Source organism: Miscanthus floridulus, chromosome 19, assembly GCF_019320115.1.
Source record: "Miscanthus floridulus cultivar M001 chromosome 19, ASM1932011v1, whole genome shotgun sequence".
In the NCBI taxonomy this organism is placed as follows: Eukaryota; Viridiplantae; Streptophyta; class Magnoliopsida; order Poales; family Poaceae; genus Miscanthus; species Miscanthus floridulus.
Genome location: NC_089598.1, coordinates 15,017,663 through 15,078,610, shown reverse-complemented (window position 1 = coordinate 15,078,610; position 60,948 = coordinate 15,017,663). Strand labels below are relative to the sequence as shown.

The 60,948-nt window shown below is 46.5% G+C and overlaps 2 protein-coding genes, 1 long non-coding RNA gene and 4 pseudogenes across 3 annotated transcripts; 4 read left to right on the top strand and 3 right to left on the bottom strand.

The window, feature by feature from the left end:
* Positions 1–1,506: 1,506 nt before the first annotated feature.
* LOC136525608 (uncharacterized) lies at positions 1,507–2,601 on the bottom strand (annotated as a pseudogene).
* Positions 2,602–7,479: 4,878 nt separating this feature from the next.
* Positions 7,480–10,916, top strand: LOC136525607 (uncharacterized; annotated as a pseudogene).
* A 1,836-nt stretch (positions 10,917–12,752) lies between these two features.
* On the bottom strand, positions 12,753–15,000 carry LOC136525606 (uncharacterized; annotated as a pseudogene).
* Positions 15,001–22,515: 7,515 nt separating this feature from the next.
* On the top strand, positions 22,516–23,793 carry LOC136525605 (F-box/LRR-repeat protein 25-like). The gene is made up of 3 exons (XM_066518540.1): positions 22,516–22,898; positions 23,011–23,483; positions 23,780–23,793. Exons 1-3 carry the CDS (start codon positions 22,516–22,518, stop codon positions 23,791–23,793), a joined length of 870 nt encoding a protein of 289 aa, XP_066374637.1.
* Positions 23,794–35,966: 12,173 nt separating this feature from the next.
* LOC136525232 (uncharacterized) lies at positions 35,967–38,504 on the bottom strand. The gene is made up of 3 exons (XM_066518223.1): positions 37,912–38,504; positions 36,721–37,024; positions 35,967–36,292 (listed from the first exon to the last, which is right to left on the bottom strand). Exons 1-3 carry the CDS (start codon positions 38,419–38,421, stop codon positions 36,234–36,236), a joined length of 873 nt encoding a protein of 290 aa, XP_066374320.1. The 5' UTR covers positions 38,422–38,504; the 3' UTR covers positions 35,967–36,233.
* A 2,254-nt stretch (positions 38,505–40,758) lies between these two features.
* On the top strand, positions 40,759–41,664 carry LOC136525604 (uncharacterized; annotated as a pseudogene).
* Positions 41,665–43,001: 1,337 nt separating this feature from the next.
* On the top strand, positions 43,002–44,537 carry LOC136525217 (uncharacterized). Its single transcript, XR_010776456.1, has 4 exons — positions 43,002–43,121; positions 43,721–43,838; positions 43,985–44,028; positions 44,263–44,537. It is a non-coding gene; the product is annotated as an uncharacterized lncRNA (long non-coding RNA).
* The last annotated feature ends 16,411 nt before the right edge of the window (positions 44,538–60,948 follow it).

Here is a 60,948-nt window from a genome sequence, read left to right as displayed (position 1 = left end):
GTGTTTATTGTATATTTTAATTATTTTTCTTTTGTATTTTATTAAAAATCTTTGTCTAAGTCCTATACTAGTTGGCATAAACGTATATTCCTTCTGAATCTGTCATCAGCCAACCAAATATCATCACTCAGTACTGACTACTCACGAGCTTTTCTTGGACAAAACAAAAAGGAAACATTACACTTGATGCCTTAATCATTTGATCAAAATATAATCAGGAAATGGTGCCTGGGTTGATGACGTTATGCACATAGCTTCAGCAAATAAATGATATGGCCATGATTGTCACTTTGTCAGTTAATAACTGAAAGGTTAGTTCAGAAAACTGTGACTGCAGTATCTGGTGTGTCAGGATTGTGGAGCAATTACAGAGTAAGGCAGCAACATTCTTGTGATCAATAGACAGAGATGGAGAGTGTAACTACACAAAGCAAAATCTTTCAAGCATTATGTGGAAATAATGCTTTTCAGCGGTCTGAAACTGATGTCCTGCTTCCCTTCTGGAGAATTCCTCCAACTAAACTACCAGAAAGCAGAAGAGTTTCTGAGGTTTCTGAAACTACACGAACGAAAAAATGACGGCTATTTCTCACGCCATTGTATCCGAAGTAGCATTTTGATTTCTGAAGAGATCTGTCACGAACCTGTTGTCACTTTGTCAGTAGTCCTGCTCTCATACACCTCTAGGGTTCGTCAACATTGGGGTGCCGCAGTTGCGCTGCAGCTGAATTCACAAACAGGCAAGTGAAAACACGAGTCAGTTAGGAAGGATGTTATGGGTGATGCAACTATTTGCAGCAGTTCAACAATCTAACAAACTTTTGTAAATATTATAACAAAAAAGGATATCTAACAAACTATTGCAAACTTCTCTTAGAACAGCAACTTCGAAACTATATAGGTACTCTGAACTGAATATGTGAGCTATTTTAGACAGAATACAGGATTCAGTGTCTATTGTCATCAGTATGACATTATGATCTAGTGAACATGTGTCATGCAGCTACTGTTCGAGAATCATAGAAAACTAAAAACAACAGAGGCTGTTGAGAATACTAGTTATGCTATACAGTATGTAATTGACATTTCCAATCTCATCACTATAACTATGATCAACGGAACATCATTTATCAGAAGAGAACCATTTAGTCATCAACTGACAACTGAAAAGCAGCTCCAAACAATCACCCTGTTCGCTTGAGCTACTTTTCAGCCATGGAACAGTGTTTTACTCTCACAACATTTCAGCATAAGCATCAGCACTCTGAACTGAATAAATATGTGAGCTATTTTAGACAGAATGCAGTGTCATCAGTATAATATTGTGATCTGCTAAACATGTGTCATGCATCAACTGTTAGCAAATCACAGGAAACTAAAAACTACAGATCTGTTATGAGAATACTAGTTATGCTGTACAGTACGCAATTGACATTTCCAATCCCATCAGCATAACCATGATCAACTGAACATCATTTGTCAGAAATTCAGAAGAGAACCATTGAATCACCTGACAACTGAAAAGCACTTCTCACCATAGGAATCAGTGGCGAGGACGACGATGTCCATGGGCTCATCGCACCGAGGCAGGTCGGTGACCAGAGGGGTCAGCCGGGCATAGTTGCCAGCCCGCACGCACAGCGCGATGCCTAAGACGTTCCCTTCGTCGCGGATGTCCAGATGGTACGCCAGCCTGAGCAGCAGCAAGTACACAGACCTGCCATAGAACTGGAGCGTGGCCCAGCCGAGCTGGTTGAAGTTCCCCTGATTGTTCGCCCGCACGTACCGGATCGTCCGCAGCGGCTCTGCCCTGGGCTCGGCGCGCCGGAACAGGCTCATGAAACCGGGTCCTCCTAGATTCTGTTGCAATGGTGATGTTGCAGAGTTAGAATATGTGAGCAACAGTCAACAGGAGTAATAATCTTGGCACGATATGTGCCAAGAACGAACAGCTTCAGTTAGTTCAGACATGGGCAAGAACGGGATCGATCGATAGGTTCCAAGAATCGTGCTCCGTGCAATCCAAGGCGAGGAATCGAATTGGACGACGAACTCACCATAGCTGGGGGTGGAAGGGCAGGCGGCACGACCCTCGGGGGGCATTTCCTCGACCGTCCAAAGCATCATCGTGGTCCTTACACCGTCGTTGTCGTCGACGGTGACCCCGTTGTGCCAGCGGCGGTGCCTGCCGTTGGCGCGGAGGTAGCGGTTATTCCCGTGGCGCAGGACGACGTCGGCGTCGGCTTGGGCGTCTTCGGCTTCGTCGTCGTCGTCAACGTCGTATACGGTGATCACCCCAATGGGCCTCCACATGACGGCGTTCAGTTCCGGCTCGTCGTAGTCGCGCTGGACAGCGCGGCGGCCGCGGTGGCCGGAAGGCGCCATTTCCGGCGAGTCCGCGAGGTAGCGGCCGTAGGCGGCGCTGCGGAGGAGGACGAAGTCCATGTCGCCGCGTTGGACCAGGTGCACCTGCCACGCCGCGTTCAGGGAGGCGCGGCGCCGGCTCAGGGAGACGCCGACCCCGTCCTCGTCGGCGTAGAGGTACGTCCCGCGCACGCGGCTCCGCAGCCGCACGTGAATCCCGTCGAAGAATTGGTCCATCGCAGCCGCCGCCGGTGGTGGTGTGTTGCGGATGGGCGGGGGACGAGCTCTGTTCGTTGCCTGGGGAACGGAGAAGGGGTGGGAGAGCAGAGCGGGTATTCGTTGCGGCGGTTTCTTTGAGCGCCGAGGCGGAGGCGGTGGGGCATTTTGGCGTCATGCCGTCATCCCAACGGAGACGGAGACGGGCTCCCCCAAATACGGGCCGAAAGCACGAGTCCAGCACACGGCACGCCCGTGGGCCGTGGCCCAAGCCCAGTCCAACGCAAACGCAACTAGGACTAGCATTTATAGTGTTGTTTTTGTGACATATCATATGTGTGATCACTGATCAGAGGATCATATGTGTGATCGTGCTGTCATTGGTTTCAGGTGGCTCCCTTTATTATGAAGTTTGTTTTTTGGTATACCATAAAAAAGGACAAGGCAATATGCAAATTAGTTTTGGGTGTAGAAAACAACACGCAGCAGATAATCAAGAAAAGAATGCAGCCATGTATATTGGGAACATCCAAGTATCCAACAGTTAACAGTATACACGCAAGTTAAGTAAAAATGGTGCTCGGTTTTCTTATGTGGTTGAACAGTAGATTTGGAACATCCAACTGTTCGACAGTATGCAGCAGTTGCAGTAACGAACTCCTAGGAAAGGAGCCGCTCACAATCACAACAGGTTTTTTCTTTGAAATAACAGGAGGGGCAAGGAGCCCCTACTGATAGAATTTGTTGAAAGGAAGTAAAAGGACAAGTACAAGTACAAAACAAGCCAGAGGTCGAAGGAACCAGAAAGAACAAAGAACAAAGAAAAAAGAAAGAGGGCTAGGGGACTAGGAAAGGGAAAAGAAAAGAAAAGAAGGCCAAACATTATCTGTCAAATTCTTCATATCAAAGGAATAACGATTAACGAAAGATATACACTTCTGAAAATGTAACGCCTCCATGACCTCTTTCAACATAATGTTCCGTTAATCTGATGAATGCACTAGGAAATAGCGAGTATATATGAAGTCGGGTGCAGAAGCAGAGCTTTTGCAAACAAATGATACAGACACGGTTTTCTTCAGTTCAAGACTGAAAGTAAAGCTCAGATAACACTGACTGAAAAATCTGGCGTATCAGGATTCAGGAGAAAATATACAGTAAGCCACCAAAATGTGTATTATCACCCAATAGAGATGAAGATGCTAAGTACAACCAACGCCACTGCGCAAAATCGTTCAAGCACCAACTCCATCCAAACAGTAACAGAGATGAAGATAGTAACTAGATCAGTTTGTGAGTACTAAAACTGAATGGGCAAGATAAACTGCTTTCAGTCAGGAGAATGCCTCCAACAAAACTACCAGAAACCAGAAGAGTTGCTGTGTTCTCTGAAACTACATGAACCAACTCATGTTGCTGTATCCGAGAGATCAATCACGGAGTTGCTGTCATCAGTCCTGCTCCCATATGCCGGGTGTGGGTTCAGGTGCATCCACATTTGGGTGCCGCAATCCCAGACCAGCTGAATTTGGAACCGGAAATTGAAAAAAAAATGTGTCAGTTACACAGTATGCAACTATTTTATCAGTTCACTAATCAGTAGCAAGATTAATATTATTGGCTGACTACTGAAAACAGCTAGAATATCTGAAGTGATTGCGCTTATCTAGAGCATGTTTCAGGTAACTCATAACTGAATAAATCAACCATTTCCTCAAGCATAAGATGGCGAACTTGTGTAAAGTAATTTCCAGGAACGGTATGAGCATATGATATATCCACATCAATATGATACTATTAGCTAAGAACATTTTTCATGAGACTAATGAGACAACGGGTTATCTATAGCTTGTTTCAGATAAGTACCCACATGACTAAATTCCAAAACTTTTTAAAAAGAGAAAACTACAATGTCCCTAAGCATAACAGGTTCAGCTAAAATAGTGATAGAACTCTCACCACGGGTCCAACTAACATACACAATTATCTTAACTGTGTAGCCATTAGAAGGAAGGTCAACGACCAGCGGAGTTAGTCGCCCCAGGTATCCGGACCATACACACAACACAATTCTGACTGAATGCTCCTCTCCAAGTTCTTCTGCTAATGTGTCCCTTAGCTGAGACACGGAACAACCTTCAAATTTTATCCTTTTCCAACCCCGCTGGTTGTAATCGCCGTAGTCATCTCCGAGAACGTACAGGATACTCCTCAATATCAGATTATGCTCAACCTGGAATAGAACAATCAGAGATGCCAAACATTACCTATCAAATTCTTCATACCTCCTCAAAAAAAAATCTTCATACCAAAAGAATCACGATTAACAAAAAGATATAGACTTCTGAAAATGTACTGCCTCCATGACCTTTTAAACATAACGTTCCATTAATCTGATGAATGCACTAGGAAATAGCAAACATATATGAAGTTGGGTGCAGAAGCAGAGCTTCAGCAAACAAATGATACAGAAATGATTTTTTTCGGTTCAAGACTGAAAGCTAAGCTCAGATAACAGACTGAAAAATCTGGCGTATCAGGATTCAGGAGAAAATATACAGTAAGCCACCAAAATGTGTATTATCACCCAACAGAGATGAAGATGCTAAGTACAACCAACGCCACTGCGCAAATCGTTCAAGCACTAACTCCATCCAAACAGTAACAGAGATGAAGATAATATCTACATCAGTTTCTGAGTACTAAAACTGAATGGGCAAGACAAATTGCTTTCAGTCAGGAGAATGCCTCCAACAAAACTACCAGAAACCAGAAGAGTTGCTGTGTTCTCTGAAACTAACTTGGATGGATGGTCCCAATTTTATTTTACTGAACTTACTGTTGGACCATACATGAAGACTGAGCACCGTTTTACTGAATTTGTGTGCTGTGTTAAAGGCAGTGTTTGAGTTGCATATGCAGATCTTGGCAATGTGCTGTAAGATGTTTAAACTCTGTCTTCATGCAATGCAAATGGACTGAACCAAGTTAAAAATAAATGAATGTAATACAACATAAATGACAGTGCAGTGTGCAAATTCATTTTCGGAAGAGAAAATCAACATGCAAATTCCTGTTCGAACAAGTGAACTGGTACTTGATAGAAGCAGCATATAATCTAGAAACCAACATAAACCATGTATTTGGGAACATCCAACAGTTGAACAGTACATGCATACAAGTTCACTAAAATGGTGTATGGCTGAACAGTAAGTTCAGTAGATTTGGAACATCCAATGCTTCAACAGTACACAGCAGTTCAACACCTAAGAAAGCATCAGTTCACAACAGGGTTGCCCAACATTTACTCAGCCTCTTCATCTCAGAAGAATAAGTAATAAGTGACAGAAAATGTATTGCCCACATGACCTATTTGAACATAATGTTCCATTCATTTGATGAAAAAGTAACAAGAAATAGTGAGTAGATGAAGTTTGGCACAGACTTCAGCAGACAAATGATACAGCCATGATTTTCTTCAGTTCAAGATTGAAAGCGAAGCTCAGATAACACCGACTGAAAAATCTAGCATATCAGGATTCAGGAGAAAATATACAGTAAGCCACCAAAATGTGTATTATCACCCAATAGAGATGAAGATGCTAAGTACAACCAACGCCGCTGCGCAAAATCGTTCAAGCACCAACTCCATCCAAACAGTAACAGAGATGAAGACCTGCCAGGGATGCGAACTCACCTTGTGCGACGGATCTGGAAGGAGTGGTGGCCGCGCTCTGAGGGGGACAAACTCGATGTCCCATGCTTCCGAATACAACTCATGGCGCAGCGTCACGGTGCTGCCCGATGTCTCGCTTGGCGCCCTGAAGACCTTCCATAATATGTCAACCTCGGTTTCGTCGTGGTAGTAGCGATTTTGAACGAACGATTCCGCCGGTGGTGGCTTGGCCGAATACGCGAGGTAACGGCCGTAAGCTGCGCTGTGGAGGAGGATATATGTAGTCCCATCGCGCTGCACCTGGTGCACCGCCCACACGGTGTTGAGCGTCGCGCGGTGGGGGCTCATGAAGACGCCCACGCCATCCTCGTAAGCGAACATGTAGCGGCCATCTGTGGGCCTCCGCAGCCGCACGTGCGCCCGGTCGGGGAAGAAGTCGAACGCAGGCACCAGAGCCGCGGCGTCGGCGTCGGAGGCGGGCAGCGTGGGGGAGTGGAGAGCAGAGGTGTCCTGGGGGATCACCTCGACGATCCATTGCCTGCTTCGGCTTTCGTCGTCCATGCCGGTGACCAAGTACGCGTGGTGTGTGCCATGGCGTAGGAGGACGTTGGCGGCCCCGCCATCCCTGGGCTTCATGACCACCCAGAGGATGTCGGCGTCGTCCTCCGCTGTGTCGCAGATGCGCTGGACGATACGCTGCCCGGTGACATCGGGGCAGAGAGCGATGTACCTGCCGTAGGCGGCGCCGTGGAAGACGAGGTAGGCCACACCGTCACGCACGACGCGGCGCACTGTCCACGCCGTGTTGAGCGACCCGCGGTATGGGCTCAGGGAGATGCCCACCCGATCCACGTCTGCGCGGATGTACGTGCCGAGCACGCGGCTCCGCAGCCGCACGTGCGCCCCGTCGGGGAGCTGCTCCATCGCCGCCGCCGGTGGTGGTGGTGTACTGGTGTTCGCGGACGTCTGGCGGCTAGCGAGTAGCGATTCGGTTTCTTGGCTCTGGTGCTTCTTCGGCTGCGGGGACGGGGGCGGGGTGGCGGACGGCGGCGAGGGAGTGGGTTTTATTGGCGCTGTTGCGAGGGGGAAGAGAGAGCAGAGCAAGTTCGTTGGGGGACGGTTACGTTTGGGCGCCGAGGTGGGGGCGGGCCGGGGAATTTCAAGACTTCCGGTGGAGTCGCAACGCAAGCGCAGGTCGGTTGCTCGCTTCCTGTGCCTGACAGATGGGGGCTGCATCGGTGAGTTTGACCCATCGCCTGCTCACTGGCACGTGGGGTCCATAAAAGAGCCTGACGTCACAAACGCCGGAACCGTGGAATACAGAAAGCACGCGGGCAGCCGCAGCCGAGGCAGGGCGTCTGCCGGCGCAAGCACCACTCGCCGCATCCGTTCCATTCTCGTGCTCGTGCCGCCTCTTGGAAACTCGCTTCGCCAGCGTGGTATCCACCGGCGCCCGGCGCGCCCATCGGCGGCGGCGACGGCGCCAAAGAAGATACTGAAGCTGGACACGCCGACACGGCCTTCACCTGCTCGTTTTTCACCGGGCATAGCTATGGAGAAGGCCACAGTTTTATATAGGGCAAATTGTGTTTGTGCCCTCATTTTCACCTTCAACTGCACGGTTGCCCCTCTTTTCTTTAGTTTGCAGATTTGCCCTCCTTCTGTTACATGCAGCCTTCCGTTTGCCCCGCTCGTCACACGGACCAGTTGTGGGCTAATATTACTCTAGTATCCTTTCCTTATCTCTTCCCATCTCTTCGTTTATCCACCGTACCAGCCGCACAAAAGCCACACGGACGCATCCTTCGTGCAGGCGGAAGAGCAGGGCGACCGCGCGGGCGGACGACCTGGGCCGGCGGCGCGAGGGCCGGCGCGTGTGGCCGGCCAGCGCAAGGGCGAGCAGGGCTGCCGGCGGGGGCGTCGCGGGCGGACTGCCGGCACGGGCGGACGGGCGGCGCAGGGGAACGAAGCAGACAGGCGGCCGGCGGTCTACTCCAGCGATGGTGGAATTGCTTCCTCGAGAGATTGTGTAAGCTCTTCAGCCTCTGCAGTTACCTGGCTGTGCAATTTCGCTTTCTTTGGAGATTTAGGGTTTTCAGCTTACTATAATCATACGATGTGATGTGTAGGCGTTCGTTAGAGGATGCTTCATTGAGATTAGAACTGATGACGAGCTTTTAGAATGGTTTGGAAATTACCAAGAGAACGGAACAATGCACATTGATGCGCAGATCAATAAGTTTGGCGGTACACTGCAGTTCTCACCCACGAAAGGGAAGAAGCCCAATAGGAAAGACACACATGTCGATGAAGAGGTAGTTGGAGTTGATGAGGAGGGAAAATACTCTGACACTGAATCACTTGTTGCACTTAGTGACAGTAGCTATGACAGTGGCTTGGCTGCATCTTCTGACTCTAATTTCTCTGATCTTGAGTTACCTGATGATGAAATAGTTGAAGAGGATGACGAAGATGATATTCCTGTCTTCTCTTTTGATGTTGATGCTCCATGTGTCGATATAGGTGTGGTATTTCCTGATGTGAATCAGTGCAAATCAGCGTTAACCCAGCATGCAATCTTGAATGATTATGCTTTTCGTACTGTGAAGAAAGACAAGAAGCGATTTCGAGCCAAGTGCTTGAGAGCGCATAAGGGCTGCAAGTGGATTTTTTTTGCATCTACCAGCAAGAAATCCCCTGGATGCAAGGTACTAGCGGCTCAAGTGGATTATATATTTTTTCTTTTCTAGGCATAAATGTCCAGTAGTGAATAAAACAGTCCATGTCTTTTTGTGCAGGTTAAGATGAATGGGCCAATTCACAAGTGTGGTTCAGTCAACACCTGTGGTGACACAATGGCCACAAGTAATTGGGTAGCTGAAAGGGTGGTTGACTGGTTGACGGATGACCCAACAATGAGACCAAAGGATTTACAAAAAAAGTTGAATAAGAAGTACAAAATGGAAATTCCTTATGATAGAGTTTTTAGGGGAAAAGAGAAGGCTCTTGATATAATATTTGGAAAGTGGGATGATAGTTATGACTTGCTGTCCCACTTATAGGGCTGAATTATTGAAATCAGTCCCTGGAAGCATTGTTGAGATTGATACTGAAATACATCAAGAGGGATGTGTGTTTCATGAGATTTTTTGTTGCTCTTAAACCATGCATTGATGGGTTTCTCCAAGGATGCAGACCATACATTTCCATTGATGCCACCCACCTAACATGAAGGTCCAGAGGTCAGTTGGCGGCTGCTGTTGCATTAGATGGGCATAATGGGCTATTTCCAGTTGCTTATGGTGTTATTGAAACTGAGTCAACGGAAAGCTGGACATGGTTTTTACAGAATTTGAAGCTTGCTATTGGCATGCCTACTGGTTTGGTTATCAGCACAGATGCAGGTAAAGGACTTGGTGTAGCTGTAAAAGATGTATATCCAGGAGTGGAACATAGAGAATGTATGAGGCATTTGTGGAAAAATTTCAAGAAGCATTATTATGGTGATTTATTTAATTATAACATGTGGCCGGCCGCCAAGGCTTGCACCATTGAGGAGTTCAATTATCACATGGGCAGGATACAGGAGAAGTGCCCTGAAGCAATAGCATACTTAAATTTGAATCATCCCTACTTGTGGAGTAGAAGTAAATTTTCTGATCATTCCAAGGTAGACTACATCAACAATAACCTCTCAGAATCTTTCAACAATTGGGTGAAGAATGTCAAGGACCTGCAGATTGTCGAGATGCATGAAAAGATAAGGCAAATGATAATAACCAAGTTTGAATTGAGAAAAAAGATAGCTATGTCGATGAAGGGCACAATTATCCTAGCTGTTACCAAGGCTCTTACTGCTCAAAGCAAAGCTATCAAGGACTGCGAAGTTCTAAAATGTGCAAATGGCACTGCTGAAGTAACTGCACCTACTAAATCAGGAGCATCTTTTAGGTATGCAGTGAACTTGGTGCTGAAGACATGCAGCTGTAGGACACGGCAAGTGAGTGGAAAGCCTTGTAGACATGCTTTAGCATTTATTGCAAAACTTACTAGAGAGGTACAAATGGAGGACTTGTCGATGAATACTTCTCTGTTGACAAGTTTAGGAAGACATATTCAGGTGTGTTTAATCCAATGACTTCCAAACATTTCTGGCCACGTGTGAATCTAGGATACAAAATCAAGAAGCCAAAGTTGAGGAGAAAGCCTGGAAGGCCAAGGAAATCTAGGATCAAAACATCAGATGAGCCTGGTGCTAACAATAGGAGGAGGTGTCATGAATGTCATGAACTAGGCCATACAACCAAAAAGTGTCAAGGAGGTCTAACTGATAGAGAGAAAAAGAGACTTTTATCTACTGAGAATGCATTTGGGGAAGGAAGTGATGAGCCGAGGACTGCACGTGCATCACAAACAAGGTGCAGGGGTACAACTAGGACTGCACATGCATCACAAACAAGGTGCTGATCTGTATTTATTCAGTTTGTAATATTTTTGGCAGTGCAAACATTCAGTTTATAGTTACCTCACTACTGGTGCAATTTTTCTCTCTTTTTGAAGTGCTACTGAAAGTCAGATGGTAGAAGAAACACCACCAACTAGGACAGGCAGAGGAAGAGGAAGAGGTGTTTCAAGGCTTGCTGCTTTCTTCAATGCTTAAACATGATCATTTGACTGGATATGTAATGACTCGTCACCTGAACATGACATCTTGGCAATTAGTGCCATTATTTTGATCTTAAGATGTGATCTAGACATGTCATATTGGCATATAATGCCGCTATTTTGGTCTTGATATGTGATCTGACATGTCATTTAGGCATATAGTGCCATTATTTTGGTCTGATGTGATCTGGACATGCAAACAATTTTAGATGTGATTTGGGCAAGTCAACCATTCAGAGTATATGGTGCTTAAATATGATCTGGACCTCTAGTCTATTGCTTACTATCTAATGCAAAATAGATGATGCTTACTAATGGATTGAAGTGCTTTTTATACCAAGTGCAAATATGTATTTATGTACTCATGCGCACACCGTTAGTCCTGGTTAACAGAACAGGGGCATTGCAACCATTCAAACTCAAAAAATGGGGGCAAACCTGTAAACTCAAAAAAAGAGGGGCAAGCATGTAGTAAGAGGTCAAAAGGAGGGCAGATATGCAATTGCCCCTTTTATATAAGTTTGGTTGCCCTTTGTTCTCCTAGGCCGAATGCTGCCATTGCATTAAGTTAACGAAGCTCCTGCTCCTCGCAGGGCGTCATCAGTCACACAAAGATATAATAGTAGCTTCACTTCATGACTAAAAGCTAAGTTCAGAAAAAAAAATTGAATGTAACATAAGTAATGCACATACGAGTTAAAGCTCACGTCTAATGATGATATGAAATCCGATACAAATATTATTAGGTTCCATTACAATGCACGACCACGTTTGCCATTCAGTCTGCCACACCTCACTTCTAACCTCTTCTTTCATCACTCACTCCCCCACTCTTCTTGCTTTAAAGGTCGTCTCTCACTCTCTCACCCACCTTTTTCAAAACCACACAAGCAACTTCCACCTTTCTCGATCTCACAATAGGTACACACAATAGTGATCTACTTAAGTCAAGTTGATTTCCAATCAATTTTTCTTATGGGATCAATTTTCTTTTGCATATAGCATTTATTAAGGAATGATTATACGGCCCATTATGTGCATGGGATGATTTTTTTTATGTTGTCCGTTTTGGGCCTGACATCCCAACTTCGCTACATGGGCTTAGCTGGCATCCCAACTTTTTAGGGGCAATTGCATATCTGCCCTCCTTTTGACCTCTTACTGCATGCTTGCCCCTCTTTTTCTGAGTTTGCAGGTTTGCCCCCATTTTTTGAGTTTGAATGGTTGCATTGCCCCTGTTCTGTTAACCAGGACTAACGGTGTGTGCATGAGTACATAAATACATATTTGCACTTGGTATAAAAAGCACTTCAATCCATTAGTAAGCATCATCTATTTTGCATTAGATAGTAAGCAATAGACTAGAGGTCCAGATCATATTTAAGCACCATATACTCTGAATGGTTGACTTGCCCAAATCACATCTAAAATTGTTTACATGTCCAGATCACATCAGACCAAAATAATGGCACTATATGCCTAAATGACATGTCAGATCACATATCAAGACCAAAATAGTGGCATTATATGCCAATATGACATGTCTAGATCACATCTTAAGATCAAAATAATGGCACTAATTGCCAAGATGTCATGTCCAGGTGACGAGTCATTACATATCCAGTCAAATGATCATGTTTAAGCATTGAAGAAAGCAGTAAGCCTTGAAACACCTCTTCCTCTTCCTCTGCCTATCCTAGTTGGTGGTGTTTCTTCTACCATCTGACTTTCAGTAGCACTTCAAAAAGAGAGAAAAATTGCACCAGTAGTGAGATAACTATAAACTGAATGTTTGCACTGCCAAAAATATTACAAACTGAATAAATACAGATCAGCACCTTGTTTGTGATGTATGTGCAGTCCTAGTTGTACCCCTGTGCCTTGTTTGTGATGCACGTGCAGTCCTCGGCTCATCACTTCCTTCCCCAAATGCATTCTCAGTAGATAAAAGCCTCTTTTTCTCTCTAGCAGTTAGACCTCCTTGACACTTTTTGGCTGTATGGCCTAGCTCATGACATTCATGACACCTCCTCCTATTGTTAGTACCAGGCTCATCTGATGCTTTGATCCTAGATTTCCTTGGCCTTCCAGGCTTTCTCCTCAACTTTGGCTTCTTGATTTTGTATCCTAGATTCACACGTGGCCAGAAATGTTTGGAAGTCATTGGATTAAACACACCTGAATATGTCTTCCTAAACTTGTCAACAGAGAAGTATTCATCGACAAAGTTCTCCATTTGTACCTCTCTAGTAAGTTTTGCAATAAATGCTAAAGCATGTCTACAAGGCTTTCCACTCACTTGCCATGCCCTACAGCTGCATGTCTTCAGCACCAAGTTCACTGCATACCTAAAAGATGCTCCTGATTTAGTAGGTGTAGTTACTTCAGCAGTGCCATTTGCACATTTTAGAACTTTGCAGTCCTTGATAGCTTTGCTTTGAGCAGTAAGAGCCTTGGTAACAGCTAGGATAATTGTGCCCTTCATCGACATAGCTATCTTTTTTCTCAATTCAAACTTGGTTATTATCATTTGCCTTATCTTGTCATGCATCTCAACAATCTGCAGGTCCTTGACATTCTTCACCCAATTGTTGAAAGATTCCGAGAGGTTATTGTTGATGTAGTCTACCTTGGAATGATCAGAAAATTTACTTCTACTCCACAAGTAGGGATGATTCAAATTTAAGTATGCTATTGCTTCAGGGCACTTCTCCTGTATCCTGCCCATGTGATAATTGAACTTCTCAATGGTGCAAGCCTTGGCGGCCGGCCACATGTTATAATTAAATAAATCACCATAATAATGCTTCTTGAAATTTTTCCACAAATGCCTCATACATTCTCTATGTTCCACTCCTGGATATACATCTTTTACAGCTACACCAAGTCCTTTACCTGCATCTGTGCTGATAACCAAACCAGTAGGCATGCCAATAGCAAGCTTCAAATTCTGTAAAAACCATGTCCAGCTTTCCGTTGACTCAGTTTCAATAACACCATAAGCAACTGGAAATAGCCCATTATGCCCATCTAATGTAACAGCAGCCGCCAACTGACCTCTGGACCTTCCTGTTAGGTGGGTGGCATCAATGGAAATGTATGGTCTGCATCCTTGGAGAAACCCATCAATGCATGGTTTAAGAGCAACAAAAAATCTCATGAAACACACATCCCCTTGATGTAATTCAGTATCAATCTCAACAATGCTTCCAGGGACTGATTTCAATAGTTCAGCCCTATAAGTGGGCAGCAAGTCATAACTATCATCCCACTTTCCAAATATTATATCAAGAGCCTTCTCTTTGCCCCTAAAAACTCTGTCATAAGGAATTTCCATTTTGTACTTCTTATTCAACTTTTTTTGTAAATCCATTGGTCCCATTGTTGGGTCATCACCAGTCAACCACCCTTTCAGCTACCCAATTACTTGTGGCCATTGTGTCACCACAGGTGTTGACTGAACCACACTTGTGAATTGGCCCATTCATCTTAACCTGCACAAAAAACATGGACTATTTTATTCACTACTGGACATTTATGCCTAGAAAAGAAAAAAATATATAATCCACTTGAGCCGCTAGTACCTTGCATCCAGGGGATTTCTTGCTGGTAGATGCAAAAAAAATCCACTTGCAGCCCTTATGCGCTCTCAAGCACTTGGCTCGAAATCGCTTCTTGTCTTTCTTCACAGTACGAAAAGCATAATCATTCAAGATTGCATGCTGGGTTAACGCTGATTTGCACTGATTCACATCAGGAAATACCACACCTATATCGACACATGGAGCATCAACATCAAAAGAGAAGACAGGAATATCATCTTCATCATCCTCTTCAACTATTTCATCATCAGGTAACTCAAGATCAGAGAAATTAGAGTCAGAAGATGCAGCCAAGCCACTGTCATAGCTACTGTCACTAAGTGCAACAAGTGATTCAGTGTCAGAGTATTTTCCCTCCTCATCAACTCCAACTACCTCTTCATCGACATGTGTGTCTTTCCTATTGGGCTTCTTCCCTTTCGTGGGTGAGAACTGCAGTGTACCGCCAAACTCATTGATCTGCGCATCAATGTGCATTGTTCCGTTCTCTTGGTAATTTCCAAACCATTCTAAAAGCTCGTCATCAGTTCTAATCTCAATGAAGCATCCTCTAACGAACGCCTACACATCACATCGTATGATTATAGTAAGCTAAAAACCCTAAATCTCCAAAGAAAGCGAAATTGCACAGCCAAGTAACTACAGAGGCTGAAGAGCTTACACAATCTCTCGAGGAAGCAATTCCACCATCGCTGGAGTAGACCGCCGGCCGCCCGTCTGCTTCGTTCCCCGCGCCGCCCGTCCGCCCGTGCCGGCAGTCCGCCCGTGACGCCCCCACCGGCAGCCCTGCTCGCCCTTGCGCTAGTCGGCCGCACGCGCAGGCCCTCGCGCCGCCGGCCTAGGTCGTCCGCTCGCGTGGTCGCCCTGCTCTTCCGCCCGCACGAAGGATGCGTCCGTGTGGCTTTTGTGTGGCTGGTACGGTGGATAAACGAAGAGATAGGAAGAGATAAGGAAGGGATACTAGAGTAATATTAGCCCACAACTGGTCCGTGTGACGAGCGGGGCAAACGGAAGGCTGCATGTAACAGAAGGAGGGCAAATCTGCAAACTAAAGAAAAGAGGGGCAACCGTGCAGTTGAAGGTGAAAACGAGGGCACAAACACAATTTGCCCAACTTTTTATGTTGTCCACACCGTTTTTCTTATTTTCTGTCCATTTCTTATCTATGCCACCGTTTTTTTTCTTTTTTCTTTGGGTCTTTTTTCCCCATGCGTTCACCATAGAAGGAAAATAATAAAGGCAAAATAGAAATTTCTAGTTTAAAGTTAGGGAATTGAACTAGTTACTTTAGCTTTAGATACCAGAATGCCACCACCAAGTCTTTTGTGTTTGTCAATTTAGTGCACTTAGCTTTAGATACAAGGATCTCACCACCAATTTATTTCTGTGTTTGTCAATTTGGTGCACAAATCATCCTATTTGAGGGTTAGTAGGCAATTCTACATTAATAACCAAATAAATTAAAAATTAAGAGATAGAATCAAACGGCATGTTACCTACTCCACCGACAATTACAGCATGGAGAATAGGAAGAGTTAGTCACTTCCTACTAGTTGAATTCTCCACGCATTGCTGCAGAAATTTAAAGTTAGTTTAAATGACCATTTTATGTTGTAGTTTAGGTGACCTGTTTGCAGTTTATTGGAGAAAAGATGTGAATGAGATATTTCCAATCATATATGAAGTCAAGAATTGAGCAACACTTCATCTATTTTAGATAATGATAATTGACAAGGGTACAAAGCAATATAGTAATACATATAAATATAAGTTCAAATATGAGATGTCACACATAAATCAAACATAGCCTTACGAAATATAAAAAAGTGAAGTGCAATTCATGTAATTTGGTTCTTTCGATTAATTTGGTTAACCAAGAGAAGGACCCGAAATAGTTGGCAACCCCTAACGATGGGGAGTCTGATTCTAAGATAAATTGAAGTATGTGACATGATCATTGGATAAACTAGAAGACTACCCTGCGCGTTGCTGCGAGATTTTCTTAAAAATAAATCTGTTACATTCGTCGCATTACTATATGGTATTTTGTATACTTTGTATATATATGAATTTGACTTGCATGTTATTTTATTGTATCATGTTTGATAAAAAAATGATAAGCTAATAGAAGAAAAATCAATAGAATATTTGATTAATTATAGAGGAATAGGTGATGAAACAAAGTATTAAACATGATAGAGATGATGTGGATATTTTTTGTAATTAATAAGGGATGACATGGACTTAGTGGGAAATGATGTGTACACCTTGCATGAAGACATGGAACATCTAGTGGGTCACTTAGTGGAAAATGATGTGGACACCTTGCATGAAGAGATATGACATCTAGTGGGTTACATAGTGGGAAATGACGTGGACACCTTGCATGAAGAGAAAAATCATCTAGTGAGGTTTAGCTTTATAAGAGTATATAGATCTCCTAGCCTTCCAAACCCATATGAGGTTGAGGTATGTGCGTCTAGGCATGTCACATAGTTCAATAACAAGACGAATTAGGACGCATGATGCAGCTATTGAATAAACAACTCTCTCTATCCCTAAAAGAATGACGTTATAGGATGCATGTTGATCAAACTTTCTCAAGTTTGACTAGATATATCCAACAATTCATCTACTAATTATGTAGTATAAATATTAATATTTTTTTATATATAATTAGACAAAGTTAAGATTTAAGAATATTTGACTTCTCGGTAAGCATGGTTTTAAATAGTAGGCTATAGCGACACTATATAGCGGTTGGAGAGACTCCACGCTAAGCTATTGCCATTTGTGCCGCTATGCCAACTTTGACCGCTATTTAACGCTATAGCGCCACTAAATTGCAAAGCTTTAGCATTCAAATAATGATGCTGAAGGGGATCGTGACGCCTAAGAGGGGGGGGTGAATTAGGCAAATTAAAATTCTAACTCTAAACTATGGCCTCTTTTTCTAACCTTAGCAAAACCAATGCAAAAGACAAACTATCTAAATGTGCAACTACGGTTTTGCAAATGTGTTGCTATCTCTACCGCAAAAGGAGTAATGCAATCAATGTAAATGCGAAAGCTAAAGAGCAAGGTAGAGATATGCAAACTCCCGTCGATGACTCCAGTATTTTTATCGAGGTATCGATAAGCGCGCAAGCTTCCCCCTAGTCCTTGTTGGAGCCCCTCGTAAGGAATCCCTCGCAAGGGCCAAGCTCCCGATTAGGTAACTCCATGGATAGCCTCGGGCCTTCCCCATGCGCAAGTGGGTCTCCGACGTGCCTTCCGGCAAGCCTCTTCTGGATGCTCCCCACCGTCTTCACTATCAAGCTTCCGGCCGAAACGTCGCGGGCCTTGTTCCCTCTAGTACACGGTGGCGGCCACACCACAAATGCGGTTGGTGTGATCTCGCAAGACTACAAGCTCCTCTGATGTACAACAATGGTGCGCGCAAGCACCGAGTGTTAAGAGGTATGCAAACCTCACTAAACACTAGGCCTAAACCTAGAGCAAGCGCATAAGCGGCGGTCTAATGAACTTAAGCACTTCGCAAAGCACCTACACTAATCACCTAATAAAACACTAAGCGCATAAGGTGTGGAGGCCTTCTTGTCCACCTTATTGGTGTAGGTGTTGGAGAGCTTGCTTGTTTGCTTCTTCTCTTTCTTCTTTGCTCCTCCCCCATTCTTCACCTTGCACTCATAGGACTTGTGACCTTTCTTGTGGCACACGTAGCAAACCACGGTTTATCCTTCATCAAGCTTCTTCACTCCCTTGATGGTGTTATCTTGATGAAGTTGGGCTTGCTTTGCCTTGCCTTTCACTTGAGTCAAGTCCTTGGTGAGGCGAGCTACTTCTTGCTTGAGTTGCTCATTCTCCTTTGCAACCTCTTGTGTGCATGTATTTACAACAACTTTCTCAACATAAACTTGGTTGCACAAAGATGAGTCTAAACATAAATCATTACAAGAAGTAGAGGCATCATTTTTAGACATGTTAAAGATAGAGCTTTTCTTTTTAGATGACTTGGTGGGTGTTGTACTAACGGCTTCAAGCTTAGCAACTTTATTAGTTAGCTCATCACAATGTTTGCATATGGTTTCCATTTTAGCAAATAAACTTTTATAAGCATCTTGTGAGCTAGCTAACTTTTCTTTTAATCTTTCATTTTTCTTTACAAGTTGCTCATCATTGATCGTGCATGCATTTGTTGTTGCACTAGCCTTAAGTTGCTCAATTTTAGTAGATAGTTCAACATTGAGATTAGCAAAGTTCTCATATTGTTCAAGCAAAATTTTGTATGCTTCTTGTGAACTATCTAGCTTCCCTTTTAATTTTTCGAGCTTCTTTTGTTGATTAGTGCAAACTTTAGCATAATTAAGATTTTGTTGCACAATTTCATCATAAGAAGGCATTTCATTATCACTATCACTCTCACTAGAGGATGAACTTTCGTTACCTCGTGCCATAAGGCACATACGAGAAGAGCTTGATGATGAGTGCTTGCGGCCTCGCCTCTTGTGATGGTATTCTTCTTCACTTGAAGAATCATCCCATGACTTTATTGATGTGAGGGCTTGGTTCTTGCATGCCTTCTTCTTTGTCTTGGGTGTGGGCTTATTTGGACAAACTTCCATAAAGTGCCCCAACTCGCCGCATCCATAGCATCCTCTCTTTCTTTGCTCATTTCTTTGATTGGTGAAAATGAGATCTTGAATTTAGATGGGCACACCCTTGACATTGAGCCTTTGGATCATCTTCTCCACCTTGTTGATAAGTTTGATTGATTCTTCATCAAGGTCGGAGGTGGAGGAGGAAGATTGATCATCATCACTTGAATTTTCATCATCATCATTATCATTATCATCCTCTTCTTCAACTTCACTTCAGGAGCTTGAGCTTGAGCTTGTCTCAATTTGCTTGCCCTTCATCTTCTTTTTCTCGCTACATGCGAGAGCTTTGCCTTTGCTTGATGAAGAGGCTTCTTCTTGACCCATCTTGCATGGCATTTCAAATGTCACTATCTTACCAATGACTATTCCCAGGGTTATGGTGCTCAAGTCCTCCATGTTGTGAAGGATGGTGATGATGCTTGCATATTTCTTTTGTGGTAACACTGAGATGATCTTCCTCACGATGTCCGCATCATCTAGCTTTATTAATCCTATTGAATGGAGCTCATTAATAATTAGATTCAAACGAGAATACATATCACGAACAAGCTCATTATCATTCATTGTAAAGGAATCATAATTTTGTTTAGCTAGACAATGTTTTTCCTCACGGACATTGGATGTGCCATCATGGAGCTCTTGAAGTTTTAACCAAATTTCATGTGTCGTATTTAAAGTGAATACTTGGTTAAACACATCCATGCTAAATGATTCAAACAAGCAATTCTTAGCTCTAGCATTGAAATACATTTCTTTTTCATCACTCTTTATGGGTTTTTCGGGATTCTTAATGGGTTTCATCCCATCACAAGTGACTCTCCAAGCTCCCAAATCAACCACCTCAAGATAGCAAGCCATTCTAGCTTTATAATAGGGGAAGTTAGTGCCATCAAAGTGCGGAGGCCTAGAGGTATCCATCCCAACCACTCTAAATAGTGTCGGTTCAACGGCGGTTAAGCCAAAGGTCCAATTTGAGCCAACCCACTCTGATACCAATTGAAGGGGATCATGACGCCTAAGAGTGTGTGGGGGGGGGGGTGAATTAGGCAACTTAAAATTTGAACTCTAAACTATGGCCTCTTTTTCTAACCTTAGCAAAACCTATGCAAAAGACAAACTATCTAAATGTGCAACTACGGTTTTGCTAATGTGTTGCCTAATGTGTTGCTATCTCTACCACAAAAGGAGTAATGCAATCAATGTAAATGCGGAAGCTAAAGAGCAAGGTAGAGATATGCAAACTCCCATCGACGACTCCGGTATTTTTACCGAGGTATCGAGAAGCGCGCGAGCTTTCCCCTAGTCCTCGTTGGAGCCCCTCTCAGGGAATCCATTGCAAGGGCCAAGCTCCTGGGCGGGTAACTCCGTGGATAGCCTTGGGCCTTCCCCATGCGCAAGTGGGTCTCCGACGTGCCTTCCGGCAAGCCTCTCCCGGATGCTCCCCGCCATCTTCACTATCAAGCTTTCGACCGAAATGCCGCGGGCCTTGTTCCCACCGTTACACGGTGGCACCCACACCACAAACACGGTTGGTGTGATCTCGCAAGACTACAAGCTCCTCCGATGTACAACAATGGTGCGCGTAAGCACCGAGTGATAAGAGGTATGCAAACCTCACAAAACACTAGGCCTAAACCTAGAGCAAGCGTATAAGCGGTGGTCTAATCAACTTAAGCACTTCGCAAAGCACCTACGCTAATCACCTAATAAAACACTAAGCACTATACAAGTGGAGATCACTAAAATAGTGTATTAACACCCTTGGTATGTTTCCTCAGCTCCACACTACTCAAATGGCCGGTTGGGGGGTCTATTTATAAGTTCCACTGAGAAGGTAGCCATTGGGGATGAAATCCCGCTTTTCTGCTACTGACCGGACTCTGACCAGCGTCCGATCAGCACTGATCGGACGTGTCCGGTCACGAAAATGGCTCTCTAGAACCTTACTGATGTTGACCGGACTCTGGCACTCAGCGTCCGGTGCAGCGTCCTATGCAGCGTCCGGTCGCTGCTACTGACACTGCTGTTGCCAAGCCTCTTGATCGGAGCGTCCGGTGCAGCGTCCTATGCAGCGTCCGGTGCAACATCCTGTGCAGCGTCCTGTCACCTCTATGAGCTTATATCTTCACAATCTTGCGTCCGGCTTAGTTCCTATCTTCGTGCTTGGACTTTGCTTGATATCTTGGGTCTTCTCTTGTACTTCTAAGGTCTTGCTTATGGTGTTGATTATCGGATCATCATGTCGCCTTCGTCCAAGTCACTATTGAACTACAAAATAAACACTTGCAAATTCTTTAGTCCAATTTAGTTGTGTTGGTCATCAAACACCAAAATCCAAAGTAAATGGGACTAGGGTCCATTTTCCTTACCGATGCTATTTTAGATTTTGCCACCAGGCCATATCAAAGCCTGCTAAGCCATGTTGTACAATTATCATTTGCTACTAATTCGATATTTTGAACAATTAAGCACTGGAGTTTCATAAATTATGTCGTAATGTCATATTAGTAATACTATCTAGACTTGTGAAACTTTAGAAACATATTTGTATTCATCGAATTTCAAATTTGTCATGTTTTTGTGCATCAATTACGAGTGTTTTTCATGTTTTTTTTTTGAAAAAAACGCTACATGTCAAGCGGCGCTATAGCTTCATAGCAGTGGAAAAAAGTTGCCGCTATTTTTAATAGCCCGTTATTTAATACCATGTCGGTAAGCAAGAATGACATTTTTTTTGAATGAAGGGAGTACATGCTACAAATCGTTCCAGTAACCGCACAATAAGTTGTAGTATTTCGTTGCAACAAACGGTTATATATTTGCTATTCTAGCTAAATATAAAAATGTGTACGTATTTTCCTTGGCAAGAAGATGTGCAATTTTGTGTGGACATTTAGCGACGTGACATTCTGTGCTCCTGCCCATTGTTTCCTAGCGGCGGCGGCGCTGCCATAGCGCACGAAAAACGAGACACTGCAAGTTCTATGCTCCTGCTCATTGTTTCCTAGCGGCGGCGGCGCCCTGTCATAGCGCACGAAAAACGACCCTTCACGCGACCTGTCACCCGGCGACGCGCCCAAGAGGACACCCACCCCCGATCAAAAAAAAAAAGAGGACACACACGCCGTCCTTTCACTGACAGGTGGAGCAATTTTGAAGGTCCGGACACCGGAGACATGTGGCGTCATGGATGATGGTGGAGTCCGACTCGGCACATGAACACGGGCGGCCGGCCATATATATGACCATATCTGTGCTCGCCGCATCAACGGAAATCAGAAACGAGTCTCTGTTCCGTTCGACGAAGCGAGGGCACCCGCGAATCTCTCGCATGGATTCCACGGCGGAAGACTCGCGCAACTCGAAACGAGCGAGGCTAGCCCCACCACCCGGCGACGTCGTCGACCGGATCAGCGGCCTGGACGACGACGTGCTCCTCCATATCCTCGAGCTGGTGCCCGACGCGAGGGACGCGGTGCGCACGGGCGCGCTCTCGCGGCGGTGGCTCGGACTCTGGACACGCGTGCCCGCGCTCCGCTTCGCCTCTCGGTCCGTGTCCATGGCCGACCTGGAGCGGTTCGTCTCCTTCGTGAACGGCGTCCTTGCCCGGCGTAGCCAATCCGACTGCGCCATCGAGAGCCTGGCGATCTCGTATGCCGCGGACCACGAGCACAACAGCCTGACAAACCGGATGCTAGGGTTTCTGTGCGCCTGGCAAAGGGTAATCTCGCCGCCGTGTCCAGTCTACACGGACTCCGCTTGCAAAACTGATGCTGGCGTCCGTCGATGCCGTGCAAGGGTGGATCCGGTACGCTGTTCAGTACAGGGTGAAGGCTCTCGACGTCGACCTAAGTCTGCCGTTGGCGTATCGTCCAAAACATTGGAGAGACAGAAACAGAGACCACGGCGGCGACAAGAAACCAGCAGTGTGTCTTGGCGACCTCACCACTAGCCCTGTAAGGCTGGAAACCATGCGCTTGGCATTAGGCAGCGCAGGGCTCCGGCTCTCCACTACCGTGAAATTCGCATGGCTCACGGTTCTTTCGCTAGAAAATATCGAGATACCAGCTGGCGGTGTTCGCCACCTGGTCCGCCTCGTGTCGTCGGCGAGCTGCCCGCGTTTGCAGAAGCTGTCCTTGAAGAAGATTTGCCTTGATGTTCTCGATGACGAGATGCGGCTTGAAGCCCAGGTGCTCTCGGAGCTGGTGATAGAGCACGTCCAACCTCTGGTGTGGCTGAAACTTAGAACACCTAGCCTAAGGGTTCTCCACATAGAAAACTGCTCCTACGAGCTGCTCAGTATCTCGGCTCCGCGGCTAGAAGAAGTTGCACTTTTCTTTCTACCACCAGAGTCAAGCTCATATATGTGGCTTCGCGTCGATGGAGACTTGCCGTGCGTGCGGAGAGTCAAGCTCAGTCTATGGTCACGTCGAGGTCGTGCCTCTCCTCTAGGCGAGGCCGAGAATAACTGCAGCATACTTCTACTCAAGCACTGTAGCTTTCTCACATGCCTTGACGTTACTCTTGAAGATCAAAAGGTACGTCTCTAATTTACATGAAATGTTTTCATTAATTGGAATTGGCAATTTTACCAGCATTCTACGGCTGATGTGGTACGTAAACGTAGTCTGTATATCCCTTCAAGTATTCCTATTTGAATATCTCTTACTACCTCGTCCCAAAAGAAACACAATTATAGCAAGTCACACCAATCTTAAGTTAAAGAAATTACTAAAAAAGTAATCCCAATTTTTTTCAGAACATGACTAGGCACAAGTTTCCTTGAGAGAGAGAATGGTGATCTGGATCATATTATTTTAACAATATATGTTTATATGATGCTATTAAATAAGATCATTAATTATATTCATCATGGAATATATTTTATAAACAGATTTGGAGTCATAGATGTTAATACTCTTTTCTACAAATTCAATCAAATTTAAAATAGTTTGATTTAGGACAAAACTAGAATAATATCATTTTGGGGAGATAGCTAGTAGTATGTTTTATTTCTTATATAGACTTGCATTTGTTCAATGTGCTTGGTTTGCGTAAATTTCTTGTTCTTAATTGTTGAATTTTATCCCGTATCTCATTTCCTATTTCTTTTTTTTATACTCTTGTAAGGAACTGGATGTTGACATGATAAAAAGAAGGGTACCACACCTCCCTCAAGTCACATCTTTGACCATTAATGTTTCTGTTATGTTTGTTAATAAACGGCATGGCTTTGGAGCCAGCGTGGCAAGCCTCCTCACACGATTCAACAATCTTAGACACTTAAGCCTAAATTTACCCTTCTTCGTCGACCTGCAGGTGAGCACGTACTACCTACTTATCTTAAATCCATCAATAATTACTTCTCTACATAATGATCTCTATCTAATCTGTTGCACTCAACCCATACTATTTCCATCAATAATTACTTATCTTAAATCCATCAATAATTACTTGTATTTGCAGCAAAACAATTTCTTATGCGATCACCCAAACCATTGGATCAATGAGTTCTCCGTGGATCACCTACAAGAAGCACGGTTCACGGGATTTGCAGGAATTGACTGTGAACTTGGGTTCATCGAAGCCATGCTCGCAAGCGCCAAAAGAATCCATAAAGTGGCTATAAGTTTCAACCCATACTATCGGCTACCTCCAGGCAAGATGGATGTATTTGAGCGTCTACTACTTGGTGGAGGAATGTGGACTTCACACCGTGACACATATACGCTTACATGTATTAGGTAATTAATACCTACATACTTACATAAATTTGTAAAGCGTGAGGTAGAATGGAACTTTTAAAACCTTCTTTTGAAATAAAAGCTTTGTTTGTATATTATATGTGCGCTATAGTATAATGTCTTACTATGAGATAAGATAATCATGATTATAATGTTTTGAACCCACCAGCAACCAATTCTTATGAGTTCATATGGTCTGCGTGATATGATTGGCGCCTGAGCTCGTCTTCCCCAACTCCAGACACTGTCTTCGTTGGATAGAGGTGGTATAGCCCAAGAGACTGTAAAATTAGGATTGAAATACCATGATTTAGAGGGGAAGGGAAGACCTAGTGCTGGAGGCTCTCACATGAGTGGGGTCTGAGGAAGGAAAAAACCGAGTCAAGCCTTCTCCCGCAAAATCTACGGAGAGGCTGCTTCGAACACGCAAAATACCAGGATTTAGAGAATATCCAAAATAAATAACTCTATAGAAACTAGAGTGTTGCAATAATTATTGTAAAATTAGCACTTCTCCATAATTTTAAAAGTGCCACTTCATTCATTGAAATTCGGGCATCCACCGCCTGCTGCCCTCCTGCGCGGCCGAGGCGCTGGTGGACACCATCTCGACCGGGGCGGCAGCCAGTGCTAGGACTAGGAGCTCCTGCCGTCCACGCTCTTAACATAAACAACATGCCAGATTGCCACCATCTGAATCAGCAACTGGAAAACTATGACCGCAGTGCTTGTACAAATGGAACTGTTCATTCTGGGTCAAGAACCACAATTACCAAGCACTCAAGCGTCATCAGGGACTCCGTGGAGAAGTGCAGCATCCTTCCCCGCTATGGCGGCGGGGAAGCCTCGGCCCTCGAGCGACCAGCTCTTAAAAGTAGCGGCATGTGCAACACGAGCACGCAGAGGCCACCTGCTGGGGCAATAGCCTAGCCCTAGCCCTAGCCCTGGGCCTGGCCCTGCTGGAGGTGGGCGGCGGCCGCCGTGGGCGCGCGATGGTGGTGTAGACAGAGTGACAGACATCCAACCTCTTGCGCGCAGTAGCCCTGGGACGCTGGTCGGAGAGAGAAATGTCGGTGCACATGCGAATGAGCGGGGGAAGAAGGACGCCGTCTCGGTGTTGTACGCACTCTGCAAATCCATAGCGTGAGATCCGGCATCCCACAGCAGAAAGGGGAGTAAAGGGGGCGAGAACGAGAAGGGTGAGCTGCCCGCAAGAAAAGTCAAGACGCCCCCGATGGCGAGCGAGAGGCCGCCTTGGCAAATCTGCCGAGCGACATTCGTAGGATAGCATACTTGGTATTTTGGAGATAGAGATACCAAAGCACGCTGTTGGACCGAGTTTTTTTTCGCATTTTCGTCAAGTTGTGGGATAGTCATTCTCTTGAAGTTGCTCTTATAAGGGGAAAAATCACTAGTGACATGATCATCGATAATGGCGCGGCATGGTAGAGTTAGTTGGGAAGGTGGCTGAGACAGCACAAAAACACCTGAACCCAAAAGGTGAAGATGCCCCCCATAGGGCTGCTGCTGTCCCATGCCTATGTGATGGAGACGTGAAGGGATAGATGGGTCAGTGGCTGGGCCGATGGATAAGGGGAAGAAGAACCTTTGACACAATAAAATTATCCTCCATTTACAATGTTCAATTTTTCTATTGCCTCATTGCCATTTCTTTTTTTTTACTTTGATATATATTCTTTCCGACCTAAAAAAGAATGCAATTCTTATTTTCCTAGGAGTGAAATAATTTTGACTTTTGATCACTTCTATAGATAAAATACTATCATTTTATATAACAAATAAGTATCGTTGGATTGGTAATAAAAAATATTTTTATAGTAAATTTATTTGGAGATATAAACCTTAGATACCTTTTATTCTTACAAGCAAATATGCCCGTGCGTGCCAACGGGACGTACATCTTGTGTGGTCAAATTTAAAACTATTATGTTCAATCTACATTTAGAGATATAAACCTTAGATACCTTTTATTCTTACAAGCAAATATGCCCGTGCGTGGCAACGGGATGTACATCTTGTGTGGTCAAATTTAAAATATTATGTTCAATCTACATTTTTCCTATTTTATATCGGTAATGCTAGGTATAGGGCGCCCGTCCCCCCGGACCGATGCCGATGGTGGGCCGTGACGCAGCCCAGCAACCGCATCTTATCTGTTCATCCAACCGTTCTAAAAAAGAAGAAAAAACTCACCTCACCGTATCGCCACGATAGCTCTCCGCGATGGCGCTCCGCTGTGGCGCCTCGGCTGCTCTCCATCGCACTCCTCTCAGCACCGCGCTTCCCATTCCATCACGTCTCTGCTCCGCCGGCCGGCATCTCCTCTGCGCTAGAGCATGGCAGCCCGTCTTCCTCCCTCTCCACCGCGCCTCCCGCCCGCCGTGGGCTTCTCCTGCACACGGGGCCACCACAGCCTTCTCCACGGGACCTATCGTGCCCTTCTCCACCGGAGCAGCGAGCTCTACACCGGTGAACTTCACGCGCCGACGAGCCTCCATTCTCAAACAGCAATGAGACGTTGTGCTAAAAGCACATGTTGCAAATGTATGTTTCAAGGGTTTCAAATGTTTCAGAGGTATATTGCAAAAGTAGATTGGGATGTTGCATATGCTGCAAGTGTTTCATAGGCATGTTGCAAGCGTTTATTCAAAGTGTTTCATCTGTTTTCAGACGCATGTTACAAGCGTTTTGATCTGGATGTTACATATGTTTCACTCAAATATTCCAGTTGTTTCATTCTTATGTTGTAGTAAGTATTTTAATGTTGCATATGTTTCACATATATGTTGCAAGTGTATATTCCAAATGTTTCATATATTTTCAGACTTAAGTTGCATTCTAATGTTTCATGTTGCAAGTGCTTCGTGTTTTGAGGTATGTTCAGGGAGTCATAGGGGCACGGCCCGGGCGTTGGGGGAAGGGGTGCAATGAGCCGGGGGCCGGTAGATGGGGCGCACGATGCGTCTAGGGTCCTACGGGGGGGCGTGCTTGTTCGCATCCAGGCTCCTGCCCGCGCGGAGAGAGGAGGCGTCAGGGGGAAGGAGTGACGGGCGCAGCCAGGGTGCATGTGCAGCGCGGGGTGAGGCGGATAGGAGTGGGGCGAGGCAGACGAGGGATAGACGTGCAGCGATACGGCGCAGCGGCAGGTGCGGGCAGCGCGAGCTGGGACAGAAGCATGAGCAGGGCGTCGATCCGAACGCGTTCATCTGCTTCGGACATCCGGACGCTAGTAAGTCCCATTTTATATGACATATGCACGACTTCATTATAAGTTTTAAGGTAACCCAAATAGCTATGAATCCTAATCAAATAGATACATCTATTCTAAATCTAAATAACCTAAATAGGAATCCTAATTCAAATAGAAAGGAATAAAATAAGAGAAATCTTTCATAAATATGTTAAACCACACAAAGAATCCTAATTCACGTGACCCAAAATCTTTTACTCCATCCGTTCTAAATTATAAGTCATTTTTACTTTTTTGGTACATCTATTTTGCTATGCATCTAGATATAATAGTTTGTCTAGGCAAATAGTAAAATAGACGAAGCAAAAAAATCAAAGCTACTTATACTTTAGAACGGATGGAGTACGTGATTTCTTTTTCCGTGTTCCACTTGATTTTTTTGTCCCTTATCGTGTTTCTCTTTTGTACTTTCTATTTTTTCTTTCGCATACTCCTATTGTTGTGGATGACCAAATACGTTTTGGAATTGAACTCATATCGCGCGCTAGACAAGAACTATTCTAATTCGTATAAGTACGAGTTATATAAATCCAGATGAAAGAAACTCTCCATTGTTCCGAAGTTCGATGGAGATGGACAAAAAATGGACGAACAAAAAATAGGCTAAAATTTTACCTCTTTATTATTACTAGCAAAGATGCCTACGTGTTATAACAGGGCAAATAAGCTATCGAATATTCATAGAAAATGAGAATAAGAATGCTGAGAAAGTAAGCTATAATATTCATAGAAAATGTGAACAAGAATGCTATATAACTATTTATATATTATCCTTCTATAAAATTTTAAAAATATAATTTATTTTACAATGATCATGGCTGCTGATGTTGATTTGTTGTGAGAGAAAAACATTGTTCTTTCGCTGAAAAGTACTGCTGAAGTAGTGTTAAATATCAGGGCGGACATTGATAATATTTGAGGATCTATAAAAATCTATAATTTATTTTTTATTTCAATCACTAAGGAGTTAGTTGTTGATATGTCATGTATTGGTATGTCTGATGGTCATTATGACGAGACAGATCTCTCTACTATCCACACGTGACAACGCTCATCGTGGATTGCACTGGTGCATGTAGAAGTGTATTTATTTAGACTGGACTAGACAACAAATTACCTAATATTTTAATTTACAGTTTATTAATTTGACCATCTATTGGACCATGTTGTAATCGGTTGGACCATGTTCTAATAAGAAAAGTCTTGTTCTTAATCAAAATTTTATCGCAATTTAGAGGTAAAAATTTCAACGGTCTTTTATTATTGCTTTTATGTTTTTTCTTTAGTATTTATGGGAAACAAACAAAAAAAAGAAATAAGAACTCCATTCACTGATGCATGGGAAGGAAATGCAAAAGAGGGAAAATTGTCCCATACTTTACTAGCGGGAACAAAAAAAAAAGAAATTTAACGGTAGTGCAAAGTTTTGGTATTTATTGGGGTCAAATTATAAAAGTTCATGCACGAACCTTTATTTTCTCTGTAAAATCTATGCGGCTACGGTAAATCTGTTTCTTTCCTCACCTCGAAGGTTCGAACGATGGCATGCGTTCCTTCACCGCCTCTCGCCTCGTCTCACCCGCTTGCCTGGCCTCATCCCACAAAGCGATCCATGGGACGTTCGCTTCTCTTACCGACACTCGCCTTGCCTCACACAAGCTGCTCACGTCGAACTCATTTTGGGGCCGAGAATCCCTCGCTCCTCAGTTGGGCTCTGCTCCTAGCTTCCCATCCGTCCATGGATCTGGCGGTGGGGCGGCCGAGCCAACGGCGTGGCCCCTGTGGACGTTGCTCCTGTTGCGGGCGCTGAGCCGGAGACGGACCTGGGTGGCGCTCTTCCTTGCCATGTACGCTGCGCTGGTCGCCTGCTCCCCTCCTCCTAGTCCCTGCTCGCATCCGTCCACGCCTAGCGCTACGCCACCTACTCCGTGGCTCTGCCTCCACCTCGAGCGACGCCCGCCTAGATACCGTATTTGGATTGAAAAGTAAAGGATATGGGCACGGATACAGAGACCAGAAGGGGGACTGTGGAAATCAAAACTTTCTTATTATCGAAACTATGAGCGGTAGGTTAGATGAAAAAAGTGTGCAAGAAATTTTGCCTCTTTATTATTAGGTATAGATATAGATATTAGATTATATGACGACGCCAATAGGTTTTCGGCCAACCGGGTCCTGTTTTTTTTTTACGATTGTGCTATAGCACATTTTTCATTAAGCAGAAGTAAAGTTTGTTATAACCTACGCTGCCCATGGTAATCCACTTATTATCGAGACCAGTGACTAAAACAACACACGTGATTGTGATTTACACAGTAGTATTTTGCGATAAACCAGCTGAGCACAAAGCCCAATATCCTCGGCATCAAATCCGGCCAAATCCAGGTTCATGGCCACCGGACCGAATTCGTCCCCAAATAACGCCAGTAGTGCCTCCTGCTTGTAGACTGACAAAGGGGCCGCAAAGGTCACGCGAAACTTTTCAACGACCTCGGCGTCTACAGTTTTAGAGTCAACTGTGATACCAAGCTTCTGCTTAAGAAGTCCTGTGGGTTACTTTCTCGGGATCACATAGGCCGATCTCTCCGCGTTGGGCCTGCCATTCACCGCGGAGGAGGTATGGGCCACGATCACCGACCTACCCCTTGCGCCGGGTCCGGATGGATTCATGCGCAGGGCTCTTAATCAACGCGCGCACGTCGGGATTCGGGAAGGTTACTGGCGCACGGTTTTCTTTCTCTGTCCGCAGCTCTTTCTCCTGCCTATGCTGCCTTGAGCACCGACTAGGCCGCTGGCAACCTCACCGCCCCGCAGTCCACCCCCGCCCAACCTTCCCTATCCTTCACTAACACCAATCGGACACCTCACCGGCGACTCCTCGCCCCCGCTGCCGACTCCGCCCAACCGGATATCTTCCACCACCATCTCAGCGGCGCCCTGTTGCCTCGCTCGCCGCCCACAACCCACCACCACCGTCCTAGGCCCTCTTTCTAAGCCCACCGACCATGGATGCCCTGCAAAATCTGAAACTTAACCTCCTCTGCCTCCGCCGCCGAGCCTCGTCCACCGCCCCGGTCATGGCGACCTCGTCACTGGCCGCACCGCCAACCGCCTGCCCCCTGGCCCCGCCCCCGCCCCAACCCCACTCCTTCCTCAGTTCTGGCCATGGAATCGTCGCGCGCGCCACTTCAGTTAGCGGCGCGCGCGTGCCCAATAAGGATTTGGGCGGGCGCAGGGTGACCCCAAGCCTGTTGGGGGCGGCGTGATTGCGTGACGTTACGCCCGTGCGCGCGGCGCCCTGTTTGGGAAGGCGAACGGCGGTGCACAGTGAAGGGGACAGAGAGGAGGGGTCGCCGAGCCGCCGGGGAATTTCAAGGCAACGCCGCGATGGCCTGCAGGCCTGGCGAGACTGTGAGGCTTTTACCTGTGTACCTTTAAAAAAGATGCCACATTCCTGCGTACCCCTCAAAAGTTGGTCGTCACCTACATGCCCTCGCTCGAACTTTTCTTTTCCCTCACGCCATTCCATCGGCATTTGCTCCTAACGGTGGGTAACAGCTCTGGAGAATGACTCAGTTGCCCTTGAGCTTGTATGGGCGTGAACTTTTTCGTTTCCCCTGTGCCATTGTCAGGCCAATTGGCTTTGGCGCCAGCATGTCCGAGCCAGCGTCCAGCGTCCAGCGTGTTGAGATTTGACTAGGACGAAGCACGCGTGTCCGAGTTAGACTCCAGTTGCTTGAACTGTTTTCTGAATCCGAGTAGGACCGGAAATCGAATTGTCGATCTCCTCGACGAGATCCTCTCCTGAGATTTCGCTGGAAGAGTCTGATTTGCTTCAACCTCTATGAGGTGACCATGGAGCGTGTTGTAGTTGTCCGCGGTGCAGATTCAAGAACCGAAGACGAAAGTGAATCCTGCTAGGAAGACTATGTTGTCAGCCTGATAAACATCCATTCTAAGATTTGTGTTTCGCTCATCCCACCGTTCCATCAGCGGATGAGGCACAGGAAAGTAGGAAACACCGTGGTTGCTGTAAGCATGGACATGCTCCCAATACCAGTAGTAATAATCAAACGGATAAACATTGTGAGACATGTGCTACATATATTGATCTCTATAAGCATTTGTCTATATGTTTTCACATAGAGAAGTAGCACTTGCAGCAAAGCCAAATTACCCTGAAGATTTTTGTGCGTTCCCTCTTTGAAATTTTGTGAGCAGCTCAATAAATCACACAATGTGAATTGGCCTCAGTTAAAGTGTGGAATGTCATCACTCTTTCAACTATTGCCAAATATTTAGAATGAACATGCTCTTTCGTAGTAGGTGCCAAAATACGTCCGATGGTGTACAAAATAAATTGACGTATGAAGTGATCATCAGGGTACTTGGACTTATGCTCAAGAGCCTTTAGAGTAATAGGATTGTCACCTGGGGATTGGCTTTTGTATGCATAGAACAATTCTTTATTGATCTTTATATTGTCTTTTTTTTTTTGAGGCAATTGATCTTTATATTGTCATGAACTACTATATCACTGCCTTCTATCTGAAGATCCATGATGTGGTATACATCTGATGGAGTCATAGGAAGGTGAGTAACAGGGAGTAATTTTTTTTTAATTTCCATGTTATACCTGCTCACAATCTTTGTCAGCATCGTATGGCGAAGAGGTATTGGCTTGGATGGTCTTGGCAAAGAGTTACCTCCTCACAATCTTTGTCAGCATCCTCCAAAACCGATCTTCTTAATGACGGTCTTGTGTGCATCAGATAGGCCTTGGATGGTCTTGGCGTATCTACTAGGGTGAAAACAATCTTTATATCTCCGCACTGCCAAGGTAGGATCTGCTATTAGATAGTGCATTTTACTTATTGGACCCCATTTTTTAAGTGTTCGGAGACCAACATATACCTGTGCTTCGGTTTCAGCTTGAATTGTAGACTTTTGAGATGGAGACCGAGTTGCATTCTGATACTGTACTTGCTTAGGCACACTGGTTTCATTCAATAGTGAACACACTTCTGCTTATGAAATTGAATGAAGTAAGTTGTATGTGTTGCATATGTGCAGTTCATTAATACATAGAAAACTACAACTAGTGATTTAGGATACATATTGGTTCCATCTAGATTTATCTGAACATTCTGATGAACATTCTTGCAGTAAGGTTCCAGGCAGCTGTAGTCCATGCACCAATGGACAAGAGGGTGCAGCAGCTGGCTCGGACACGCTGGCGCCAAAGCCAATTGGCCTGGCAATGGCACAGGGGAAACGAAAAAGTTCAGACGCCCATACAAGCCCAAGGGCAACTGAGTCATTCTCCAGAGCCGTTACCCACCGTTAGGAGCAAATGCCGACGGAATGGCGTGAGGGAAAAAAAAAGTTCGAGCGAGGGCATGTAGGTGACGACCAACTTTTGAGGAATACGCAGGAGTGTGGCATCTTTTTTAAGGGTACACACGTAAAAGCCTCCGAGACTATAGCCTATAGGTGACGTTGATGTGCCGCCGTCCACTGACAGGCGGGTCCCGTGCCAGGGCCCAGACTCCAAACAGACACGATGCGGGTAGCCAGAGCCCAGCGACTCCGGTGAATCTGTCATCAGCAACCAAAGTCCACATATCATCACCTGCGTCGGGCCTCACTCACGAGTTTTTTTGAACAAAAAAAAGGTAACAATAAACTTGACACCTTAACATTTGATTAAAATATATCAGGAAATGGTGCCTGGGTTGATGAAGTTATGCACATGACATATCCTACGGTTACTAGACCAGTTGGTCAATCCTCTGAGTGACGTGACCAGAGTTCAAATCCTTTGGTCAGGCGAATTTCTGGTCGACGGTGTGGAAAAAAACCTCCTTGCTTATCCCACGTTCCCAAAGCATGGGTAAAATGGAACGGTCCTATCACCGGGTAACAGGCCTTTGTGTGCGGACGGGGTACGAGGTTCAGGGGTTTTCTCGGGCTGGGTGAGAAGTACTCTACCTTAAGCTAAAATAGCTCGGGATATCTACCTAGCACTCTAGCAGCCCGAGTTTTTTTTTATGCACGTGACATATTTTCAGCTAATAAATGATATAGCCATGATTGTCACTTTGTCAGTTAATAACTGAAAGGTTAGTCCAGAAAGCTTTGGACTGCAATAGCTAGTGTCAGGATTCTGGAGCAATTACAGAGTAAACCAGCAACATTCTTGTTATCACCTGACAGTCTGTAACTACACAAAGCAAAATCTTTCAAGCATCATGTGGAAATAATGCTTTTGAGCAGTCTGAAACTGGTGTCAAGCTATACTGCTTCCTTTCTGGAGAATACCTCCAACTAAACTACCAGAAAGCTGAAGAGTCCCTGAGGTTTCTGAAACTAGACGAACGAAAGAATGACGGCTACTTCTCATGCCTTTGTATCCGAAGCAGCATTTTGATTCTGAAGAAATGAGTCACGAAGTTGTTGTCACTTTGTCAGTAGTCATGCTCTCTTACACCTCTAGGGTTCCAACATTGGGGTGCCACAATTGAGCAGCAGCTGAATTCACAAACGGGCAAGTGAAAACAAAGTCAGTTAGGAAGCATGTTATGGGTGATGCAGCTATCTGCAGCAGTTGGATAATGTAACAAACTTTTGTAAATACTACTGTATAACAAAAAAAAAGATAGGAGAAATCAGTAGCAGGGTCATCTGTAGTTTTTCTAACAATTGAAACTACTCAATTTTCTGAACTGCTCCTGCTTGTCTACGCATGTTTCAAGTTACTCATTGACAAAAGCTACCATTTCCTGAAGCAAAATTTCCGAAGAAGTGGATTGTACATGCATGCAGCAACTATTTCACACATCTCTTAGAACAGCAACTTCGAAACTACAGAGGTACTCTGAACTGAACATGTGAGCTATTTTAGAGAGAACGGTGTTCTATTGTCATCAGTATGATATTGTGATGTACTCCCTCTGTTCTAAATTATAAGTCACTTTGACAAGATACATAGCAAAGCAGATGAACTAAAAAAATCAAAGCGACTTATAATTTAGAACGGAGGGAGCAGTGAAGATGTGTCATGAAGCAAAAAACTGAAAACTACAGAGCTGTCATGAAAATACTAGTAATGCAATTGACATTCCCAGTCCCATCAGTATTATGATCAACTGAACATCATTTATAAGAAATTCACTGCATATAATTCCTTTTGGAAACGGTTGACCTGCGAATCTGCTGACTGTGCACGTAAACAGCCATGTATATTGGGAACATCCAACAGTTAACAGTATACACACAAGTTCAGTAAAAATGGTGCTCGGTTTTTTTGCGTGGTTGAACAGTACATTTGTAACATCCAACTGTTCAACAGTATACAGCAGTTGTATTGACGAACACTTAGGAAAGGAGCAGCTCACAACAGAGTTGCCAAACATTACCTGTCAAATTCTTCATACCTTTCCTCATAAAAAAATCTTCATACCAAAAGAATCATGATTAACAAAAGATATAGACTTCTGAAAATGTACTGCCTCCATGACCTTTTCAACATAACGTTCCATTAATCTGATGAATGAACTAGGAAATAGCGAGCATATATGAAGTTGGGTGCAGAAGCAGAACTTCAGCGAACAAATGATACAGCCATGATTTTCTTCAGTTCAAGACTGAAAGCTAAGCTCAGAAAACAGACTGAAAAATCTGGCGTATTAGGATTCAGGAGAAAAATATAGAGTAAGCCATCAAAATGTGTATTATCACCCAATAGAGATGAAGATGCTAAGTACAACCAACGCCACTGCGCAAAATTGTTCAAGCACTAACTCCATCCAAATAGTAACAGAGATGAAGATAGTAACTAGATCAGTTCGTGAGTACTAAAACTGAATGGACAAGATAAACTGCTTTCAGTCAGGAGAATGCCTCCAACAAAACTACCAGAAACCAGAAGAGTTGCTGTGTTCTCTGAAACTACATGAACCATGAAAGAAGACCTATTCTCATGTCGCTGTATCCGAGAGATCAATCACGAAGTTGCTGTGATCAATCCTGCTCCTATATGCCGGGTGCGGGTTCAGGTGCATCCACATTTGGGTGCCGCAATCCCCTAGCAGCTGAATTTGCAACCGGCAAGTAAAAACAATGTGTCAGTTAGACAGCATGCAATGGTGCTGCAAAACTATTGCAGGATTCAATGATCTAACACGCTTTTGTGAAATAACAAAAAAGGACAATTAGTAGCAAGGTCAACACACAACTGTTTTTTTTTTTTTTTGAACTGCTTGAGCTATCTGCAGCATGTTTCATGTTGTTCCTAACTGAATATTGAACATATGAGCATATGTAAAAGTACTTATCTAAAAGTAAGGTCCCAAGAATCTGATAGTAGTATGATCTACGAACGAGGTGGTGTACTTATCTAAAAGTAAGTTCCCAAGAAGAGTATAGAACATACGTGCATATGAAGCTACCCTCATCAATATGATAGTGGTATGATCTACAAACATATGCCATACAACTGAGGGAACTGCAAAGTTTTCACCTGGTGAACTGTTGGGGAGGACGACGATGTCCAAAGGGTCTTCGCTGCGAGGCAGGTCGACGACCAGAGGGGTCAGCCGCCCATGCAAGCCAGCGTGCACGCACAGTGTGATTGTGGACATGTCCACGCCCACTTTCGTCGCCACCTCGTTCGTCAGGTTGAACACGGACCGCCCCAAGAAACTGAATGTCTCCGTGCCGAGTAAGTTTTCCTCATCGCCTGCCCGCATGTACCGGATTGTTCGCTGCCGGTCCACCACGGGCCCAGTGCGCTGCCATAACAGGCCAGTGGGGACTCCCAAATCCTATTGCAACAGAAAACACAGGTAAATTCGTATCTGAATACACATTGTAACAAGAACAAAACGCATACAGAAAGCAACAGCTCTCTGCCTCTCTTAACTAGGAACCCCATAGCCTCAACAGACCTTTGCAGATTAACGAATTACAGACAGAACTTCGTAAGATCATAATCTAGTATAGAGAATAAACCTTATGCAGAGGAGCAAGAATTCAAGAACGAATGCAGAATTTAGGCAGGCCAAATGTAAGGATTGCACCCAGGGGAACGCAATGGCCAATGGAACAGGCCAGTGTGGACTCCCAGATCCTGTTGCCACAGAAAACGCAGGTATCTGTAACGAGAACAAAACGTATACAGAAACCCACAGCTCACTTAACTAGGAACCCCATGGTCTCAACAGACCTTGATTCTTTGCAAGTTAACGAATGACAGACAGAATTACATAAAGCGATCATAATCTAGAATGGAGAAATATTGGATAAACTGGCTTGTCCCTAAAGCGAACCTAATGCAGAAGAGCAAGAATTCAGGAAGAAATGCAGAATTCTGCCACTTAAATGTAAGAATTGCTCCCAGGGCAATGCAATAGCCAAGATTCAGCAGTTCTTCGACAAAATTTACGCAACGAGGTCACCAGAACTGTTGCTCCAAGTAACTAAGTAAGCCGTTCACAGAATCGACAGGTTCCAAGAACCGAATGCAGAGGATAGCAAGAATTCAATAACAAACACAGAATTCGGCCAGACTAAATGTAAGGATTGCACCACGCAATAGACAAGATTCAGGAGTTCTTCGACAAAATTTACGTAACCGAATTGTTGCTCCAAGCGCCATTCAGGGAATCGGCAGCTAAGAACCGTGTTCTAGGAGAAGGAACAGTGAACTCACCGTAGATGGTCTTGGAAGGGCAGGCGGCGCTGGTCTCAGGGGGATCTGCACGACCGTCCAGTGCATCATCGTGCTCCCGTCGCCAAGGACATCGGCGGTGACGCCGTTGTTCCAGCGGCGGTGCCTACCGTTGGCGCGGAGGTAGCGTTCTTGGCCCACCCCCAAGTTGCAGAACAGGAGGACGTCGCCGCTGCCATCCGGCTCGAAGACGGCCCTCCACCTGACGTTGAGCTGCTGCGGCTCGTTGAAGTCGCTCTGGGCGGCTTCGCGGCCGCGGTGGCCGTCCCTCGCCAGGGACGCCGAGAGCGCGAGGTAGCGGCCGTAGGCGGCGCACCGGAGGAGGATGTAGGCGACGCCCTGGCGCACGATCCGGTGCACCTGCCACGCCGCATTCAGCGTCGCGCGGTCCGTGCTGAGGGAGACGCCGGACCCGTCCTCGTCGGCGTGGAGGTACCCGCGCCGCACGCGGCTCCGCAGCCACACGTGCGTCCCGTCGGGGAAGCGGTTCATCCCGGCCGGCCGGCGGGTAGTTGTGGTGGACTGGTGGTACGGCGGTGCCGCGGTGGGCGAGTGGATTGGCGCTGTTGCGAGGGGGAGAGGGGAAGGAGAGGGAAGCAGAGCAGCAGAGCAGGTGTTGTTTGCGACGGTTAGCGTGGGCGCCGCCGAGGCGGGGCCATTTGAAGGCAAGCGCAGGTCGGTTGCTGCATCGCTCGCCAGCTGGCAGGTGGGCCCGTGCGGGGCCATCTACGGTGGGGACCGCCAGCGAACACGCTGGTGTGCGTGTGCCGTGCGGGCCACGATTCGGAAGAGGGCCCACCCAAAGCCGCCAGGAACTCGTCCCTCCGTGGCCATGCGCGCATTGCTGGGTTCTGGCCTTCGGGATCACGCGGCATTTCGTCGAACAGGAGTTGCTCAGGCGAGCTGCGTCGTAAAGAATTGGTGAACGAAGGAGCTATGGATCTTGGATCCGCAGATCGTAGGAAGTATCGAGGTTGTGGCAGGAAAGCAATACCCATAATCGAGCAGACTTCTGGATAGGAATCAGGAGTGGCAGGAATCGAATCCGGCTGAAGAGGAGATGGGAGGAAGAGTGAGCGAACCCAGCGCCTCTAGCCTGCCCACGAAAACGGGCTTCCAGTTCCAGTTCTCGGTCCAGCCAGCGCTGCAGCGAGTGACAAGTGGGGCCATCCTGGCTGAGTTTATCGTGCAATTCTAGAGCGAAGTGACAAGTAGGGCCATGCGTGCTTGGTAAGCTAGAGTTACGGCCTATACTTCATCATCTTTTTGTTTTTTGTTTTTTTGGGAACCTTTACTTCATCGTCTCAAGAAGTGCACTGCCTACATGAACTGGTGTTAGTGCATGAAGTGCCGTTCGTGCTAAAATCATGTCAGGAGACGGTGACTCGGTGAGCTGATGAAGTATTGTGCAACAAGCTTATCACGTACGGCGCTCCTAACGCCCGGACGCCCGGATTTAGGGGTGTGTCCGGACGCTCATCGAGCCCCGTCCGAGTGTCCTGCCCCCCACGCACCAAGACACACCCGCCGTCTCGATGGAACAGTAGATTCGTTTCGATACTTACCAAAACAACGGAGCACCTAGCGCCCGCTGCCTCACGGAACAGTAGACTCGTTCCGTCCCGCCGTGCCGCCATCCCACCGCACCCCCTCCCCACGGCCATCCTGTCACGCCACCCATCCCCCCCGCCGTGCCCACGCTAGGTGCGTCGCATCCTCACCGCGCTCCCATCAGAAGTATTACTTGTTTGCAACATCAAACAAAAGCGCAATGCGAGATGCAACATCAGAATAAGTCTACTACAATAGCAGAACAAAACGACTGCAACAATAGAACAAAGTTACTGCAATACGGGATGCAAGATCAGGAAAAAAAAACTAACGCAACAAAGAAATATTACTTGTTGCAACACCATAACAAGGCTACTGCAACAAAACAGAACAAAAAGCAAATGTGAGAAAAGCAACGTAAAAAAAGACTAATGCAACAAAGAAATATTACTTGTTGCAAGAGCAAAATAAAACTACTGCAACAACAAGAAACAAAGCGCAATACGAGATGCAACATCAGAAAAAAAAAGTAATACAACAAAGAAAAATTACTTGTTGCAATAGCAAACACAAGGCTACTGCAACAGAGCTCGCTAGAACCCTAGCCACCGCCGCGTCCCTCATATCCAGATCCAGATCCAGGGGAGGAGGAGAGCTCAGATCCAGATGAGGAGGTGGAGGAGGAGGAGAAGGAGGAGGGCTCAGATCTAGATCTACCTCGCCGGAGTCGCCACCCTCGTCCTCATCTCCAGTGGGGGGTCGCATGGAGGTCGTGGGAGGGAGGGAGCGGCGGCGGCGGCAACCTGCGCGGGTGCGGCGTCCGTCCCCGAGCGACCTGGAGAATGGCGCAAGGCATGGAGGTCGCCGAAGGAAGAAGGGGGAGGGAGCGACAGTAGCGACCTGCGTGTCGCGCGGAAGCGAGTGGGTGTCAAGAGCGGGGGAAGAGCGAGCGAGCGGACTGAGGAAGTGAAAGCGGAGGGTCACATGTTGGATGCAAGCGGAGGTCACATCCGCGTGGTGGAGTCATTCGTGTGTGGATCTGTCCGGACGGAACGGTCGCTTGCACAGTAGCAATTTCGTATCACGTAACGTAAGGCCTCGATCGTGTCGCCGTCCGTTTTCCACACGCTCGACCGGCCTGGAGGATCGATCGTATCGCATATATATGGAGTACTTGCTGCTCAGTTTTTTTTTTCAATCAATATAATATATAAGTATAAGTGTGTCCGTAGACTCGCTCCGGTCCATAGCATCCAAGATCCAATAACCCGCGACGACATGGCATCTTCGCTGCCGGAGGAGCTCGTCAAGAGATCCTCGTGCGGCTTCCTCCAGACGACCCCGTGCACGTAGCCCGCGCCAGCCTCGTCTGCAAGTCGTGGCGTCGCGTCCTCTCCGACCGGGACTGCTTTCTGCGCCGCTGCCGCGGATTCCACGGAGCGCCGACGCTGCTCGACTACATCCAGAACCGCTACTACGATCACGATTCCATGCAATTCGTCCCAGCGACCTCCATCACCTCGCCCGTTCGCATGCGCCCGCGGTCGACTACAGCCGCTGGTTGGCCGTCGACTGCCGTCATGGCCGTGTGCTGATCCACTGTCTTCAGGGACCCGTCAAAGAGGGGACTCATCGTCTGGGACCCCATCACCGGCAGCCAACAGCACCTGAGCGTGCCCTCTGCTAGTTACCCGTCCTACCCGTGCCGCACCTACACCGGGGCTGTGCTGTGTGCCAAGGACGGCTGCGACCACCTCGACTGCCAAGCTGGTCCGTTCCGCGTGGTCTTTGTAGAGACCAACCCTCACAGCCCTATATTTGCATGTGCGACCAATTACTCGTCACTGACCGGTGCGTAGAGTGCCTCCGGCCCCAATCATAGCAATCACAACTACACCTACTACCGCTTGAGAGGCCATCGCAAACAGAGTCTTGTTATTGGAGATGTCATATACTTCTCCTTTGAAGATAGCACAAGCATCCTCAAGGATGACCTGTGTACACATTGGTTATCCGAGATCAACATGCCACGAGCTGTGTCTAGGCCAATTCTCATTAAGGCAGAGGACGGAGGGCTAGGATCGACTTGCCGCCCTATCAAACAATCGCATCCATATATGGACACAACAAGATGTTACTAATGGCATTGGTGAATGGGTTGAACACAGGCAGGGGCGGATCTAGCGGGGGGGGGGGGGGGCTCAAGCCTCCCCTACCCAAACCGAATCAGTGTAAATTACTGTAGAGTCCCTATGAATTTTTAGGCAAAGTTCTATAGTATAGGGGGGGCTGAGACTTAAGATCGAGCAGCAGTGTTGTTCAGTCCCCCCTAAAATATTTCCTGGATCCGCCGCTGAACACAGGGTTACGGAGCTTGAGACGTTGGCTTTGCGGAGGGCACAAACACTATATTCATTAACATATCTACAGCTGGAATCTTCACGCTCGACCTCGATCAAGTCAAAGAAAGTGAGGAAGGTTGGCGAAAGAGAGGGCGACCGGTTTGACCCCATCTTATTACCTTACGTGAGGTTCTACACTAAGGTATAGTAGCTTCATTGCATGCCCATTTTACAATTTTTATGCTATATAGTTATGTCCAAAAGTTCATTTACTTCATCAAGTAGTGATAAACTGGAGCAATAGCTTTGTGTACCTATCCATAACCCTTGAAGCTAGCCTTTGCAATACAACATGGTTTAGATATACAGATATGAGCCGTGCCTTGTCAATAATGGATCTATTAGGAATGTAAGGTCAATCGCAAGTTCCATAATGATGGTGTATAGATTTCACAAAAGTCGTCGTAGCTCAATGGTGTATAGATTTCTGAACTATTTTGGTGATACATTACCAAAATATTTATAAGAACTTAAAGACATATTATTTACTATTAACTTTTAGGCCATGTGATGTAGAAGTACCAAGCCCCTTCATATAATCATTTAGCGGTACCTATATCAAATATTTGTAGATGTGAAACTATAGAATGCATGGTTGTAATAAGTTTACTTACTCCAATGTATCTTTTCAGATCTTCCCAACACTACTGGAAAACTGTACTTTGCTGAGTGCCTGATATTTTACCGAGTGCAAAATATCGTGGCACTCGGCAAAGCAATATTTTGCCGAGTGTAGCACTCGGCAAAGCAGGCTTTGCCGAGTGCTAGGCACTCGGCAAAGTCAGGCACTCGGCAAATCTGGACTTTGCCGAGTGCCTGGCACTCGGGAAAGCCAGGCGCTCGGCAAAATTTGTTTTTATTTTTTTTTAAAAACTTTGCCGAGTGTCATCCTTGGGCACTCGGCAAAATGTTTTTTTATTTTCTGAAAACAAATTTTGCCGAGTGCCTCCTGGGCCCGGCACTCGGCAAAGACATTTTTGCCGAGTGCTTCCCATGGCACTCGGCAAAATATATATATTTTTTTTGATTTTGGACCCAAATTTTTTTGTGTAGCCTTGTGACAGTATTTAAAGCTCTACTCTAAAATTTGGTGAAATTTTGACTTTTTTAGGAATATTGACGAAAATCATAGCAGTGGCAAGCATCTGGTGAAGGGGCTTCCCCCAAAGTACCAGGCTACAATTGCATCGCAAGATAGTTTGTCAGCAGTGGGAAAGAAGCCAAACTCAGCCTTCAAAGGTATCCGCTTTTGTTTGTTAAGTACACTGTTTAGGTGCTGGCAATCTATTAAATAGACAGTATTTGATGTTGTTCAGCTTTTGAGAGCATTGCCACACATGGACATCTGGACCTTACAATGCATTGATATCAGGATATGCAAACAGCTGCGTAATGTGCTCGACATTTGCCTTGGCACTGTAGTGATACACAGTGCTGTAAATTAGAGCCCAGAAGTAGGTTATCAGCATTAGTATGTTATATTACTTATTAAATTAACTTGTATCCACACTAACAAATCTGTTATAACTTATAATTTGCATCAAACTTTATTAAATCAACTGAAGTCTTATGTAAAGTGAAAAGCTAAATCTTCTAGATGGAGGAGTTCCTGAATGGTTATCAGATTAGGATATAGTATAATAATATGTCTTCATATGCTTACAGCTTTGTGACAATATGACCTTTGTGCATGCCTAAAATTATCTGAATGTGCTAATTTAGCCTGCAGAAGTCATGTTAAGAATTACAGCTTGAGCTAAGGCATTCCATCACATTTATCTTGGTACGATTAGACACTGTGTTTTCCTTGGTCTCAGTTCATGGTTTCAAAGTTGTAGGTATTATCATTGGCCACTCATAAGCCGAAGAGACATATAAAAGCTGGATACACTCAGATTTGTCGGAGGAAAAACAACATGCAGGAAGGGGTCAAATGCATCTCTGCTCTGGCGATAGGTAGGCATTCCTAAGTTAGTGTTCACAGATACTGATTACGTACAAGGAAGATGACGTGGATTGAATGTGTAGTTGCAATGTACCTTCCCGTCTAATCAATAGCAAACACTTAATTGAGTTCTTAACAGCATTCTCATGTTTATCAGCATAAATCAGAGGCTTGTCTTTGGCTGCTACAACAGTCATATCTGTAAGTACATATGCTATTTTGTCTAATATTTCATTGAAGATTGTCATTAAAGAATGCCATAACAACTGACCTTTATTTATTTTCTACTAAATAATTGATGTAGTTCTTATTACTTATTGTCAACACTGCTTTTGTACCCTTATGATCTTATCCGCTATATAAGCTACATTTATTTCTCATCCATGCTATCCATCTGTAATCATGTTATTATGCTTTCTAAATTTGTCATTGTAGGGTGACATTGCTGAACTACAGAATGAGAGCACAGCAGCCAAACAAAACGAGAGAAAATATCAAACACCTTAGAGCTCCTTATTGAGCTTCAATACTCTATTGTTTAACTATAGCGCAATAAAATAACATCGGTGATCAAGATGGCGCGGCAAAGCCGCGCCCAGGTTTTCTAGTTTATTTGAAAATGGGCACTTTTTTCCTAGTACTCTGGTTTTTCCGCTTGATAGTAGGTACATCGCAGGTAGACAAGATCGTTTCCATTGCACAGCATTTTTTTATTACAAATTTGAAACAAAAATAATAGAAAAGAAGAAACGAGTATATAGAAATCCTAGAAACTTGCTGTTTTGTTGGAACATCCCTGCTGGCAGTTTTGGGCCCTGAAAGTTTTTTTTATTTTTTTTAAAAAAAGTACTTTGCCGAGTGCCCCTGCCCAGGCACTCGACAAAGTTTTTTTTTAAAAAAAATTCAGAAATTCTTTGCCGAGTGCCTAAACAGGGGCACTCGGCAAAGAAATTATTTAAAAAAAAAAAAAAACTTTGCCGAGTGCCTGGGCAGGGGTACTCGGCAAAGAAATTATTTAAAAAAACAAAAAAAAACTTTGCCGAGTGCCTGGGCAGGGGCACTCGGCAAAGTAATTTTTTAAAAAAAAATAAAAAAAAACTTTGCCGAGTGCCTGGGCAGGGGCACTCGGCAAAGTCTTTTTTTAAAAAAAAATAAAAAAAAACTTTGCCGAGTGCCTGGGCTGGGGCACTCGGCAAAGTAAATTTTTAAAAAAATATTTTTTTTTTACCGAGTGCTGATTCGGGCACTCGGCAAAATAACCGTTAACGGCCGGCGCCGCAACGGCCGAAAATATTTTGCCGAGTGCCGCCCCAAGCACTCGGCAATTTTTTTTTTATTTTGCCGAGTGTCCCGATAAAAAGCACTCGGCAAAGACCCTTTGCCGAGAAAAATTTTGCCGAGCGGACTTTGCCGAGTGCTACACTCGGCAAAGCCTTTGCCGAGTGTAAAAACACTCGGCAAAGCCGCGGCCTCCAGTAGTGCAAGGGCGAACTGTCACCGCCATGAAGATGCAATGATCCATCTATCCATGATCCTGCTGCTGTAGGATGGCTGAGTAAGAAAAGAATAGTTTCTCATGGCCAATAAATATATATGTTCAATTTTTAGTTGCGGTTCCAGGAAAGAAAGTGTTTGTCATAGAGATCATTTTTATTTTGTCTTTTTGTGTTCAGCTGTGCAGCAGTTATTGTGACCAATACTGGTATATTTATGCTATGTTTATCACTTTGAACATCCAAAGACCAGGGAGTCGGGCTCTCCCCCAACGCTAGGGGCCCTGGCTCTCCCCCCCCCCCCCCCCCCCACCCACCCACCCACACCCCCTGCCACCGCTGGCTGCTGCCGGCGGCCTCCCCCTCCACCCTCTCCCCTCACCTCCCTGCCTCCCCCCTCCCCTCCTCCCCCTCGCACGTCCGGGCCTGCGGGACCACCCGAGCATGAGGGATGAGGGGCTGCGCTGCACGTCGGGCGGACGCCGCAGCCGCTGCCAAGGCCTTCCCTGCCGGGCACCATGGAGGTTGCCTCCACCGTCAGCACCCCCTCGCCCTCCACGCCGCCGGGGGCTACCAGCAGCGCCGCCGCCGCGGCCACCCCACAGCCTAGCACGGGGGGCGGATCTGGCATTCTGGCGCGCCCCCACCACCGGAGCTAGCTGCCACCGCCGCCGCCGCCACGTCTGGGGCGCCCCGCCGGCTGGCGCGGAGGGAGCTGCCACCGCCGCCGTTGACGACGTGCTCAGATCCATGCTGTCTGGGCCCAAATTCGAGCCTTTCGGGCCCATGGACGCCCATCGGCCAAGCCAGGCCGCCATGGCGACACTGACCTCCCCCAGCTCGTCCTCCCTCTCGCCGACCGCGACTTCGTTCTTTCCGGCCTTCTCGGAAGGGCGCACGAAGCGCCGGCGGTGGGCGGACGACGACGGCAAGGAATCCGACGACGACCACCCCACAACCTAACTGGAAGCCGCTCGTCGCCTGGCGAAGCCTGTCACTGTGTCCCCCGTGCGCGGCCAGACTGTCCTGGTTCTGGGCTGTGGCGTACGTGATCTCACATGTAGAGATGTCCTGGTTTGTAAGCATCGTACGTGACAACGTACATGAAATCTTCTGAAATTTTTATCATAGCCTCCACATATGATATCACGACATCTCAACAAGTTTCATGATTTTCGGACTTCGTTTGATTTTTATAGAATTTAAAAACACTTCACACGCAATTTCACGGACATGTTTCGTGAACAAGATGTCCGAAATTTCAGGTCCGTTCCTGGATACGGCCTCTCACAACACTCACTAACATGACTATCAATTTTTGAATCATTAAATTCCATTATTCGTACTACGTGCAGTTCAAATTTCTATTTTTCGAAAAAATTCAAATAAACGAAATAAAGTAACTAAATATATCAAAAAGCCACAAAAAATCTCCAAATTGTAACTAGGAGTTCCTGGTGATTTAAAAGGGATGCACAAAAAAATTAGAGGCCAAAAACAAAAAAACAAAAAAAAACTTTGCCGAATGCCGGGAAATGGCACTCGGCAAAGGGTGTCTTTGCCGAGTGCCAGGCATAAGGCACTCGGCAAAGAGTGTTTTAATTTTTTTTAAAAAAAATTTCCTCTTTGTTGAGTGCATCCACAGGAACACTCGGCAAAAAATTATAAAAAAAAATTAAATCTTTGCCGAGTACCATGCCAGGGGCACTCGGCAAAGTATTTTTTTTAAAAAAAAAATTCTTTGCCGAGTGTCAGATCTGAGACACTCGGCAAAGAATTTTAAAAAATTAAATCTTTGCCGAGTGCCAGATCTGAGGCACTTGGCAAAGAATTTTTTTTAAAAAAAAAATCAAATCTTTGCCGAGTGCCTGCTGTTAGGCACTCGGCAAAGAAGGCCATGACCGAACGCCGTTTCACGGGCAGCCTATGCCGAGTGTAGAGATTTTGCCGAGAGTCTGGCACTCGGCAAAGAAGTCCTTTGCCGAGTGTCCTTGTTTGCCGAGTGCCCGGCACTAGGCAAAGAACTCTTTGCCGAGTGCAATTCTTTGCCGAGTGCAGCACTCGGCAAAGAAGATCTTTGTCGAGTGCCTAATTTTTAACACTCGACAAAAAATTTTGCGCTCGACAAAGTCTCTGTTTCCGGTAGTGATTTCGTATCTAACGTAAGGCCTCGATCGTGTCGCCGTCCGTTTTCCACACGCTCGACCGGCCTGGAGGATCGATCGTATCGCATATGGAGTACTTGCTGCTCAGTTTTTTTTAGGCCATGTGATGTAGAAGTACCAAGCCCCTTCATATAATCATTTAGCGGTACATATATCAAATATTTGTAGATGTGAAACTATAGAATGCATGGTTGTAATAAGTTTACTTACTCCAATGTATCTTTTCAGATCTTCCTAAGGGCGAACTGTCACCGCCATGAAGATGCAATGATCCATCTATCCATGATCCTGCTGCTGTAGGATGGCTGAGTAAGAAAAGAATAGTTTCTCATGGCCAATAAATATATATGTTCAATTTTTAGTTGCGGTTCCAGGAAAGAAAGTGTTTGTCATAGAGATCATTTTTATTTTGTCTTTTTGTGTTCAGCTGTGCAGCAGTTATTGTGACCAATACTGGTATATTTATGCTATGTTTATCACTTTGAACATCCAAAGACCAGGGAGTCGGGCTCTCCCCCAACGCTAGGGGCCCTGGCTCCCCCCCCCCCCCCCACCCACACCCCCCGCCACCGCTGGCTGCTGCTGGCGACCTCCCCCTCCACCCTCTCCCCTCACCTCCCTGCATCCCCCTCCCCTCCTCCCCCTCGCACGTCCGGGCCTGCGGGACCACCCGAGCATGAGGGGTGAGGAGCTGCGCCGCACGTCGGGCGGACGCCGCAACCGCTGCCAAGGCCTTCCCCGCCGGGCGCCATGGAGGTTGCCTCCACCGCCAGCACCCCCTCGCCCTCCACGCCGCCGGGGGCTGCCAGCGCCGCCGCCGCCGCGGCCACCCCGCAGCCTAGCACGGGGGGCGGATCTGGCATTCTGGCGCGCCCCCACCACCGGAGTTGGCTGCCGCCGCCGCCGCCGCCGGCACGTCTGGGGCGCCCCGCCAGCCATCAATGCCGCCGGCCGGCGCGGAGGGAGCTGCCACCGCCGACGTTGACGACGTGCTCAGATCCATGCCGTCTGGGCCCAAATTCGAGCCTTTCGGGCCCGTGGACGCCCATCGGCCAAGCTAGGCCGCCATGGTGACACTGACCTCCCCCAGCTCGTCCTCCCTCTCGCCGACCGTGACTTCGTTCTTTCCGGCCTTCTCGGAAGGGCGCATGAAGTGCTGGCGGTGGGCGGACGACGACGGCGAGGAATCCGACGATGACCACCCCACAACCTAACTGGAAGCCGCTCGTCACCCGACGAAGCCTGTCACTGTGTCCCCCGTGCGCAGCCAGACTGTCCTGGTTCTGGGCCGTGGCAGAGTAGATGCTGGACGGCAGGGACCTAGGCAAAGATGGCGGAATGTAGCCGACCGCACCCCCAGCAGGTGCACGGCCTGCCTACTCGGCCAGTGGAGGGCCACGTCCCTGCCCGCCAACGCCTCGGCCACTGCAGGCGGGTCTCTGCCCCAAATGCCGATGGGTGGCGAGACATCCTCCCCGGTAGGAGACACGTCTGATGGCCGCCTCGGTAGAGCCTCATCCAAAGCAACTCCCGAAGGCCCAGAGGATCCGCGTAGAGTTTCGAGAAAGATGTTTCAACTGTCTCTGCTATTCGCACCGAGTAGCGACTTGCTGGTTGCCACAACGTTGTCTGCGCTGCCACGGCTTCCGACACCTTGCCAAGGATTGCAAGTAGCCTAGGCCTGCTTCGACGTCGGCGGCGAATGGTTCCATCCTGCCACGACACTCTGCTCGTGATGATCCCCTGGCCTCCCAGCACGCGCCGCACGACGGTTCACCGAGTTCGAAGGGTTCTGCACCGGGGGCCGTGGGGGGCGCCGGCGGCAGACGACGATGACGACGCCGGCGGCACTGGACTAAGCCGAAGGACATCAGCACGGGTGCGCCTGCCGACCACGTCGACAACATAGCTACTTCTGCTGCTGCACTCTACTTCTTCGAGCCAGATCCGCTGGCGTTGGCGCTATGCGCGAGCGCGGGGCCTCCCGCATGCGTCATCTCGGTCGACCTAATGTTGGAGGAGTTCACTGCCTAGCTCGTCGTGAGCCGACCAGCGAGAGAGCCAGTGCCCGGGTGCCAACCTTCTCTGGAGGCCGCCCTCAGGGGATTGAGAATCATTGATGGATACACGATATCCGGCGATGGCTGCTCACTCGCCTCAGTTGTCGCTGGTGCAGGAGTTGCCACAGCTCACGCCGCCTCGGGTGGGACAACTCGACGTCGAAGATGCGTTCACAGTGGGCACACGCACCCCAACGACGCGACGCCCACGCCACGTGAGGCTGCTCGGCGTCTCGCAAGGTTCACCGAGGAGGTGCAGTGCAAGAGAATGTCACCATTGATCATCAGTCCTCCAAGGCAGAAGGCGGTAAAAAGGTGCCCCCTGCCACTTAGGAGCAGGCGGATTGCCGCTCAGCCATTGTCGCACATATCGACCTCCAAGCGGGGTGAGGTACTACTCATGAAGAGGATGGGTATCGTGCCACCGGCGGCACCAGTTTCTTCAACGTCCAAGGGAGCATACAACGCCATTTTCGCAGGGAACTTGACATCTAGCCAAGTTGAAGCTCTCGATGAGTTATTCCCAGCGACCAACAACAGAGCTGGTAGAAAACTCTTCTCGGACGCCGGAGTAAGATCGCGCAGCTAGCAGCGAAGGCGCCCAGCTTCGTAGGTTGCAGCGCTGCTCTTAGCTCGGTTGTAAACCTTTTTATGTAATATCGAAGCTTGAATTTATTTGCTAGGACGGTCCAGCCTATGGCTTGTAAGACCTCCGAGGGCGCTCGTTAGAAGCATGTCATTTGTATGTTTAAACTCTTCTTTTTAATTACAATGATGCACAAATCTTTTGCGTATTCGAGAAAAAAATGTTTATCACTTTGGTACTTCACTTGGAATTTAGACACTGAATCTATCTTTTTTTATATAGAACATTGAATCTTTCTTGCCTGTTTGGGATTTTATATCTAAATAAAATAAAGCCTTTTATGGCGCCACAGTGGCATAACAAAATGACAAAATGAAGTACATGAAAATGAAGTAAATAGTGATTGATGGGCAATGTAGTCCCAAGGAAGAGAAACAGACATCAAGCAGCACTTCAGAGGCACAAGATCATCATCCATTGGTTTGTTAGCAGATGCAGACTCAGGCATGCTATTCGCAAGCTTTGATGCAGCAGAAGCCGCTCTCTGAACAAGGACTCGAAAGCTATCTCCTGGATCTTTCTTCGACTTCTCACGGCTCTGATCTAATAATAAAAGTGCACATCGAAATGAGAATGTTTTGCATGTTGACAAGCTGCATTACAAGCTATAACAAGTTTGCATGTGGATCTGAGTGAGCAAAGTCGCAGGAGGATAGTGGATCATTAAAATCTGCTACACAGTTCATGGTGAACTACCATTCACCATTTCAAAATGGAAACACTAATTTGATCTGTACTTTAGTGTGGTACAATACTACAATAGACAACATTTGAAGAGGTAAGACTGAATAGTAACTGATGCATATGTAGTTTACATGTCTGGAAGCACATCATATTTTCCTAGTTGAGAATGCCAGTGCACCCTTTCTTATAAGTTCTAACAAACCAATACTAACTGATGCTTATGAAACCAGCTGACAACCAATTGAGATAATCCTTTCATAGAGAAACCAAAGAAATTATTTAGGAAATAGATATATTGGTTGGGAAAAACATAGATTCCTAATCCTGTTTGCAAACAAGTTAAATAAAAAAATAATAGCTAATGTCACCAACGTATAGACTTGATAAACAGAAACCTTCATAGCTCTGAATTACGAGAGAGGAACCTTTGGTGGTTTTTCTTGGACACTCCCACAGCTCACTCCAGGTTGTATATTTGAAACAGGATTCTTACATAGCTTTTCTCCATTTCTAATTTGGAATAGTGGGAGTAATACCTGCATTTACAGCATTCATTTGCCGTTCAGCTTCAGCAATCCGCACCCGGACAGGTTCAGGCTCGTCAAACAGCCGTGCATTACAAAAGATCATCTCGTTACATTGCTGGACAATGACTGGTCCAGTGGAGAGGTCTTGGCATTTAGAATTAGTGCAAGTAATTAAATTGCCCTATGCTTTGGGATATGGACTGCAACAAGATGCAAAGGGATGCACAGTTCTACACCAAGCTGTGTTTGCAGGAAGCTTTTGTTTGCTACAAGCCTCTGTAAACTGAGAATGAGTGATGGTGAAGGAGCTCTATCAGACGCTTATCAGTGCAGGATGATGAGGCCTGGCTGGGAAAAAGCTGGCTATCGACAGGCAAGCTTATGACGCTCTCCTAGATGCACAAAAAGTGGATCCTGGCAATGATGAGATTGAGCAGGAGTTAATCCATGTGTGCAGGTACACCCATAAGGCGCAGGAACTTCCAACCAAGCTAAGTGAGTTGATAATCTGCATGCAAGATTTAGAAGCTCCATGGGATCCCGAAGGTTTCAAGAGCGGCTTGAGGGCAAGCCGCATTTCAAGCGGAGGGGAATGTCAGCGACTGGGCCGTTGGATAAGCTCCCAACCTGGACAGGAGCAGGAGAAAAACGCCCAAGCTGGGCCGGGACAGGAGCAGCAGAATAAAGACCAGAGCAGCCATCGGGGAGAGCCTATCGAACCAGAACAGAACCTGGACAGGAGCAGGAGAAAAACGCCCAAGCTGGGCCGGGACAGGAGCAACACAATAAAGACCAGAGCAGCCATCGGGGAGAGCCTATCGAACCAGAACAGAACGTGAACGAACCTGTCTTCGGTCTCTGAACCTGTCTTCTTCTTCCTCCTGAACCCCCTTGCTGTTCTTGCTTCTGGTCTCTGATTTCCTCAAATCTGTACCCAGTTCTCTTCTTTTCTATTCTCCAGAGATTGTATCCCAAACTACCAAGAACTGCTGTTGCTGTGTGATTCCCTGGTCTAGGATCATAACAGAAACATTGTTGGAACGCAGATTTAGGTCCACGTCGAGAGAGACTTCACCCTGTACCGAACTGGGTACCGGATCCACCCTTGCACGGCATCGACGGACGCCTGCATCATTTTGCACGCAGAGACCGTGTAGATTGAGATTGGACACGGCGAGATTACCCTTTGCCAGGCAGCCGGAGACCCTGGCATCCGGTTTTCCAGGCTGTGCTGTAGTGCGCGGCAGACGAGATCGCCAGGCTCTCGATGGCGCAGTCGGATTGGCTACGCCGGGCAAGGACGCCGTTCACGAAGGAGACGAACCGCTCCAGGTCAGCCGTGGATGCCGACCGAGAGGCGAAGCGGAGCTCGGGCACGCGCGTCCAGAGACCGAGCCGCCGCCGCGAGAGCGCGCCCGTGCGCACCGCGTCCCTCGCGTCGGGCACCAGCTCGAGGATATGGAGGAGCACGTCGTCGTCGAGGCCGCTGATCCGGTCGACGACGTCGCCGGGTGGTGGGGCTAGCCGCCTTGCTCGTTTCGAGTTGCGCGAGTCATCCGCCGTGGAATCTTCCATGCGCGAGATTGGCGGGTGCCCTCGCTTCTTCGAACGGGCTCGGTTGGCGGGCTCGTTTCTGTAGATGCTGGTGCGGCGATCACGGCTGTAGCTAGGCACCATTTCCTGATTAATTTTAGTCAAAAAATGATTATGACATCAAGTGTGATGTTTTCTCTTTTTTCTTTGTTAAAAAAACTCGTGAGTACTGAGTAGTACTTCCGACGACATTGTAGACAGGAAACCACCGCCCTACGCCGGTGATGATATTTGGTTGGCTGATGACAGATTCAGAAAAAAAAAAAGATCGATCGTGCCTGGCCGGATTCCACCATAACATGATTCCATGGCCCACTCATCGGAGTCGCTGGGCGCTGGCTATCCCCACACCTTGTTCTGGAGTCTGGGGCATGGGACCCACCTGTCAATGGACGGGCGGCACATCAACGTCGCACCACCTCGGCGCACCGTCCTTCGCCTCCGAACCCGCCAGGGCCTTCACGCCGCCCCGTGAGTCGCTGAGGGCATCCGCAACAATATGTTCGCTATAACATGTCCACGTAGGATATAACAAACATTATAGATTTTTTGTCCAGTGATCTTACTATAGCACTACAGTTACCGAGACTTTTTTTAATAAGAAAAGCTTTCCGGCGCTAGTAGAGAGAAGGAGAAGTATAAACTGCCTGACCTAGCTGTGTGAAAAGGAGCGTAGCAGCCGTGGCCGGGCCTGGCGGCGGTCCTCACCCCTCTCTCCTACTTGGACTCCTATAGAGGGTCCTTAACGGCCGTTGCGCCTGCCTTGAACATGTCATGGGTGGTGCGTCTGTGGACAGAAATAAATTGGGTGGGCGATGGGTCCATTGGATTGCGCGTGCACCCCTAGGCTTGATTACCGACACGTGGCAGAGAAATTAATCCCACGGCGGCTCCTCCGCACCACCAATTGTCTGGCGCACAACTAATTCACACATACAACTGCTGTCCGATAGAATTTCCATCCACGTGTCAACAATCGGGCCGGAGGTCACATGCGCAGTCCAATGGATCCATCGCCCACCCAATTTATTTCCTAGTGGACAGCCCCCCCGGGCTACCGCGGCCACCGCATTGTCCAATGCGCCTACAGGACATCCTCGGGAAGTCTGTAACTTTGCTCAACAGCAAATTGGACTCGTTTTTTCTCGCTTGAACTCGAACTCGGACCGTGGAACGCACGCGTGAGTTGGAGTCCGATTTGCGGTGCCGCTCGCTCCATATATGCACCACGCCCATGCCGCCCCCTCAGCTAGCAATTCAACTCGTCGCACCATCACTCTCCTGCACTCCCGTTTCCATCGATTCTTCACGTCAGTGGCTCTCGCCGAGATCAACCCTCTCTCGTGAGCGCGGCTCTTGTAGAGGAGATGAGAAGTAATGCATCTCCCTCAATGTGGGCTTCTACATGGTTGCTTGGTAGTGGATTACCAAAGATGTCCATGAGGTAATCTCCTGTTCCTTCCAATCTGTGAACTTTAGATCACACTTTCCTTACTCTTATCCCTAGACACGGCTTCCCTCTCTTTGAAAGCTCTAGTTTGGTTTTGGTGAATTGATGAAACCGTAAGTGCTAACCTAGTTTATCTAAGTGATCATGAGATAGGTAGCACTAATCCAAGTGGTGGAGCAAATGAAGATCATGTTGATGGTGGTGATGGCCATGATGATCAAGTGCTCGGCTAGGAAAAGAAGAAAGAGAAAAACAAAAAGCTCAAGGCAAAGGTGAAACTTGATATGAGCTTTTTGGTTTGGTGATCGAGACACTTAGCGAGTGTGATCACATTTAGGATCGATAGCCATACTATTAAGAGGGGTGAAACTCGTATCGAAATGTGGTTACCAAAGTGCCACTAGATGTTCTAACACATTGCATATGCATTTAGATTCTAGTGAGTGCTAACACCCTTGAAAGTACTTGTGAAAATATGCTAACACACGTGCACAAGGTGATAAACTTGGTGGTTGGCACAATTGAGCAAGGGTGGAGAAGTAGGTCAAGTGGAGGAGTTGGTTTTCACTATTTTACAATGACCGGACTCAGGACACGAAGTGACCGGACGCTGGCCTGGTGAGTCCGGTCAGTAGAAACCGTAGCAGCGTGGCTTAGGGTGTTGCACCAGATGCTGACCTGCGTCCGGTCGAGGTGCATCGAACGCGTCTGATCACTGTTTGGGCGCTCTAGAACCTCTCTGAAAATGACCTGACGCCGTGTAGTCGTGAGCACCGGCGTGTCCGGTCATTAGTTGGAAGCGTGCGGTGTTGAACTAATCTAACGCAGCACGGGCAAGTCAGGTCATTCGCTGGTGAGTTCGGTCATCACTAACTCAACCGCGTAGGAATTTATGACCATTGGGATCGGGCGGTCATCATTCAAAGGCAAGAACACGTGGTAGTGGATCTACGACCGAACGCTAAAAGTGGTGTCTGGTCGCCCCGAGTTGGGCTGTAGTGAGAGCCCAACGTCTCTATTTCGTGGGGGCTTCTATTTAAGCCCTATGATCGGCTCAAGCTCACTCTCTTGGCCATTTGCATTGACATAGCAACCTTGGGAGCTTAGCCAAAGCCCTCCCACTCATCTCCATCATTGATTCATCATCTTTGTGAGATTGAGAGTGAATCCAAGTGCATTGCTTGAGTGATTGCATCTAGAGGCACTTGGTATTCGTGTTTCACTGTAGGTTTCACTTGTTACTCTTGGTGGTTGCCGCCACCTAGATGGCTTGGTGCAGCGAGGATCCTCGAGCAGAGGAAGGTGCTTGTCTTCGGCTCTAGTTGTGATGATTGTGAGGGGTTCTTGACCTTTCTCCGATGGAGAGCCAAAAGGTACTCTAGTGAATTGCTCGTGGCTTGTGTGATCCTCATCTTGTGTTGGTTGTGCGGCACCCTATTAAGGGTTTGGCGTGTGATGCCAATTAGCGCGTGAACCTCTAAGTGAGTGTATCGCCACAATGAGGACTAGCTTGCCGGCAAGGAAGTGAACCTCGGTATAAAATCTTGTGTCATCTTGTCCGAGGATTTCTTGGTATTCATTGTGATTGATTGTGATTGATTGGATTCATCATCGTGATTGGCTCAATTCCTCTACACGGCGGTATAGTCATCACATCCCCTACCTTGCATTTACATTTCTAGTGTTGCTTCGCTCTTTAGTGTAATTAGTTTTGAGAGCAAGCTTGTGTCGGGTCTAGTGGTTAGTGGGGCTCTTTAGTTAGTCTTTGAGAGCACACTAATTTAGTGTAGTGACATAGCCATTGTGTGCTTAGAGATCATAGACACTAGAATTGTGGTAGGTGGCTTGCTCGTTAGTAGGCTAGTGCAACACTCGCTTCGCCGTTTAATTGTCTGACATATTTACTATGTGTTGTTATAGAATTTTTCAATAGGCTATTCACCCCCCTCTAGCCATTAGGACCTTTCAAGTGGTATCAGAGTCGTGGTCACCATGATTTGAGGCTTAACAACCTTCGGTGTCAAAATGGCTCAAATCAACAACACCAAGAAGCCACCCCAATTTGATTGCTCCAACTATCCCTATTGGAAGGCTAAGATGACAACATATATCAAGTCAATCAATAGGAAGGTTTGAAAGGTGGTGGAGACCAAGATTGAGATTGCTGATGAAGAGGCTCCCACCATGGCGGAAGAAGTGCTTCTCCAAAATAAGACATTGCTCTTAGTGCCATTCATTATGCTTTGGATGAGAGAATATTTGAGCAAATCAAGAACATTGAGAGAGCTCACGAGGCAGGAAAGAAGTTGGAGAAGTCATTTGAGGGCACTCAAGCCGTGAATGGTGCTAAGGCATATATTCTCAAGGAAAAGTTTGTAAGCTTCAAGATGAAAGAGGATGAGAGTGTGCCAGAGATGTTCCATAGGCTTCAAGTGCTTGTCAATAATCTCAAAGCACTTGGAGAAGAGGTGAAGGCAAGGAGTTCTCCCACAAGTTCTTGAGATGCTTACCTTCGAGATTTGGCACATTGGTCACTATTCTAGTGAGGAGTGGTTTGGACACCATGACACCAAACCAAGTGTTGGGAGATGTGATGACCGATGACACATATAGAGATGATGATGAGAAGGAAGAAAATAAGGAGAAGAAAGATGAGAAGAAGAAGAGTATGGCATTCAAGGCCACATCATCCAAGGGCAAGGAAAAGCAAGAATCATCAAGTGAAGATGAAGACTTGAGCTTTGATGAGATGAATGATGAGAAGATGGCTCCCTTTGTCAAGAGATTTGGCAAGTTCATGGTGAAGAAGGGCTATCATGCTAGAAGGAAGAAGTATTCATCCAAGAATAAGGAAGAATCAAGAAGGTGCTTCAAGTGTGGAAGCAAGGATCATCTTGTTGTTTAATGCCATACAATAGCGATAATGATGATGATGACAAGAAGAGCAAGAAGAAGGACAAGAAGGAAAATAAAGAGAAGAAGGACAAGATGACCATCAAGAAGAAGAAGGGTGGTTCATATATGGTCACTTGGGATAGTGATAATGACAAGACCACTAAGAAGAAGGATCTTGCAAGCATTGCTATAAATAAGAAGCCTTCCCTCTTTTACACTCCATCATGCTTCATGGCTAAGGCCACTAAGGTACAAACTTGTGATGATGAACGTGATGAGGAACATGATAACAAAAATGAAAATGAAAGTGATAGTGATGATGATGAACCTACTAAAGATGAACTACTTGACATGTTAGATGATGCTAAGGAACATTTTGACATTAAGAGAAGGGAATGCAAAAGCTTGCGTAAGGAACTAAAAGCCCTTAAGCAAGCCCTTGATGAGCTCAATGCATTTCATGAGAGGCTAGAGGAAGCCCATGAGAAGCTTGGCAAGGCTCACAAGAAGCTTGAAAAAGCTCATTCCTCTCTACTTAATGAGCAAAATGAGAAGGAACATGTTGTAACATGTGACAAAGACTTAACTTGTGATATAATTGATGAATCATTCTATAAGCCTATCATTGTTGCTCCCACTAACACTTCTTGTAGCACATCCACTTCTAGATCATCTAGTAGTGATGGTTTCACTTGTGATGCCTCACTAATGGTTGAGAATGAGATACTCAAGAAGGAGGTAAATGAGCTTAATCACACATTGGCTAAGGCCTATGGTAGTGAGGACCGCTTGCTTATGTGCTTGGGTAGCCAAAGAGCTTCTCTCTACAAAGAGGGATTGGGCTATTGTCGATAGAATATCGTTGGCAGTCCTCCGAGGGGTATCCCACAAAGGTAGATTGATCGGCAGAGAGGCGTGTAATTAAGAACAAGAAGGCAACAGAGACACATGAGTTAGACAGGTTTAGGCCGTTAGTATGATGTAATACCCTACTCCCGTGGTCTGTTGGATTGTATTGGCTATCGTATGATATTGCGTGAGTTTGGAGGGGGTCCCTGCCCACCTTATATAGTCTAGGGGGCAGGGTTACAAGTCAGTTAGATTTGAGAGATAACTGGAAAGTAATAACAGATTACATCATGGGATCATATGTATCCTAACAGATCTCATAGTATCTTTAGGATATCTTCCCGGTGTCTTGCGAGAGTCACCGAGCAGAGTTGTACCCCACAAGGCTTCGTCTTTTGGGCTGGGCCACCCCTGGGGGTGCAACCCATGTGGTTTGTTGTGGGTATACGGGGTCGTACCCCCCACAGCTAGTCCCCAAGCGCCTTGTACCTGTTGTGCAACGCCGTTTTGAGCTTGTCCGAGCAGTTGCGAACAAAGCCGAGTAGTCAAACTCATGATCCGACCACCATGATGAGTTGCCGAGCAGTTGTGAGCAGTTGCCGAGCAGCGTGAATCATCATCGAGCAGCGCGAACCGTCGTCGAGCAGTGTGAACCTTCGTCGAGCAGTGTGAACCATCGCTGAGCAGCGTGAGCCATCGCCGAGCAGTGTGAACCATCGCCAAGCAGTGTAACCCAAGTACGGCTTGCCATAAGGGTGTAAGGAGCTCAAGTTCAAAATTGAAAATTTCTTTGCAGTGGACCAAGTGTGCCCACTTAGAGTCCGACCACGAAAAGGGGAGATAGTCTTCTTCAGCTTTAAGAGGCGCGGAGTCTACCAGATTAAAACACACTCACCGCAAGGTGAAGTGTGCCCACTTAGTCCCCGAGCCTGACAATAGGTGACGCAGTCACGTGGTGCCAGGGTCCATAGTAGGAGAAAAATAGAAGACCAGCCGAGCAGGCAGCCAGTCCTTGGGCGTAGCCCCAAAATGAGAAAAACACATTCACCGCAAGGTGAAGTGTACCCACTTAGTCCCCGAGCCTAACAGTAGGTGACGTAGTCACGTGGTGCTAGGGTTAGAAAAAGCAGTCAACAGGAGAAAGTATGCCAACATCATCTGACATGCGCATATCAGGACCCTAGACGTGCTGCCCAAGATCAGCACCCTGATCCGAATAGCATGGAGCAGCTTGATAGCACACCAATGAGAGTTCTCAACTTAGCTTGCGATGTCCGAGCACCGAGGAGTCCTCGACGTAGCTGGCGATGTCCAAACATCGAGGAGTCCCTGGCGTAGCTGATGATGTCCAAGCACCGAGGAGTCCCCGGCGTAGCTGATGATGAAGCACGAGCGATGAACGGTCTGGTCAACTGGTTAGCGGTGAATTGAGCATTGAGTAGAAGCGACCGGCGAACAGTTCGATCAACTGGTCGGTGACAAAGTCCATGAACCTAGCGGTCCGACGAGTTGATCAGTGAAGAAGTCCGAGCACCAGGTGGTCTGATCACCTAGACGATGATCCTACAATAAATATGTAGAACGGGTAGTACATGATATAAAAATGTATGAACTCCGGAGAAGAAATAGCGTATGTAGCTCGGCGATCAGTTGGTGTGAACACTTAGTGTTATTATGAAGATGTATTTATATTTAATACAAACCGCCCGACCAGTTAGTGTGTAGCTGAGTCTCCAGCCCTAGCTAGCCTGTTAACCATAGCACGGAGCACGGAGCCCGTGTGCGTGTAGGAAGAACAAAGCATCGCTAAGGAGCCGCTGCCAACCACCCATAACACAGAGGACAGACGCTCATGCACGTGTAGGGAGGAGCCGGAGACAGGGCCATCTCTAGGGACATCCGAGCATCAACATGACTATTCGGGGGTTCGGAAAATTATTTGGAGAGCGAACATGGAGAAAACAGCTCGGAGAAACATTATGGCGATATACGAAGATTGGAGAATATTTAGAAAAATATTAAAGCATGACTTAGCTTTAGACAGAACGTCTGATTAGCGTGGTAGCAGGCGGTGAGTTGTTGGTGAAGATGACCTCATAGGCGGTTCTAAGATCGGATCTGCAGTCACAGGTGTTGGGGTGATCGGCGCAATATTGATCTACACCGGCTCGATGAGCTCTCCGACTCTGTCAGTGTTGATGATCCACGAGATTGATCCGACCATGAAGATCTGACCGGGCCGTGGGAGGGACAAAGAGCCTATAGAACGTACCATCTTGTTCGATATAGAAATAGCATGCTGAAAGCTCTAGTTTGGTTTTGGTAAATTGATAAAACCCTAAGTGCTAACCTAGTTTATCAAGTGATCATGAGATAGGTAGCACATTCCAAGTGGTGAAGCAAATGAAGATCATGACATGATGATGGTGATGCCATGGTGATGATCAAGTGCTTGGACTTGAAAAGAAGAAAGAGAAAAACAAAAGGCTCAAGACAAAGGTATAAATGGTAGGAGCCATTTTGTTTTGGTGATCGAGACACACATTTAGGATTGATAGCCATACTATTAAGAGGGGGTGAAACTCGTATCGAAATGCGGTTATCAAAGTGCCACTAGATGCTCTAACTCATTGCATATGCATTTAGGATCTAGTGGAGTGCTAACACCCTTGAAAACATTTGTGAAAATATGCTAACACATGTGCACAAGGTGATACACTTGGTGGTTGGCACATTTGAGCAAGGGTTAGGAACTCCAC

Bases quoted from the DNA above. Each gene is read 5' to 3' on its own strand.
- LOC136525605 (XM_066518540.1), top strand. From the start codon at position 22,516: ATGGATTCCACGGCGGAAGACTCGCGCAACTCGAAACGAGCGAGGCTA. The intron at 22,899-23,010 runs GCAAAGGGTAAT...TGTTCAGTACAG, and splicing joins CTAGGGTTTCTGTGCGCCTG to GGTGAAGGCTCTCGACGTCG.
- LOC136525232 (XM_066518223.1), bottom strand. From the start codon at position 38,421: ATGAACCGCTTCCCCGACGGGACGCACGTGTGGCTGCGGAGCCGCGTG. The intron at 37,025-37,911 runs GTGAGTTCACTG...CTGTTGCAATAG, and splicing joins CCCTTCCAAGACCATCTACG to GATTTGGGAGTCCCCACTGG. The intron at 36,293-36,720 runs GTGAAAACTTTG...TTGCAAATTCAG, and splicing joins CCTCCCCAACAGTTCACCAG to CTGCTAGGGGATTGCGGCAC.